The sequence below is a fragment of the Antennarius striatus genome, chromosome 6 (genome assembly GCF_040054535.1).
Source record: "Antennarius striatus isolate MH-2024 chromosome 6, ASM4005453v1, whole genome shotgun sequence".
NCBI classification, from domain to species: domain Eukaryota; kingdom Metazoa; phylum Chordata; class Actinopteri; order Lophiiformes; family Antennariidae; genus Antennarius; species Antennarius striatus.
In genome coordinates this window covers 1,728,548-1,800,018 of record NC_090781.1, presented here as the reverse complement: position 1 = coordinate 1,800,018, position 71,471 = coordinate 1,728,548, and the positions used below count along the sequence as shown (strand labels likewise).

General features: G+C 45.2%; 4 protein-coding genes across 4 annotated transcripts in view; all 4 read left to right on the top strand.

Moving 5' to 3' along the window:
• The window catches only part of LOC137596708 (seizure protein 6-like), a 108,817-nt gene extending 102,925 nt beyond the window's left edge, over nt 1-5,892 (top strand). Inside the window, exons 14-17 of the mRNA XM_068317420.1 lie at nt 4,407-4,439; nt 4,533-4,641; nt 4,923-5,019; nt 5,697-5,892. Coding sequence (XP_068173521.1) covers nt 4,407-4,439; nt 4,533-4,641; nt 4,923-5,019; nt 5,697-5,726 — 269 coding nt within the window. The 3' untranslated portion in view covers nt 5,727-5,892. The remainder of the gene's footprint in view (nt 1-4,406; nt 4,440-4,532; nt 4,642-4,922; nt 5,020-5,696) is intronic.
• Nucleotides 5,893-10,318: 4,426 nt separating this feature from the next.
• phf12b (PHD finger protein 12b) lies at nt 10,319-20,005 on the top strand. Its single transcript, XM_068316607.1, has 14 exons — nt 10,319-11,266; nt 11,476-11,657; nt 14,505-14,577; nt 14,651-15,107; nt 15,188-15,441; nt 15,571-15,735; nt 15,822-15,965; nt 16,570-17,242; nt 17,579-17,665; nt 17,832-17,978; nt 18,064-18,159; nt 18,636-18,718; nt 18,943-19,081; nt 19,353-20,005. The coding sequence occupies exons 1-14, from the start codon at nt 11,201-11,203 to the stop codon at nt 19,772-19,774; spliced, it is 2,988 nt and encodes a 995-aa protein (XP_068172708.1). The 5' UTR covers nt 10,319-11,200; the 3' UTR covers nt 19,775-20,005.
• A 701-nt stretch (nt 20,006-20,706) lies between these two features.
• Nucleotides 20,707-24,561, top strand: LOC137596267 (dehydrogenase/reductase SDR family member 13-like). The gene is made up of 5 exons (XM_068316608.1): nt 20,707-20,968; nt 22,583-22,701; nt 22,907-23,030; nt 23,440-23,766; nt 24,057-24,561. The coding sequence occupies exons 1-5, from the start codon at nt 20,836-20,838 to the stop codon at nt 24,314-24,316; spliced, it is 963 nt and encodes a 320-aa protein (XP_068172709.1). The 5' UTR covers nt 20,707-20,835; the 3' UTR covers nt 24,317-24,561.
• A 6,372-nt stretch (nt 24,562-30,933) lies between these two features.
• On the top strand, nt 30,934-36,139 carry LOC137597136 (dehydrogenase/reductase SDR family member 13-like). The gene is made up of 5 exons (XM_068318103.1): nt 30,934-31,085; nt 32,297-32,415; nt 32,507-32,630; nt 32,727-33,053; nt 33,508-36,139. The coding sequence occupies exons 1-5, from the start codon at nt 30,959-30,961 to the stop codon at nt 33,771-33,773; spliced, it is 963 nt and encodes a 320-aa protein (XP_068174204.1). The 5' UTR covers nt 30,934-30,958; the 3' UTR covers nt 33,774-36,139.
• Nucleotides 36,140-71,471: the final 35,332 nt, after the last annotated feature.

The window sequence follows — 71,471 nt, the reverse complement described above, 5'->3', positions numbered from 1 at the left end:
AGAAGATAACATCCTGTAAATTAGCCTTTAGTTCCACCAATCCAGGATGTTGTCACTTAAAGGGGTCCAATTCTGAAAATCACATTTTTTTCAGGTCTTTACATTTACATAGTGGTCCCCCTTAACCCCACCAACTCCTAGAATCTGGAAAAATACTATCTTATGAGTATAAGTAGAGTGCTATAATGATACACACTTAATTGATCTCAAGGGGGGAATTGGTTTTTGTTATAGTTGTTCTGCTCTAGAAGAAAACCGCAAATGTCAGAATGAGGAAAATTTAAGAATGAAGAGCTGAAAACAAATATTAATAGAGAATAGATAAGAGAATAAATATATATATATATCAGGTAAGCACAGTTTTTAGTGTCCTAGCTTCCATTCGTCGTCATCCTCACTGAGACGTATAGGTTAGCAGACGGAGGTAATGTAGGGATGATGCCCAACAGCCAACAGATCAATATACTTCATGAACACAAGAAAAAAACCCCCATGTTTGGTCTTTCCTCTCCGGTAACATCCCATGTTTCATCACACTACATTAGCCTAGCTCCCTGTTGTTGTTAGCCTGCGATCTCTCACTGTGATGAAATGTCAGGAACCAAAGCTTCAAAGGGACAGTCCAACCAAAAAGTCAAATTCAAAAGTAAGACATCAACCTAAAATCAGATTCTGACTGACACCCAGGTTACAACAAGCACCATGAACATGAACCCTTAGCTTCCCCTCCACATGACACAAGCACACCATCACTATGGTTACCAGAGTGGTTTGAGGCTCACTGGAAAAGACAAGTGATGGGACAATTTTACATTTTATCAGGTTTTGGCGCAAGAAGATGAAGAACTTGTTCATTCATTTTCTACCGCTTGTTCTGCTTATGGCGGGTCACGGGGTTGCTGGAGCCTAACACAGCTGACTTGCAGGCAAGAGGCGGGGACGCTCCATGCACGACGACGTTGCACTGTGAAATAATGAACTTGTTATGTTCCATCCATCTATCCATCCATCCATTTATCCATCCGTCTTCAATCGCTTATCTGGGGCCGGGCCGCAGGGGCAACAGTCCCAGGAGGGATGCCAATACTTCCCTATCTCCAGACACCTCTTCCCGCTCCTCCGGGGGGATTCCGAGGTGTTCCCAGGCCAGCTGAGAGACATAGTCCCTCCAGCATGTCCTAGGTCTTCCCCGAGGTCTCCTCCTGGTGGGACATGCCCGGAACACCTCCCCAGGGAGGCGTCCAGGAGGCATCCTGAACAGATGCCCGAGCCACCTCAGCTGGCTCCGCTAGAGGCGGAGGAGCAGCAGCTCTACTCTGAGCTCCTCCCTGGTGACTGAGCTCGTCACCCTATCTTCAAGGGTGTGCCCCCCCACTCTACGGAGGAAACTCATTTCAGCCGCTTGTATCCGGGATCTTGTCCTTTTGGTCACGACCCAAAGCTCATGACCATAGGTGAGATTAGCTAGTAGACTGACCGTTAAATCGAGAGCTTCGTCTTGCAACTCAGCTCCTTCTTCACCACCACAGACCTATACAGCGACCGCATCACTGCGGAAGCTGCACTGATCCGTCTGTTAATCTCACGTTCCATCCTTCCCTCACTTGTGAACAATATCCCAAGATCCTAAAACTTGGAGTAAAGACTCTCCACCGACCTGAAGAGGGCACCGACCTGAAGAGGGCACCGACCTGAAGAGGGCACACCACCCTTTTCCAGTTAAGAACCATGGCCTTGGATTTAGAGGTGCTGATCCTCATCCCACTCGCGTCACACTCAGCTGCAAACCGTCCCAGTGCAGCTGAAGGTCCAGGTTTGATGAAGCCAGCAGGACAACATTGTCTGCAAAAAGCAGAGATTAAATTCTTTGGTCCCCAAACTGGACTCCCTCCAGATCCCAGCTGCGCCTAGAAATTCTGTCCATAAAGATTATGAACAGAACCGGTGATAGAGGGCAGTCCTGCCAGAGTCCAACATGCACCTGGAACAGGTTTGACTTACTGCCAGCAATGCAAACCAAGCTCTGGCTTCTGTCATATAGGGACTGGACAGCCCTCAGCAAAGGGCCCTGAACCCCAGACTCCCGAAGTACTTCCCACAAAAAAATCACAAGGGACACGATCGAATGCCTTCTCCAGATCCACAAAACACATGTGGACTGGTTGGGCAAACTCCCATGAACCATAGAGCACTTGATGGAGAGTGTAGAGCTGGTCCTGTGTTCCATGACCGAAAAGAAAACTGCATTGTTCCTCCTGAATCTGCAGTTCGACTGTAGGTCTAATCCTCCTCTGCAGTACCCTGGAATAGACTGTTCCCCGGAGGCAGAGGAGTATGATCCCCCTGTAACTGGAACACACCCTCCAGTCCCCCTTTTTGAAAAGAGGGACCACTGCCACGGTCTGCTAATCCAGAGGTACTGTCCCCGACTGCCATGTGATGTTACAGAGACGTATCAACCATGACAGTCCCTGCACATCCAGAGACTTGAGGTACTCTGAGCAGATGTCACCCTGAATTTCTCTTGGTATTATTAAAGTATATATCTATCTATATATCTACTCGGGTCGAATCTCATCCACCCCCGGTGCTTTGCCACCAAGGAGTTTGGCATCTCAGCTTGGGTGATGGACGAGTCCACCTCTGAGACCTCAGCCTCTGCTTCTTGTGTATAAAACATGGTAGCGGGATTGAGGAGATCCTCTAAGTATTCTTTCCACTGCCCAACATTATCCTCAGCCGAGGTCAGCAGCTCTTCACCTCTACTGTAAACAGTGTTGGCTGTGTACCGCTTTCCCCTCCTGAGGCGCCGAATGGTTTACCAGAATTTGTTCGAGAGTGATCGATAATCCTCCTCCATGGCCTCCCCAAACTCTGCCCCAGACCCAAGTTTTTGCCTTCATGACTACTCAAGCTGAGGTATCCCTGGCCTGCCTGTGCCCATAAGCTGCCTCCGGAGTCCCACAATTTCGTATGATTTGGTAGGACTCCTTCTTCAGCTTGACGGCATCCCTTACTTCCGGTGTCCACCACCAGGTTCGGAGGTGACCTGCTCTGCCAGCGGATCCAACTCACCACCAGGTGGTTTTTGGTTGACAGCTCTGCCCCTCTCTTCACCCGAGTGTCCAACACACACGGTTGTAGGTCTGATGATACGCTGGACATCCCTGTGGTTGAACAAGATGTTTCGTTATGGACAAACTATGACTAGCACAGAAGTCCAACAACAGAGCGTCACTGGTGTTCAAATCAGGGAGGCCGTTCATCCCAATCATCCCTTTCCAGGTCTCATTGTCATTGCCCACGTGAGCATTGAAGTGGAGAGTCCAGCCCAAAGGTTTGGGTTCCAGAACCCAAGCTGTGGCTGAAGGTGAGCCCAACTATACTTGTGCTCTAGTCCGTACTTCTCAACCTTTCTCACAAGCTCTGGCTCCTTTCCCCCCAGTGAGGTGATATTCCATGTCCCTAGATCTAGACTCTATGTCTGGGGATTGGGTTGTCAAGCCCCATGCTGACGACTGCCACCCAATCCACACTGCACCCGTCCCCTACGGTTTCTTTGGCAGGTGGTGAGTCCACCGGATGTTAGGCCCATGTCGTGCTTTTAGCCCTGGCTGGGCCCCGTGGGCAGAGGCCTGGCCACCAGGCGCTTGCATACGAGCCCCAACCACAGGCCTGGCTCCAGGGTGCGGGCCCCGGTTGCATCATACCTTAATCCTTGATAATTTATTGTCAGTTTTATGTCTCGTGGTTGTTTCTGTGAATGGATCTATATCAGGTTGGGGGAAACATTTGGGAGAAGTGTAGTAAAATAGGACGAATCCAACCTGAACAGTCTTAAAAATAGTGTTTAGAAATGACAGCCAGTCACACAGCAGGCGTGACGAGGGTCTAAATGTGTTCTTTGTGCTGCCTTAAATGTTCCTGTGAAGACTTGATGCTTTTTCTTTGGCTGAATGAAAGCAGAGACAGTCTGAAAAACCTGGGTCAGTCATGGTGAAGGCAGGCGAGGCTTCCTCTGTGCTCCGTTTTAAAGGCTCTGGGTTGTTGACCCGACGCTTTGAGGAGCTTGTTCCAGTCCAGAGGCTGGAATCTCTGCAGGCTGGCCTTTAGCTGGAGCCGCAGGCTAAAAGGGGGGTGCTGCGAGGACACGCCGGACAAACGCCATCGGGTCAAGGTGACGCCGGTCACAAGGAGATGTGTCTGGAATCAGCTCTGAGCTCTCAGCTCTGAGGTTGCAGCCCATCGCTGTGTGTCTGCCGAGTCGTAGAACGCACAGAATTCTGTCAGTGCAGACCGGACCGGGTTGCGTGTTGAACAAAGCGTTGCACTTTGTTTATGATTAGATAGACTTTCATTCATTTTGCCCTTTGCTTTGTTTAATTGCTCTCCTGTGTTGCCCCTAGCCCACCCTGCAGAGCATGAACCCAGACTGGATGGTGAGTCACCGACATAGTCCTCCAATCTGCACCTGATGTAAAGGATCCGCCTACTCTACGTCTAACACCCCCCCCCCCCCATCTCTCCATCAGCATCCACTGCAGACCTGAGACTGGAGGGAGCACAGGTGGCATTTGCTGTCATCCTGCCCCTCATCCTCCTTCTCATCCTCATCACTGGGATCTACCTCTACGTGTCAAAGTAGGTAGAAAGTAAAGATACGTAGATAGACAGACAGACAGACAGACAGACAGACAGACAGACAGACAGACAGACAGACAGACAGACAGACAGACAGACAGACAGACAGACAGACAGACAGACAGACAGACAGACAGACAGACAGACAGACAGACAGACAGACAGACAGACAGACAGACAGACAGACAGACAGACAGACAGACAGACAGACAGATAGGACTCAAAGTGTTCTGGGTTGCCTTCACACCTGACGTCCTACCTGATTGGCTGTTTGTGTTCAGGATTCAGAAGAAGCCTCCCCGGCTCTCCTCATCCTCCAGCGTTCCGTATGAAAACATCAGCTCCAAACCTCCTTCAGACTCTGTCAGCGAGACAACGGTGAGTCGGCACCCGACATTGGACTGGGACCAGGATCAGATCCGGGGGCGGCGATTGGTTGTTATACCCCTGAAATAAATGAATGTTGGGGAATGTCGGAATTTCCAGCACATCTATGTGACATGTGGTCAGGGAGGGCTTTGTCTAGAGTGTCGGGTGTGATTCAGCTAGCTAACAAGAAGAAAACACTGAAACGGTTCGGTCGCTAAGCTGTCTGGCTCCCCTGGGGTTCATGGGTAATCTCCATCAAAGACAAAACCACCATGTGTCTCATTCAGCATTTTGATATCTATGATTAAATCTACCAGACTCTACCTGTCTATTACTGTTGTTATGTTCTGTGAAATCAAAAATATGAGGTTGGTTCTCACTAATGACATACTGAATGATTTCTGTCTCCTCCCTCGCTGGAAACCCAAAGAATGAGGTGAGTTAAAAACACACATTTAAGGGTTAAGACACCTCTTTGAGTTTACAAGTTTTACAGCAAAACAAGCAAGCAGCATTTTTCTGAAGCTGAAATCTTCACTGCAGCTGTAAAGACAGAAAGTGTACATTCATAAGATGAAAACACAACCACATTGGAGTCATAGTGAAAACCTCTTCTTGTGTAAAAAAAAGCCCTTAGTGACATCTAGTGGTGACGTCCCGTCACTAACTATTCATTCTCTCTTCAGGACACAAAGGAATACGAGGTTTCCATCTGAAGGTGGCGGTTTGTGTCTTCCATTTCGGACAGATGAAGGGATTCTGGCCTTGACGCCGGTCACACTCATGTTGGTGACGCCTCCACGTTCTCTGTGCACCCTTTATTCACCCAGAGGACGTCACACCAGCCCTGGAACCGCTGAGCCCCTGGATTATTTTTCTAGCTCTTCTACAGAAACAGTCCAGCAGCAGTTTGTACAGTTTTTAATGCAACATACCAAACAAAGCAGAGGGAGTTTGTCAAAGCTAGAACCATTCAGTGCATATAACCAGTGTAACGTCGTGCTATGTACATTATCCTCTATATGTCTCCTGCCACCATTAAAGAACAGTGTTTATGGATTCACCAGGTGTCTGTTAACAGTAAGATGGACTAGTTACAGGACGACCAACAGAATCTGCTTTAATACATGCTCCTCTTTGCATCAATGCATCGATCTAAAATCAGAACGTCCTTAAATAAAAGGCCTCTAATAGAACCTTCTGAGAGTCGACGACGAGACTGATGTCAATGTCTTTCCCTGTAGAAAGCATCTTAGCATAAAAACTGGACGCAGGGAGAAACAGCCTGATCTGGAGAGCGTGTGATTTATGTGAAATGTGAATGTTCAGATCCCCTGAGGTCACATTAAAAACCAGCTCCATTCTAGAGGCAGCAGTTTGGTTCTCGTTCCATTGGATTCACAGTAAAACCATCACTGAGACATCTTGTGTCTGAACTACATGTTGACATTGATAGTATTGACTATGTACTGTAGGTGTGCTGTGGTGACGTTTGCCTGCTTCGCTTAAGTTCATTAACTTGATTTATTTAATTAAAATTATATAGTTATTTATCTGCACAAAAACAAATAATTATGCAACATATAGCTACATATATATACATATATATCTATGTATATATATATATATATGTGTGCATGTGTGTATATATACACACATGCACACATATATGTCTCTCTCTCTCTCTCTATATATATATATATATATCATATATATATATATATATATATATCATATATATATATCATATATATATATATATGATATATATATATACAGTATACACACGTATATACTGTATGCATATATATATATAGATACACACACACACACACACAGAGGTAAACCTCAGCTTACGTCGTTAGCTGGTTCCAGGAGACGTGACGTTAAATGAACCGGTCTCCAGACTAACCTGTAGATAACCATTCCCAGTTCTGTGCTGACCTTTATTACTGGATGCATTTTAATAATGTTTGGTTAACATGAATCTATTTTAAGTTTACAAACAATTACATTTTATTTTTTAATATAATACAGAAAAAACGTCTCCGTCTCAGCTTCAGCTGCTTCTTCCTTATTGTGGGTCACGGGGGTTGCTACGGGCTAATAATATGATATTATATGTTTTTATTCTGATTTATTGTACAGTAACGTGATATGTGTTTTTAACGGTTTACTATTGATTTTATGATTCCAATAATTGTGGCTGACAGGCGTAAAGTGGAGGAAAATGAGGTGAATTTGATTTTTTTTTTTCTGGGGTAATTTTTCTGAAAACCGATGTATAACCAAGAACGACATAAACCGAGGTGAACCTGTATACACACATACACACACACACACACACACACACACACACACACACACACTAGACAGGATCAGTTATAGTTGGTCAGACCAGCTGTTTCCCCGGTTCAGTTTTTTTTATGCTAAGCTAAGCTAACCAGCTCCACGCCTGTAACTCAATCTTACCAGCTCACAATTATTACAGACAACAAATCAGCATATTTCCCAGTATTGAAGCATTTATTGATAAAGTAGTGTTGGCAATAATGCTAACAGAATAGTTTTAGCAACATAAATGAAGCATATATATTACTAATAAACTGCTCCTCATGAATAATAATTCAGTCATCCTCCAATTTTACATGTAGAGTTTATGTAAAATGCTATAAGTGCTGCTGTATGATCAGATGTAAAAATGTCCCCTCTGACTGGTTCTCAGCGTCACGTTGGCGTTCCAACTTGAACTGAACACAGTTTGACATCCAACACATTATTAGTTCTACGTCCCAAAAGGAGAGTCGACCCCCCAGGTAAGCTGTTGTTCACATGGCCCCGGCCCCCGTAGACGTTTTTCTAAAGTGGAACCACAGCAGATGCTTAACATGATGTGTATTGTAGTACGATAAAGCGTATCCATGCAAGCTGGTGTGAAGACAATGATGATAATGAACCTATTTTTGATTCATTGTACATAAAGCTATTTACAAACATCTTCAATAAAAGGTTTTGTTCAGAAAAACCAGCTCTGACGTCTCATTGGCTCAAAACCCTCTGTGCTCCTAAAAAGCGGTTGATCACTTCCTTCTGGACTTTTTAAATGAAAGCTGACACTGTCCAGAAACATGTTGAGGTCAAGAGAGCAATTTTCCACTTTGGCCCTCGAACCTTTTGTGTTTTGCATGAATTTTTAAAAATCTTTTGTGAATCATATTTTTCTGTTACGGCTTCTTTCAGACTTGTCATTTTCGTTCTCAGAGCTGTTTGTATCAGGAGGTGTCTCAGGTGTTTCTCTAGCTATTTCCTTCGCTTTATTCGTTCGTGTGTCAGCGTTTTTTCTATTAGGAGCTATCTTTAATAATTTCTTGTATTGTGAGCGTGATGTTCAGCTCTTCACTGATCCGATTAGGAACCATTATAACCTGTCTCCAGAGGGCGAAACATGTCTTCATTGGGTCAGGAGTCGACTATGTTGCGACAACTCCCTCTCCAGGCCCCCGTCGCTGAGGGCGGTGCATTTGATATGATCACCTTCTTAAATGGGATAGCCAGGGGGAGGACGGGGGTAAAGGTACTCGTAATCACCACACCGCTCACAACTACCTGGTGCACCTGTTCAACTTCATCGAGAAAAATCACCACCACTTTGTTCATTCGGGAGGCTGCTTTAACACCCTCTCGTATCCGACCGCTAAACCCCCCTCCCTCACCGAGCCGCTGACAGTCGGTACCAGCTGGATACCAGCCGTTCAGGTACAGTTTTTTCCATGTAGAAAAAGCAAAAATAGGGTGAGTAGATGCACAAAGACGGCACACATTCCTTCTTCCTCTCAGATCAAGCAGAGAGAGAGAGAGGGACCACCGGACCCCACCTTTCCTCCAGAACCAGAACCGATGGAGTGTTTTAAAGGAGGAAGAGTCCATTACCTGTGATGATGAGCTGCGTGATGCAGAAATACATCTGCTGTGAACATGCGTTCATCACAGTAGCAACACGCCTGTGAGCACACGCTAACAAGAGCTCTGACAGACTGGAACACATTTAGGATTTTCTTCTTGGAAAAAAGAACATTATTGAGCTGAGTGATGAATTTTTACCAGTTCTGGGTTCATGCATTCAGTTAACTTTCCAGAGACTAACGTGTCTTTGAACCTGGGGTGTTTCAGCTCGCTGCCAGAGGTTTGGTGAAGCAGACAATTCTTCTGTCATTACCTGCAGTCTTCTTACCCCCCCCCCCCCCAGAAAATTAAACTGTAATAACTCATGAGGAATCTGCCTGTTTTAAAAAGTCAGTCATAATATTTTTGCTTCAACTCAGATTCAATGGCATCAGTTTGAATCTAATTCTATTCACTGACTTGAGACTGTCTTGTAAACCAACCGTGTGAGCACACGTTACCTGAACGAGCCGCTGCTGCCCCCTGCTGGTCACACCGAACTGTAATCACCACGAGGCACGACGTGGAACCCACTCCCGAAATGTGAATTCATTTGAAAGTTCTTCTGTCGTCGTTAACTCCTCTAGTATTCTTTAGAAATGAGGACCAACCGTTCATTTATTTAATATACATATAAATTCATTTAAATATTACCCCTGTAACCAAACGGGATCACTGGAATCTCAGGAGACAGGATGTTTTCCTCATGTCTGAACCTCCCGGAATAAAAACAACAACAACAATAATAATAATGATAATAATGCTTGTGTATATTATATATACAGTATATTAGTAAATGTAATAATAGTAAAAATAAAAGATGAATTCGCGGATTTTTGGTCGTCAGTCACGTGATACCGTAGGCGCATTGTATTGGCTGACGGCATCCGGAAGTGCGCGCCGTTCCGTGAGTCTCACATTTACGTGAGACACTAAAGTGTTTTAAACAGTCTATCAGAGTGTTTTAAAGGTGATACAGATAGAAGGTGGTTTAATATCAGTATGGGGGGGGGGGGGGGTCAGAAACGTTTAAATTACCGTAAATAATAAGATCAAACGTTGGTCGCTCTGTCACGGAATTTGTTAATTGCATGTTTTTAACCGTGAGGACAGAGGAATCACTGTGATTACTGGATATGTAAATAGATGAGTCATATATTTGCATATATGAGTGTGAAAACAATTAAACTTCAGATTTGAAGACAACTAATGACAACACATAGTAACATTTTATGTTTGTAATATTTAAATCAGAAGGGCGGGGCTTAGTGTCGTCACCGGATGTGCTGCTGCTCGTCGCCGCTGCCCAACTTGAACCTGCTGTCTGTTGTGTGCAGTGATAGTGAACCAACCAGTAGTGACTTCCAGTCGTGCTCCACGTTCAGGCCTTCTGACGTCATGAGACCCTCGCAGCGCGTCAGGAGGCTCCGTTAGCGGGCATCAGAGCTCCTCTTCCGGCGGCCGCAGAATAAGTGTGTCCCCCCCGCAGGATTAAAAAAAAATCCCGCCTGTAGTGAACAGTAGTGCAGGCGGTGTCACTAGTAACGCCGGATAACGCGGACGCGGCCCTCTTTCTTCACGAGTATGTAGGCTAACCTCGTAATTATCCACTCGTGCTAGTGCGCATGCGCGGCAGGCGGTTCGCGGTTGCGCCAACTGCTAGAGGATGTTGATAGCAGCCAGTGTGAACGCTCAGCCGTCTCCACAACAATAACATCCACCGAATCTGCACCCACAGACGCCTCATTCGGGGCCCGTCGGTTCCTGGACGCCGTGGTGGAGCTACGCAGGAGGGGGGGAACCGAGCAAGGACCGGCCGCTGTCCGCGTTTCCCTTCGGCTACATCTCCTGGTGACAATGGGAGCGGAGAGCTTTGCAGATTCACCAGGCTGCTGTGTGCAGGAGCAGAAACCAGGATCATGGCTGGCCAGCTAGGCCGCGGACGGACCGACGCTTCTCTGGTGGTTTAACCCGCGGCAGCGGGACGTGAAAGCCGCGTTAATCTCTCCCCCAGCGCGGATTGGTGCTCCCTTCCGGCCCGCGACAGCAGCTAGCGAGCCCCGTTAGCTCCACAACCTTGACTGCTTGACGTCTGAGCTAGCCGCGGCTAGCCCGCGTTAGCCGCCGCTAGCCGCCGCTAACGGCTCCGGGCAGCTCGCCGTAAAGCATCCGGAAAGAGACGCCTCGTTCCCGGACGGCTCCCCCCCGCTCCGGTGCGCCTCATTGAGCGGCGTCCGCTCCTGGATGAATGTGGGACAAAATGGAGACCCCGACGATTGTGTACGACCTGGATACCTCCGGGGGCTTAATGGAGGTGAGGCTAGCCGAGCGGAGGCCACAGGCGGGTGAACGTCACCGTCCGGGTCGGAGAGGACCCCCGGAACCTGTGTGTGTGTGTGTGTGTGTGTGTGTGTGTGTGTGTGTGTGTGTGTGTGTGTGTGTGTGTGTGTGTGTGTGTGTGTGTGTGTGTGTGTGTGTTTTCTGACACCAACTAAACACCTGAATAACTTTTTTTCCCCCCAGCAAATCCAGACTCTGCTGGCCCCCCCGAAGTCCGAGGAGGTGGAGAAGAGGAGTCGGAAGCTGGTGAGGGACGTCCGGAGGAGCGGCCGGGCGACGAACCACGACACCTGCGACAGCTGCCGGGAGGGGGGCGACCTGCTCTGCTGCGACCACTGCCCCGCGGCCTTCCACCTCCAGTGCTGGTGAGTGTGTGTGTGTGTGTGTGTGTGTGTGTGTGAGTGTGTGTGTGCATCAGCCGGGTGACATCTCAGATGCCTCCTCTGATTTTGCTCTACTGTTCTCCATGTTGCAGAAATCAGGACCTGCTGTGAATTATTTAATGTGTGTGTGTGTGTGTGTGTGTGTGTGTGTGTGTGTGTGTGTGTGTGTGTGTGTGTGTGTGTGTGTGTGTGTGTCACACTGGTGACGGTGGATAACGGTCAGCGGGTTCTGCCTCCTCCACTTGGGGAGTGTCGCACCGGCCCGGCCGCCAGGGGGCGCTGGAGGGTCGTGTGCGGCTCCGGGTGACTGGGTACCGCCGATCGGTGGTGCTTCTTCCGGGTTTCTGCCCCTCCGGAGGGCAGGACCACACCCGGTGGTGTTGAACACACACCCCGTGTCGTGTGGAGCCGTGAAGCCGCTCACAGTGACGCGTCCCCGGGGGCTCCGGTGGTTCTGCTAGCGGTGTCCCCGGAGCGGCGCCCCGTCTCTGGAGCGCTTTAGCGGGGCAGGGGCGGCAGGAAACACCGCTGTGGGGGTTTATTATTTATTACACGGTGCTTGGGGGGACTGGTTGGTGTTGTCACGTCTGAGAATGAGAGTCGAACTGCCGTCCGCCTGCAGTCGGTCCTCCGCTGCTGCGGCTAACAGGCTAACAGGCTAACAGGCTAGCAGAGCTAAAGATGGAGGCCGTCACTGTTTACAATATGGCGACCTCTCCTCCTCTCTGCCCACCGCCATCTTACCCGTCTTTATCAGTCGGTTTTGGGAGCAGAGACTCCGTAAACGTGTGGAACAGAATGTTTTGTGACCGGCTGAGGTGGAACAGTGACACGGCGGGACGGTGTTTCGGCGTCCGGTCCGCGGGGAGCTGTTTGCGGCTCCCTAAACATCCGCCGGAGCCCTACCGGAAGGAAGCGACTCCTCCTTATATGGGCACGAGATTCTTCCTTATATGGACATGCGAGCGGCGGCATCTTCAGATGTTCCGTTTAAAGAGTACTGGACTGAATTAGATCAGGTTTTGTTTTTAATCCATCCGTTAACTGGACATTTGGGGTCGAATGAACTTCATTCATTCAAGCAATGACCAGTGATCAATGCTGTTACGGTGGGATAAATACAAACAGCATAAACGTAGTTTATACTTCTGAACGTGGTTAATGCGTTCCAGGAACCACACGTAAATAATGAATTCCGCGATAGAACCATCAACTATTTCTTATTATTTACGATAATTTAAACATTTCTGAACCCCCCCTCCATACTGATATTAAACCACCTTCTATCTGTAATTCCTTTAAAACACTCTGATAGACTGTTTAAAGCACTTTAGTGTCTCACAGAAGTCCGAGATTCACAGAACGTAGCACACTTTAGGATGCCGTCAGCCAATAGAATGCGTGTACGGTATCATGTGACTACCTACCAGAAATCCAAAATGAGGTGAAGTCTGGAGCGTTGACGCACGAATGTGCAAGGGCACACTATTGTTTATTCACAAGTATCATGCGCCGGCTTTGCCGGTCTGCAGTGATGGAGAGATAAATTATCCAACCACAAGGCAAAGCTCTCCATCTACGTTCCAATCCTCAGTTATATTCATGACGTCTGGACTGCTGGTGTCACGCACGGAGTGTCCCCTGCCTCGTGCCCCAACTCCACTGGGATAGGTTCCCGTGACAGCGGAAGATTACTGAAGATGAATGAATTGTTTATTCTCCTCTATGAGGCTGTGAGTCACTGTAAAGCACCGGGACGTCCGTGTCAAACCGTGTTTCACTACAATGGAAATCCTGACCCAATATTTCTGCAAGAAAATGATTTATATGCTGTTGTCCTCGCAGAATAAACCCAGCAAACCGAGGTCACACATTTTACATCATTACGTCTCGTGAAGCGGTGATGTGTTGTTATTGTCAGTGTGTGTTCCTTCGTCCCATTGTCCACCAAATATCTTCACAACTGTTGCAGATAGAAAGATTTTTTAAAAAGAGAACATTACTCAGACAGCAAAGGGAATGAAAATGAGATGATGACCTTGAGAAAACTGGGTCAAGGTCAAATATCAATTTTTTTACATATTTTTGCACATTTCTCAGGAATCGGATAAGATAGAAAGACGAAACAAAGGGCGTTTTATTCAGGGAGGCAAAGGGATGGAAATTAAATCACAACTTTGACCTTGAAAAACTAGGTCAAGGTCAGATTTTCACTTTTATACCTTTTTAGGTACACGTGTCTGAAACCTGATGAGATATAATCACAAAACAAAAAGCAACCTTTTCAGGAAGCCAGAGGGACAAACGTGACGTCCTTCAGCTTTGGAAAACTAGGTCAATGTCAACTCACTTTTGTATCATTTAGGGCCCAAAAGTCTGTCTGCAGTAATGCTTAAAGAAACTGCCCTAAAAAGTTTCACGCTACTTTGTGTACTTATGACTTTTCCGTACTATAAGGCGCATCTGAGAACTCCAATGAATGGTCTATTTTAAAAGTTTTTTCATATTATAGGGCACGTTGGATTATAAGAAATTGAGAAAATTAAAGTCTTTTTGGTGCACCTTATAGTGCGGAAAATACTGTAATGTTTTTTACTTTAGTAACATGAATTATTCATATGTAAAAAAAAAAAATTTGCAAATGCGTGGGTCAGCTGTGTTTGTGGTTTTGTGATCAACGCGGGACTGAATGTCATCGTGGAGATGTCCTAAACAAGTGTAGCTGTGGTGATAATGAATGTTCTGTCCTCATGCGTCCTCATGTGTTTCATAATGACGTCCATTCATGGGACACTCGTCTGATTCTCTGGTTTTGTCTCCTGACCTCAGCAACCCCCCCCTGAGTGAAGAAATGCTCCCTCCAGGGGAATGGATGTGTCACCGCTGCAATGTTAGAAAAAAGGTGAGTGAGCGTCGCCCCTGTGGGGCCCCCCGGCGCCGCTGACCGGCCCCTGACGGGTTTGTTCTCCGGTCAGAAGCGCGAGCAGAAGTCGGAGCAGACCAACGGGCTCCCGGAGCGGCCCCCGTCCAAGCGCTCCGTGTCCCCCGCCGTGGAGCTGGAGCTCAACGCGGGGCCCCTACGGCTGGACGGCCTGCCCCCGGGGGCCGGCGCGGCGGGGCCCGGGCTGCGGGTGGCCCAGGTACGGCTCCTGGACCGCCGGGCGAGCAGCCGGCCCAGCAGCCGCCCCGGGACGCCCACCTCCAACACCTCGTCCACCCCCACCCCCTCGGAGGAGCAGAACGACGGCGAGGAGGAGGCGGCGGAGCCGGAGGATGACGTCCAGGGGGCGGAGCTGGAGGGGGCCATGCTGGCCACGCCCACGCCACGCCTCCTCAAGCGGCCCTTCCAGCTGCTGATCGCCGCCGCCATGGAGAGGAACCCCACCCAGTTCCAGCTGCCCAGCGAGCTGACCTGCACCACCGCGCTGCCGGGTCAGTCATCGCTGGGGGGGGCACCAGGGGCTGTGTGGGCGGGGCTTCCACTCACCCGGTGTTCTTCTGGGGGTTTGCAGGCAGCAGCAAACGCAGGAGGAAGGAGGAGCTCCTGGGGAGGCCCTTCAGGCGGCCCCAGCACGAGCTGGACCCCCACGGCCTGGTCCCCCTTCCCGTCAGAGCCTGCTTCGCCTGCAACAGGAGCTGTCGGCTGGCCCCCCTGATCCAGTGCGACTACTGCCCCCTGCTGTTCCACATGGACTGTCTGGACCCCCCCCTCACGGCGCTGCCTGCCGGGAAATGGATGTGTCCCAACCACGTGGAGCACCTGGTGGTGAGGAGACGCCGCCGTGAGCCGCCTGCGTGCGTCTGGGGGCAGAGCGCTGTAACTGTGTGTGTGTGTGTGTGTGTGTGTGTGTGTGTGTGTGTGCGTGTGTGTGTGTGCGTGTGTGTGTGTGTGCAGCTCAACCAGAGAAACCTCAGCCTCTCCAGCCGCTGCCAGCTCTTCGACCAGTTCCAGGACAGGATGTCCCAGCACGCCGTCAAGCTGGACTTCCTGCGTCGGGTCCATCGGCAGAACGCGCCCAACCGGCGCGCCCCCCACCGGCACGACAGGAAGACCGTCAAGGTAGGGGGGGGGCGGAGTCAGCTTCACGCCAATAGTTAATGAGGGGAAACCCGCGACCGTCTAATCGTCTCCCGGTTCTCGTGAAGGTTCCAGACGCCATCAAGTCCCAGTACCAGAACCCCCCCTCCATGCTGCTTCCTGCCAGGGTGCGCCAGCTGGAGCTGGTCTGCTGCGGCGTCCCCCCCGACCAGCCGGCGAAGCACCTGACCACGGAGGCCGAGCAGCAGGAGGTAAAGGGTTAAATCAGCACGAAGCTGAAACAAAAATACGTGTTTGATCAAAGAGGTGACGGTGGGGGTGGGCGGGGCCGTGACAAGCCGCTCACTTCCTGTTTCCCAGCGTGTGGAACGCGGCTCGCAGTCTGTGATGTCACACGTGATGTCAGCGCCCGTTCACAGTTGGGGGTGTACAGTGTACCCCCGTGCATTAAAACTCACCCTTCACCTCATCATGGATTTTGGTAGGTAGTCATGTGATCCCGTACACGCATTCTATTGGCTGACGGGAGTGCACTCCTCTTTTACTGAGGACTACAGGTGAAAACTAGTCTTTTGGCTTTTTTAGCCATGAATGATCCTGTTGTATGAAGTTGTATTATCCCCTCCAAATAAACTAAAATAAACTAAAATAAACTAAAATAAACTAAAATAAACTAAACACGTATGAATGTTGGTTTTTGAGAAAATTAAAGGCTTTTAGTTGCGGAAAATCCTGTAATCACAAAACAAAAAGAAACCTTCAGGAAGCCAGAGACACAAACGTTGAATTGGGGGGTGTCGCAGGATGTTTCCTCGTTGCTTCTGACCTCTGACCCCTGTTTGTGTGTGTTGGCAGTGGCTCCAGGACGTCATCGCCCTCCAGTGCAGCATCATGCGACACCTCTCCAGGCAGCAGACGGCCCCCGCCACCCCCGCGGCGCCGTCAGAGGGGTGGGACCCCGAGCAGAAAGCCAGCAAATACCCCCGCGTGACGCCAGACGACGTCAAAGCCCCGGCCCCCTCGGAACGCACGTCTCCCCCCCAGCCCTACCCGAACCCCTGCAGTACGCCCGACGGCCCCCAGGGGGCCCCGTTCCCCCCGGAGGTGGGGGTGTGTGAATGCGCCGTGACGCCGTGTCAGAACTGCAGGAAACCCAACGGACCCGTTGAAGAGGAGCGGGGGCCCCCCAGGGCCAACGGGCCCGTGGACTGGACCGGCGCCGCAGACGCCTGCAGACAGGGGGCGCTGCAGCACAGACTGAAGCCCGGCGCCACCCCCCCAGACCCGGCCCCCGAGCTGGTGAACCACTTAGGAACAGAGGCGGTCAAAAAGGAACCCCAGAGCGCCCCAGAGGCCCCCAAAAGCTGCCCCGCAGCCCCCACGATATGCCCCCCCAGCAGCCAGCAGAACCACAACAGCCAATCGGAGCGTCAGGAGGAGGGGGCCAGCTGCGTCCGCTCGGCCACGCCCCCTAAAGACAGCCAAGAGCGTGGTCCCGCCCACCTGGGGCCGCCTTCGCCCGCGTCAGGTACCTGGGACAGTCGCTATGGCAACGGTCAGCGCCGTAGCTGGCGCGATGTTAACACTGATGCTAACGCCTCCAGCTGTGTCACTGAATGTGTGTGTGTGTGTGTGTGTGTGTGTGTGTCACTGTGTGTGTGTGTCACTGTGTGTGTGTGTGTCTGTGTGTGTGTGTGTGTGTCACTGTGTGTGTGTGTCACTGTGTGTGTCACTGTGTGTGTGTGTGTCACTGTGTGTGTGTCACTGTGTGTGTGTGTGTGTGTGTGTCACTGTGTGTGTCACTGAATGTGTGTGTGTGTGTGTCACTGTGTGTGTCACTGTGTGTGTGTGTGTGTCTCCACAGAGGTGAAGGCGAGGCTTGGACTGGTGAACACACTCTCATCCATCTCCAGCCTGTCCAGCATGAAGGAGGGGAAGCCGGAGGACGGAGGTGTGTGTGTGTGTCTGTGTGTGTGTGTCCTGACGCCTCCTGGTGTGTGTGTGTCCTGACGCCTCCTGGTGTGTGTGTGTGTGTGTCCTGACGTCTCCTGGTGTGTGTGTGTGTCTGTGTCTGTGTGTGTGTGTGTGTGTGTGTGTGTGTGTGTGTGTGTGTGCAGGCATCGAGCTGGACAAGCTGGATGGAGACCTGATCAAGTTCCTGGCCTGGCAGAGGATCCAGCAGCTCTTCCCCCCCAAAGCACCGAGCACTTCACCCCCCCCAGCCGCCTCCGCTGCCCTCCAAAGCCCCTCCCCCCACCCTGACAGTAAGACACGCTCAGCCTCTTCCTGATTGGCTGTTTTTACTGTTGAAACCAAATGAAGGATTCAAACCTGTAGCCCCCCCTGCAGGTCAGAAGAAGGTCCAGGCCCGCGCCGTCTTCTACCCCCTGACCGGGAAGGGGGGGGCCGTTAGCATGTGCTACAGGACGCTATACATAGGATCTGGTAAGACATGCTAGCGTTTTCACAAATGTGTTCCTGTCCTCTGATTGGATGATGAATGCTGATTGATTCATGATTGATTAGTGTAAAATATAGTGCTTGTGTTCCGTCACTATGAAATGTGTTGGTGGTGATGTCATAGTTACGATAAGAGTGGTGGTGATGTCATAGTTACGATAAGAGTGGTGGTGATGTCATAGTTACGATAAGAGTGGTGGTGATGTCATAGTTACGATAAGAGTGGTGGTGATGTCATAGTTATGAAAACTAGTGATGATGTCATAGTTATGATAACTAGTGATGATGTCATAGTTATGATAACAATAGTGATGATGTCATAGTTATAACAGTGTAGTGATGATGTCATAGTTCCAATAACAGGTTGATGATGTCATAGCTATGCTAACAGACTTCACACTCGTGCGTAGCAGTGGTTTTTGCACACACGTGTGCTAACACTAACGGTGTGTGTGCTCCAGGTGCTGACATGGACGTGTGCCTTACAAACTACGGTCATTGTAACTACATATCGGGGAAACACGCCTGCATTTTCTACGACGAGGTTTGTTGTTCTGCTCAGCAGAAGAACGTGATTGGACCGTGTGTGTGTGTGTGTCTGTGTGTGTGTGTGTGTGTGTGTGTGTGTGTGTGTGCTCCTAAAGTTACGATAACAGAACCCACATTTAAACACATCTGTGCAATTTCCTCTGGGATTAATAAAGTGTGTGTGTGTGTGTGTGTGTGTGTGTGTGTGTGTGTGTGTGTGTGTGTGTGTGTCCCTTCTAGAACACCAAGCATTACGAGCTGCTCAACTACAGCGAGCACGGCACAACGGTGGACAACGTCCTGTATTCGTGTGACTTCTCTGAGAAAGCCTCGCCATCGCCCCCTAGCGGCCTGGTGGCCAAAGTGCAGGGCGTCATACGTGAGTGGACGTTGGGTTTTTTTGACGTTTGAAGGGTCGACAAAGAACAAACTCCCCCTCTACACGCTAGAATAGAACAATCCACCTCAGAGTTCTGCTCGTGCTCCACAGTGTCACGTGTCACCAGCACTGTCACATGACCTGAAGGGCTACATGTTAGCGGTTAGCAAACCCATATTAATTATGTCCCAAAGTTATCAACACCCATGTTTCTCCTCCTTTCTCTTTCTTTCTGGCGTTCCCTCCTGATTGGTCCTCGTGTTCTCTGCAGGACGCAGCAGGAGGCGTGACGACGAACAGGCTCCCGGCGCCGCTGCGGGCGTGGCGTTCACCGGCGGCGTGATGAGCAGCCAGGCTCAGGGCGGTGTGGAGCCGTCCTGCGGCTGCAAGGCGAGCAGCTCCACTCTGATTGGAGGAAGCGGGGCTGGCTGGGAGGGCACCGCCCTGCTCCACCACGGCAGCTACATCAAACTGGGATGCCTCCAGTTTGTCTTCAGCATCACCGAGTTTTCTAGTAAGCAGCCCAAAGAAGAGCAGACGGCCGTTCCCGCCACCGCCGCCGGAGCCACGCCCGCCAGAGCCACGCCCCCTCCCAGCACCGCCACAGTGAGCAGCCCCTCCAGCCAGGACGAGGCTGACAATGACTCGCTTCCCCCCCAAGTGCCCACGCCGCAAACCAACGCCGTTCCATAACCCACACAAGTCCCGCCCCTCGCTCCTCTTGTTTCGCACCTTCCAAGTCACAATGAAGGGAAAGCTGCACAGCTGGTTGGTCAACAGGGAAACGTTTATTTTTTCATTTTTAATGGTTTATATCTTTGCATGAACTTGAAGTATTATTGACAATCTTCTGTCTTTATTTTTTTTAACTGACTGACAGTAACCCTCTGTTCTCTTCAGACCGTTAGGACTACGAGCGAGCATTATGTACCCGCGCTCTCATTGTTTTGCCAGTATATTGATTACGTATTGTGTAACGTTATTTTGTCAGTCCCATTTAGCACAAACCTTTTATTTTGTAGTACTGAATTCCATACATTCAACTTTTTTTCTTTTCTTTTTTTTTGCTGCGTTTGCACCACAGGTAGCTATATATGTATACATGCTTATACACTATACAGTATGTACATAATGTGTAAATAGATATGATTCAGTGCTTCTCAGTTGGAGAAACACTGGATTTCATGTAGATTTACCATTTTTTGGTTTTTAACTGTACAGTTCATGGACTTTGTGATACTGTGTAGAGTACCAGAAGTTTTGTGATAAACCATGTTCTTAGTCCGTACCTTTGGCTGTAGTCCAGCTGTAAATAAAGTCTCGTTTTAGCACTCATTTTAACATCTGTGCTGCTCTGTATATAAAGCACTCTGTTCCTGCTTGTCTATTCAAACCTGTAAATACAGAAAGATTTTCTAAGAACTAACTGAGGCGTGTGTGTGCTTTGTTCCGTCCTCGAGTCAGACGACTCTTTTTGGTCAAAAACATGTCGATATTTAAAATCTACAAACGCAGGTATGTGGATCCATGTAATTCAGGTTCCCGCCAGCAGGCGGTGCTGCTTCCCCATTGGACGCGACAGCCAGATGGGCGGGACAACAGGCCAAAGATGTTTCTTTTTGTAATGAAACGCCTCCTCCAGACGTTTATATCCTGCAGTCTTCCGGGCGGCTGTCAGTTCGGGTCCCTCCTGCTGTCTCTGCCCCACCTGAGCAGGTGGACGTGTGTTCGGTGACCGCCTCCCGACCTGCGCGATGACTTCCGTTCTGCTGGCCGTGGCCGCGGCCGCCGCGATCTTCGCTCTTTACGTTTTCCGTGAAGTCGTGGTGAAGGGGAAGCGGTGCACGAGCACCGCAAGGCTACACGGGAAAACTGTGATTGTGACGGGTAAGTGCACTTTGTGATGATTGTGCAGCTTTGAGCCGAATGGGCTGGTGACGACTTCAGTGTTTGTTATTATTATTATTATTGCTATTATTATTGTTAATAATTATTAATTATAACAATAACGACATTATTATTATTATTATTACTACTACTACTACTAATAATTATAGAGTTATTATTGTTGTTATTTATTGTTATTATTAGTTATCATTGTTATTTTATTATTATTATTATTATTGACAAAGTAAAGAAGGATACTTTGACCAACCACAGCGGTCTGCGATGGTGTCTAGTTCTTCCTAGTAACCCGTTTGTAACTGACCTGGTGCACGAGGGATTCTGTATATGTACTGTGTATGCATGTTCAATATATATATATATATATATATATATATATATATATATATATATATATATATATATATATATAAAAAAAATATCCCCTAAGGGGATCATCATTAAAGTGTATTCTCCTTCTACTTACTCCACCAGGCTGCAGCATCTCTCTCTCTTTCTGTTTCAATGCAGATCCAAATCAATAAAATTAAGATTTCAGTGCCATCAACTGAGGCAAAACACAAAGGTCAAAACTATGTTAAAGGTCTATGTGAATGATCCATCAATGATGATCAAACACTAAATAACTAAATGCCTGTCTGACTCTGATAAGTCTGACTGTAATAAGTTTGACTGTGATAAGTCGGACTCTGTTAGTCTGACTCTGATAAGTCTGACTGTGATAAGTTTGACTGTGATAAGTTTGACTGTGATAAGTCGGACTCTGTTAGTCTGACTCTGATAAGTCTGACTGTAATAAGTTTGACTGTGATAAGTCGGACTCTGTTAGTCTGACTCTGATAAGTCTGACTGTGATAAGTTTGACTGTGATAAGTTTGACTGTGATAAGTCGGACTCTGTTAGTCTGACTCTGATAAGTCTGACTGTAATAAGTTTGACTGTGATAAGTCGGACTCTGTTAGTCTGACTCTGATAAGTCTGACTGTAATAAGTTTGACTGTGATAAGTCGGACTCTGTTAGTCTGACTCTGATAAGTCTGACTGTAATAAGTTTGACTGTGATAAGTCGGACTCTGTTAGTCTGACTCTGATAAGTCTGACTGTAATAAGTTTGACTGTGATAAGTCGGACTCTGTTAGTCTGACTCTGATAAGTCTGACTGTAATAAGTTTGACTGTGATAAGTCGGACTCTGTTAGTCTGACTCTGATAAGTCTGACTGTAATAAGTTTGACTGTGATAAGTCGGACTCTGTTAGTCTGACTCTGATAAGTCTGACTGTGATAAGTTTGACTGTTAGTCTGACTGTAATAAGTCTGAATCTGATAAGTCTGACTCTGATAAGTCTGACTGTGTTTGTCTGACTCTGATAAGTCTGATTTATCGAAGCAGCACTCTCTGACGTGTCGTTTTAAATCCTGTGACATGTCGAGCGGCACTTTTTAATCAATCTGTCCCGAGTCTGAGGACACCGTCAGCTGGTTTTCCTTCTAGCTGCTAACTGCTAGCAGCTGCTGTCCAGAAACATCTTAAATCTGCTGTTTTGCTGACTTGTGCCAGCTGTTTTTTCAGCGCGTGTCTCTTCTCTCGTTGCCAGGCAGCAACACCGGCATCGGAAAGGTGACGGCCACCGAGCTGGCCAAGAGAGGAGCCAGAGTCATCATGGCCTGTCGCAGTCGGCAGAGAGGAGAAGCTGCCGTGGAGGAGGTCAAGAGGGTGAGTCCCATGATGCACCTCCAGAAACACGATGCGTTTGCTGCAACAAGATGGCCGTGGTTGATTCCAGCAACGATAATAGCAGAGTTATTCAAGTTGTCTCTGATTATGTGCAACCAGATTGACTTAGGGTTCATGGGGGAAGTCAGGGAGGAAGGGGTTAATGCCCATTTTGGGGTAAATACTGTCCGATGTGCCCCCCCAGGAGAGCGGCAGCAGTCAGGTGGTGTTCATGCAGCTGGATCTGGGAAGCCTCCAGTCTGTCCAGAGCTTCGCTGAGACCTTCCTGAAGTCTGAATCCAGGTTGGACATCCTCATCAACAACGCAGGTGAGAGCGGTCACCCACCCACCCACCAGCTTATAGGAACAACAGAATGGAATGCAGCCGGATGGCTTCTCCTTATTGATTCAGCCTTGTATGTTGAGGGTATTGGTTTAAAATAGTTCCAGCTTTGTTTCTGAGAAAAATTACGGTAGTTTACAACCACTGAGGAATGTAGAACGTCATGCAACACTAGCAGTCTGAGCAGGAACGTTTGGACGTTTGAACTTTAAGGGCAGGATCACTTCCTGGAATGGACAAAAGAGGACTGATCAATCACTGTGGTGGACCTTCACGCACAATAGGTCCAGCTTGTCAGTTAGATGGCAGTTAGTCTGGTGTGAAGTGAGACGGAACATTAGTTCACAGAGTCTTTGTTCGCCCCCCCGTCACCAACACCATCTTTTTGTTGCAGGTATTTACATGCAGGGTCGGACGGACGACGGACTGGGGATGATGTTTGGTGTCAACCACATCGGTCACTTCCTGTTAACCAACCTGCTGCTGAAGCGGCTGAAGGCATGTGGCCCGAGCAGAGTGGTCAACGTGTCGTCTATGGCTCACATGTTTGGAAAGATCGACTTTGACTTCCTGAACACCCACAAGGCTCTGGGGCTGGGCTCCTCCACCACACAAGTCTTCAAGATCTACTCCCACAGCAAGCTGTGCAATATCCTCTTCACCCACGAGCTGGCGAAGAGACTTCAGGGCACCAAGGTCACCTGCTACTCCCTCCATCCAGGTCAGTGGTCCAGGTCAGAGGTTAGACACTTCCTTTCCCTTGGTAGGCATTGGCCAGTTGTGTTATAGTGTCAGAGTATTGCGTGTTTGGTGCTGATGGGACTCACAGTTCTCCTTCAGGACCATCACTTGCTCATCTGCAGTCTGGCTCCACCCCTTTAGTCACACCCACACTAGAATTTAAAGGAGTGTGTTCGGGTCCGAGACTCAACCTCTGCCAAGTTTCCTGAAACTTTGCAGAGCTGATGTACGTAGAGGGTTAATTCAGAGGGTTTTTTGATGTTTCTGCAGGAGCGATTAATACTGAGCTGGCGCGGAACGCTCCCAACCTGCTTCATGTGCTGCTGAAGCCCCTGACCCTCATGTTCTTCAAGAACCCCGTTCAGGGGGCCCAGACGACCCTGCACTGCGCCCTCCAGCAGGGCATCGAACCCCTCAGCGGGCGCTACTTCTCCAACTGCACCGTGAAGAACCTCTGCGCCAAAGCCAAGGATGACGCCGCGGCCAAGAAGCTGTGGGAGCTCAGCGAGACGCTGTGTGGGCTGGCCTGAGGGCTCCTGGGCTGGGGGGGCTCTCAGAGCCTCTGGCCTGAGGGCTCCTGGGCTGGGGGGGGCACTCAGATCCTCTGGCCAAAGGGCTCCTGGGCTGGGGGGCCACTCAGCGCCTCATGATCCACTGGGGAGTGGACATCTGGAGCTACCAGAGACTGAATGAGTTTAGACAACATGTGATGGGGCTGAATGACTGGAGCTGCCTGAACCGATGTTAACATCCAATAAACACCAGGAGCAGCGTCTCACTGCCTCATGTCCCCATGTCCCCATGTCCTCATGTCCTCATGTCCTTATGTCCTCATGCCTTTATGTCCTCATTTCCTCATCTCCTTATGTCCTCATGTCTTCATGTCCTCATGTCTTTATGTCCTCAAGTCCTCATCTCCTTATGTTCTCATGTCCTTATGTCCTCATATCTTCATGTCCTAATGTCCTATTTTCCTCATGTCTTCATGTTCTCATGTTCTTATGTCCTTATGTCTTCATGTCCTAATGTCCTAATGTCCTCATGTCTTCATGTCCTCATGTTCTTATGTCCTTATGTCTTCATGTCCTCATGTCCTTATGTCCTCATCCCCCTATGTCCTCATGTCGTCATGTTCTTATGTCCTCATGTCGTCACATCCTCATGTCCTCATGCCCTCATGTTCTTATGTCTTCGCGTCCTCATGTCGTCAAGTCCTCATGTCGTCAAGTCCTCATGTCGTCACATCCTTATGTCCTCATGTCTTTATTTCCTCATGTTCTCATGTCATGTCTTTATGTCTTTATAGCCTTATGACCTCGTGTCTTCGTGTCCTCAGATCTTCACGTCCTCGTGTTTATGTCCACATGTCTTCATGTCCTCACATCTTTATGTCTTCACATCCTCGTGTCTTCATGTTCACATGTCCTCATGTCTTCACATCTTCATGTCTTCATTTCCTCATGTTCTCATGTCTTTATATCCAAATCAAATCCACTTTTATTCATCCAAACAGTGGGAAATTATGTTTTCCACTCCAGTTTTTTGTACATGCATATACAATATATATGTGTTAGTCAGAATACACACACACACACACACACACACATCGTATACAGGCCCCTGAACACAACACACACTAGGGGCCTGTAGGCATGCAGTTAATGACATGCAGTTAATCCTCGTCCTCATGTCTTCACATCCTCTTGTCTTCACATCTTCATGTCCTCAGACCTTAATGTCTTCAGTCGTTGATGCTCATTATGATTAAAAGACATTCAACCACTTTGCCAAAGACTCGTGTCACCTGGGTGAGTCAGTGATGACGTCCATGATGAACCCCCAACAGGCTTTAAAGTAATTCAGATCAGATCTTGTTACACACGTTAGTCTCAGACTGTGTTCCTACACCCGAACAGTTACAGTAGCGTTTAAAAGGGTTTAAGATTCGGAGTGAACAAATGACCTCCGTGTCTCATTTAGAGAAGATGAGACTAATTTAAACATGATGCTATGTTGGGTAGCTGTACTTCAAAGGTTAAATTTATGTCACATTTAGAAAGGAAGCCAGAGCCTGTCCTGTAAAGCAGCGGTCCCCAACCACCGGGTCCCGACCCGGCCATTAGGGCGCACAGAACGTTTGAATATTTCTTTTTTTTATTGATTATTAGTCTAAAGATGTTTCGTTTTGAAAAGTGACTTCTGTGCGTAAAAGCAAAAATGAGTAAAAACAAACATCGTCTTCGGAAAAGGGAAAAGGCCCAATGTGATGCGGAGAAGTGCCTACGACTTCCAAGAACACTAAATCTGCATTAAAGAGACAATATCAAGAGTCCTACTTAAAATACAGGTTTATCCTCACAGGTGAATCTTGTGCGCCGAGCCCGCTTTGTGTAGTATGTGGCGACAAGCTAGCAAATGAATCAATGAAGCCTTCAAAGCTGTGTCATCACCTGGACACCAAAGCACCTGCATTAGAAGACAAGCCTTTGGAGTTTAATCAAAGAAAAATATGTGAACACTAAATCGTCTAACAATAACCATAAAGACACTGACTCTATCAGGCCTATCTGACACTCTGTCTCTTTACATGACCCTATCCTTATCTTCATTTTATTTCTTTTCCAACCAACTGGTCAAGGTGGATGGCCACCCAAAAGAGTCTCGGTCCTGTCCGGAGTTTCTTCCTCAATGATTGAGTTTTTCCCCCGCCACTGTTGCTTATGCTCTGGAGGGTTCAGTTGGGTTTTTCTGTCTGTTAACACGCTTTAAAAAGTCTGTTGCCACGATTAAGCGCTAAATATAAATAAAACTTGATGATTGATTGAACACGAAGTGCAGAACCAATTACTGATGGCCACGACAGCAACAAATGTGAGCGCACTGAGAACGTCATACCTGGTGGCTAATTGTATTGCTAAGGCAAATTAACCCTTCTATATTGATGAAGAATTGATCCTTCCTGTTGCTAAGGACATTTGACATGAACTTCTAGGAGAGGCTGCAGTTAAGAAGATAGACCAGGTTCCTCTTTCGGCTAGCACTATCACAACGCGGCTAGCACTGTCACGAGGCGGCTAGCACTGTCACGAGGCGGCTAGCACCGTCACCAGGTGAACTGAGAATATCCCAGACGATATTGAGCAGTAGTTGTTGGAGAGGATCAATGAGTCACCGTGGTACACAATCCAGGTTGACGAGAATACTGACGTTGGTAGCAAGGCAACACTACTTGTTTATGTACGATATATCAGGAGGATGTCTAAGATTCTATGTAATGTGTACTATTGTTGCCGCCCAACACCACAGCTGCAGAACTATTCAAGTCTCTGGATAATTACATACAGTATCAGCAACACTAAATTGGTCGTTTTGTGTCGGCTGGAGCTGCTGCTACGACCGGACAGCTCTCTGGATTAACTTCTCGGGAAAAGGCGACTGCACCTGAATATTTAGTCAACGTGTCATCCGCAGGGAAATGCTGGCTAGCCGAAAAACGTCACCTGAACTCAATAAGGTGTTGAATGATGCCATTAAAATTATTAACCACATCCCTGTTTAAGCAACTTTGCAAGGAGATGGACGCATAGTACGAACGCCTTCTGTTACATGCTGAAGTAAGGTGGCTAATGAAAGGCCGATCATTGGCAAGAGTGTTTGAGTTACGAGAGCCGTTGCAGAGGTTTTTTTCAGAGAAAAAGTCACGATGGTGCACGATCACCTGTCTTTGCTGCACAGAAGACCCACGGACTGTGAAAGAATAGATCTGTGACCCCTTTGTGAATGGAGTCTCTCCCTGCTAGAAGAAAATCAACTGCCGGACATTGCAAATGACGGTGGCCTTAAGAGTATATTTAAGACAACAACTTTGATAGGGTTCTGGATAAAAATAAAAGCAGAATATCCTGAAATTGCCCAAAAAGCATCAAAAACACTGCTTTCCTTTCCGACCTCCTATCTTTGTGAAGTGGGATTTTCTGCATTGACCGCAAACAAACTTACAGAGCAGAGCAGACTGGTTGTCCCCCGTTACCCCTAGATGGGACCAGCTTGTACACACGTCCAAGGAGCGTGTCTACTAAATTGTTGCACCCTAGGAAATGCAGTCTCTGGGCTCTCAGGCTGTGGATCTGACACACAGGCCTTGACGGCTCAGTGGAACAGTCTTCAGTTCCCAACCTGGGATCATGTGAGGCCCAACAGAGAGTTATAATTTATCAAATCCATCAGAATGTTTTCTGCAGAACCATCATTCCAGGAATCTGCCCCGACAGGCCGGATCTGGAGGACGGAAATAATTAAATATGTAATTTACGAGCTGTTTTCTCAAACGCTTCCTTTCTGCTTGTTAATGAGAAAGACCACATGAGAGTCAAAGAGGGTGTGTCTATCACTATTGTCCTGTTTGTTAGGTATTTATTGACCTATCTGTGGTAGCCATAGAAACAGAGATGAGACGATTAGGTGGAGTCAGGAATATAAAGCTATAAAACTGATTTTGCATTGGTCAAAGAAAGTTGGACTGGATGTTACGACATCCAGTCGCCGTGCAATGAAAACCTGCTGTGACTCCACCGGCTGATCGGTCCCAGACATACCATCATCTAACACAACCCAGAACAGATTATTAGATTTTCAGCTTCATCTACTGTGGAGAAGTTGAAGAACTCTTTCATTCATCTTCTTGAGGTCTTCTTGGCTCGTCTTCAACCGCTTCTTCAAATCTGGGTCAGGTTGAAGTGTTTGGTGCCTGAGAACCTGGAGAGGCCCAGCGCTGTGATGAAGGAAAGGTCTCCAGCGTGTTATTCTCAGTGCAACCAGAACTCATCCATGAAGTGAATTTTGGGCATTCCCCATGACATGTGAGTCCTGTAATACTCTGGAATTTCCCAAACCTCACATGTCAGATAAGAACCCAGCGTGTTCTGGGGGGTGTCATCAACACTGTCTGCCGTGTGGCCTTTGAATGAGGTTGTGTTAAAGGTTCGACCGTTGACACAGTTCACACCTTTGGGCCTGGAGTTCAATCACACGTTTCTGTACAGTCGATCAGTGTGGATGACTTTTGGTTCAGATCCCGCCTCCCTTCGCCGTCACGCCTCATGCTGGTACAGACCTGTTCGACTCGCCGGCTCAGTCGCCATGACGGCGTGGCAACTATTATCACCATTGTGTATGTTGTGTGTGTTGTCTCTATAGGGTGTGTCCAGTACAGGCTCGTGTGTGTTACCCTAGTGCAGGGCTTCTCCAGTAGTGGGGTGTGGTGTGATGATGGGGAGGGGGGAGTGTGTCAACAGGCCTTTTTATGCCGTACTACAATGAAGTGTAATTGCACATCCACTACAGTAGTTGGCAGTTGCGCTCTCATTGTCAGGTGTGTGTAGGGAGTATATTAACTCTACGGTGTCGGGTTTGGCGATATGAAGCAAAGTAAACAAATTCTCAAGAGACTACATGAAATTTTTTAAGAGGGATGAAAAGAAAGAGGGAGGGGGGGACAAAGACAAAGGCAAGTCTCCCGAAAGCTACGACGAAGAACTCTGAAGAGTGTCTGTAGCGCTGGTCTTCACTGGGACTACAAACCGGTGTGTTTACTGTGTCTAAACGTGCATAAATTAAGACGTGACTTAAAGATGGCTTCAAACCTCGCTTTGAAGAGCTGTGACTGCCTGAACGAACTCATTGTAGACATTAACCCTGACTTCATCATTTTGATAAAAAAAAGTAAGAAAAAATAAGCACAAATTACTGTATTCATTTTTGTTTTGTATGTTAAAGTGTTTTATATATCAGTTAATGTTGCTGAACTGAATTAGATTTTTTTTAAATTATTTGTTGATTTCACTTTTCAGTCTCAAATAATGCAATAAGTTGACATTTACAGTTTAAACAAGGCTTTTTTATTTTCAGGCAAATTGATTCCCCTTAAAACTTTTCTGTTATAGACTAAAAAATAATGTTTATAAAAGTTTTCTTTGTTATAAACTGAACTATATTTCTTTTTTGTTTTCTTTAATGTTAGTAAGGATACAACGTTACGCAGAGGTGTACTCATAGTCGCAGCGGAGAAAATAATTGAGAAGCAGTGCCGTAGTGTCACCAGACCCCACACCAGGTCACCCTGAAGGGCCCCCGGCCCACAGAGTCTCTGATTGATTCTGAATGAAGACAATCTCTGTGACTGGGTCAATTAAGAGGAGGAAATGCCTGGAGGGACATGGGCGTGTCTCTAAAGGTACACAACTGACGTGACAATCACAGTTGGACTGTCAACAGAGTCAACACACACACACACACACACACACACACACACACACACACACACACACACACACACACACACACACACACACACACACACACACACACACACACACACACACACCCTGACTTCATGTCTTCACATTAAGCTGAGAAGTACTGAATGCATTTGGTTCTATTCTTACAATAACGATAATTCAGTCTTACATCTTAATCATTAAACATTTTATCTACAGTATTTATAATTTATCTGTACCAGTAGAAACACGATGATAATCCGTGTCTTTCTGCTGTTACCTAATTGAGTATTCATGGAAAAAATACTGTTTCATATTATTTAGAGATAACTTAGTGCCAGTAGTTGTTTGGTAAGAGTGGAACCAAATAATTTTTAATGGTTTCATTCTTACTAAACACTCATTTATCAAGTTCACGTCTCAGCTCATCAACGGTCCGTTCTAAAGGAAAGGATTTTTTGGCGCCACCTGCTGGCGCCACCTGCCACTACACTAGGAATCAGGTTGAAACCCCGCCCTACTCCGCCTCTGATTGGCTGAGTTAGATTTATACCAAGAGTAGTGATTGGTCATAATCACCGGAAGAATAGCAAGGTAAGCCAATCAGAGACAGGGGAAACAAAACAAACGGGAAACGAAACATCCTCAACCCGGAAGTCAGTGACCTTTCAGAGTAAATGTTCGTAGAAATCAGTGAAATCAATATTAACGTTTATAGACCTTTAAATGTTTCCCCTTTTAACAAAAATCTGTTTTCTCGTGTGTTTAAACACAAAACTGAACAGAATCTGGATCCTGAATAAACGCTGAACGTTTCTCTTTGCCTGTAGAGATTTATTTTGAAAATCCTGACCGGAAGCAGCCGTCGATGGTCGCGTGTCGGACACAGCTGTTGTCATGTCGGTGCTGCTGCTGGTTGTGGCGGCTGTCGTGTGTGTTTACGTGCTGCTGTATTATGGTCTGTTCAGAGGAACCAGCTGCTCCAGTGACGTCACGCTGACCGGAAAGACGGTGATCGTTACCGGTAAAGTCCCGCGTGTCGGCTTCTGTGTAAACAGCTTCCGGTGTACTCCCGGGAGAACGTTAAGGAAACAGGAACATGTAAATAGTACAGTTAAAAAAGTGTCAGCTACCGAACAAACATCACCGGTAGAAGAAAACACAGACAGTATTTAAATAAAATACACAGTTTTTAAAAAAATAACACGAACAGTATTTAAATAAAAAAAACAGACAGTATTTAAATAAAAAACACAAACAGTATTTAAATAAAAAACACAGTATTTAAAAAAAATAACACAAACAGTATGTAAATAAAAAACACAGACAGTATTTCATAAAAAACAAACAGCATTTAAATAAAAAACACAGACAGTATTTAAATAAAAAACACAAACAGTATTTAAATAAAAAACACAGTATTTAAAAAAAATAACACAAACAGTATTTAAATAAAAAACACAGACAGTATTTCAATAAAAAACACAGTATTTAAAAAAAACCACAAACAGTATTTTAAAAAACTCACAAACATTTAAAAAAACACACAAACAGTAAACTTATTTAAATAAAAAAAAAACCTTATTTAAAACGTACTTAATTAATATCCTGGGGGCGTGGCCACGGAGTTCCAAAGTCATTGAGTTTGATGAGCAGAGCGCACAAAGGGGGATGAGCTGTTTGACTTTTTAAATCCAATGATCAATTCGAATTGTTTCTGAATTGAGGGTTTTCCAACATCCGTTTCCTCAAACCCTAAAAGAATCCAAGTCCCTCGTCTGCGTCCCCTCTGTGGTTATAAGTGACACAAATCTGATCTATTTGTATTTCTGACTAAAAATGTGGTCACAAACACACATAGCGCACTTTTTAATGATTTCTTTAGTTGGAACCCCTTTCCGAAAAATATTTGATACTGTAAAATGTGAAAAGGAGCTTCAAGTGTGTATATTTCAAGGAATCACATCATTTTATATTTTTGTTTAAAAATTTTGTCCCAACATTTCTGGAAATGGTTTGAAAAAAAAGATTTTATTTATTTTATTTATATTTTATTTATAGTAAAATAAAATGGTTTGTGATGAATAACCTCACGTGGTTCTGAACTCATGTGCTGCTTATGTCATCTCTACGTCACCCGTAGGAACAGCGCGTTGGTGAATCCGCTGCGTATCTGTTCACATTCTAGAATCTGAACCTCTTCTTTCTATTTATGTGGATCTTCTCGCTGCTCAGGAAGTAACACGGGCATCGGTAAAGCCACCGCTCTGGAGCTGGCGAAGCGTGGCGCCCGCGTCATCCTGGCCTGTCGCAACAAGGAAAGAGCTGAGGCGGCAGCTTTCGACATCCGACGGGTGAGTATGACGACGAGTGACGAGGTCAGTGAGGTCACGTGAGATGTTAGATGTTCCACAGGTGGACTAACTCACGCTGACTGGCCTCCAGGAGAGCGGGAACCCCGGCGTGGTGTTCCTGCAGCTGGATCTGGCCAGTCTCAAGTCGGTCCGAGCCTTCGCCAACAACTTCCTCCAGTCCGAACCCAGACTGGACATCCTGATCAACAACGCAGGTGAGCGTCGTGTTTGTTCCAGGTACGCAAAGTGAAAACCAGTGAAAACAGGAACAAAATGTACTCCTGGTTCTGGGGATGTTCTATTTACCCCAGGCGTGATGAGTGCGGGACGCACAGAGGACGGTTTTGACGTGGCGCTGGGGGTCAACCACCTGGGCCACTTCCTGCTCACGGCGCTCCTGCTGGAGCGGCTGCAGCGGTGCGGTCCCAGTCGAGTGGTCACTGTGGCGTCGTGTCTGCACCGCTTCGGCCGCATCGACTTCCCTCTGCTGGCCTCCAGGAAGGACTGTGGGGGGGGCCGCGCCCCCTGGCACAGCCAGCAGGCCTACTGCACCAGCAAGCTGTGTAACGTGCTCTTCACCCGGGAGCTGGCCAACCGGCTGGAGCACAGCAGCGTCACCTGCTACTGTCTGGACCCAGGTCAGTCCCACCTCCACCAGGAACCTGAACCTGGTCCATCTAGAGAGAACCTGGTCCATCTAGAGAGAACCTGGTCCATCTAGAGAGAACCTGGTCCATTAAGACAGAACCTGGTCCATTAAGACAGAACCTGGTCCATTAAGACAGAACCTGGTCCATCAGACAGAACCTGGTCCATCAGACAGAACCTGGTCCATTAAGACAGAACCTGGTCCACCAGACAGAACCTGGTCCATTAGACAGAACCTGGTCCATCAGACAGAACCTGGTCCATCAGACAGAACCTGGTCCAATGATGCCATTTTTCACCCCAGCAGTGACAGCAAACGATTTTCTGTGATAACATGAACCTGTGTTAGAACTGAGGGCAGGCTGCAGCGCCCCCATGTGGGTGGAGGTGTGAGGAGTGTCTTCAGAGCTAACGTACCGTCCCGTTGTTTCCTCCTCCGTCCAGGAGTGGTCTCCACTGAGCTCTCTCGTCATGTCAGCTGGTGGCAGAGGCTCCTCTGGATGCCGTTGGAGAAGCTCTTCCTCTTGGACCCGGGGGCGGGGTCCCAGTCGACCCTGCACTGCGCCTTGCAGGAGGGCATCGAGCCTCTCAGCGGACGCTACTTCTCAAACTGTGCGCCGCAACAAGTGGGAGCGAAAGCACGAGACGACGCCGTGGCGAAGAAGCTGTGGGAAGTCAGTGAGAAGCTAACCAGCTCCAAACAGGACTGAAGGTCTGAGGGAGTCACTGGTGCCCCAACATGACCCCAACGGGCCCCTGGTGGTCCTGTGGGTGTTCTCATGCATGTAGCTCATGGGGCGGGTGACCAACTGATGATGGCAGAGAATGAAGCAATGCTTCAGCATGTCCGTGATTAGAGCATTAGATTCCACTGAGAACCCTAACCCAGATCAGGCGGTTAGGGCAGAAACGTGTTCATCTGATCAGTGACAGAAGCTGGTGAATAAAATAATCTTATTAATGACTGAATGAATTGTTGTCGCTGTAGTTTTCCATTGATGCTCCAGGGACAACAGGTTCATTTAAATCACTAAGACGGCGTCTCAGGCTACAGAAACAGCTCTGCAGGAGAACACGCTCCTGTTTAACGTGGATTTCCTGTTAAATACGGTGAGATCCATAAACTCACTACCTCCTGATGGCTGGATGTTGTTTCGTTTACAGTTTGAAGTTTAAAGTTAACATTAAAGTTCGAGGATGAGGGTTGTTAGTTTGGGATCAGTGATCACATGATCAGGTTCGGGTCATCAGTGGTGTTGGTTCAACAGTTATGATTACAAGGCGCACCGTCGGTTTTTGTGAAAAAGGCTTTTAGGTGCGCCTTATAGTGCGCGACTAGAGTGTGCCACTAATTTCTCTTCGGGAATTAATCAAGTATATAAACTAAAACATTATTTAGATCCATACTTAAAGGATCCTTTGTTTCTTATGTAAAGGTCTCATACTCTTGAGTTAATGTCACTCAGCCGTCCACCTGCCCGCTATCTGAAAGGTTTTGCCCCAAACTGACCCGTGGTCCTGGATTTCTGCTGTCTGAATATTGTTGAAATGAACTCTCTTGAAATACTCCCTCTGTCATTGTAATTACCAGTTACGTTAATTTTGTACCAAGTAGCTCTCAAGATTTAATGTTAACCAACAGCTCATTCATGATGCTTACTTTGCTTGAACATCTTTGATAAGCTGGACTTCAGATATCTCTGTTGGTCTTTATCTTTCTTTTCTTTTTATTTCTTGTGTCTTTTGATTCATTTTTGATAAAGAGATATCTGGATCACAAACAGTTAAAAACTTTTTTTTACATAAAGAAAAATGAAAAAGAGAAACACTTCAATTTTGGCTACAGCAAGCTATTTTAAATCAATACAACACCAAGCTGTAATAAACTACTTCCTGTCTCATGAAACAAAAAGAACAAAAAGAAGTAATTTATCTTAAGAAAAGCACAACACACAAAGTTTCCCTTGAATCCTGATGTTTGCAGCCGTTCGTTCATCCAGGCCGGCCTTAATCCCACCATCCAACCAATGAGTCCACTGGGGGGCAGTAGCGTTCCACAGTCCTGACTTCCAGGCTATCGTTGCTTGCAGCAAGGTTGTTGAGGACCTTAACCCCCCAGACCTATGGATTGTGTTCATTATGAGCGCTGATTATTAACACGGTAGGCCTGGACGCCGGGTCAGCTGTGTGTGTTAAGAGAGGTGTTCTTGTAATTACTCAGTAGGACATTCTTCTTCACGGGCTTCGCCTTTCACCTCCGTGTTGGAGGGGAGAAACACACTTCCACGATCGATTCCTATCTCCTCCCGCCTTCGGCCGTCCCTCCATCCCCGTTCTTCTCCTCCGCTCTGATGAAAGGACCCGTGGTCAACTTGAATCCTCCTTGAGTGGAAGCTTTAATGACCATCTTTTCTTTATCCTGTTACAGTTCAACACTTCACCTTCCTGTCCCAGCAAACAGTTGTAGGTCTGAGGTCACAGAGGTCAACATCAAGCATCAAACAGTTTCCATGATGTCTTGGAGGCCGGGACTCGATTGGCTTTCCTTTAGCAACAGAGGGTATTTATTAAAACGTATCTACTGAATACTGTTTGTGCCAGAAATCCACTAAATTTACTGCATTGACACATCTGCAAAATTGTGTTTAAAAGAGGCTAACGTCACTTTTTAAAATTAATTTTGTATAAATACAGAGCAGGGTTTGTGCTGTTGTCAGAAATTTCCCCGCGGCTAAACGTATGGAATTGTGGGACCTTCCCGTGTAGGTCGTTGAAGGTCAGGAGTTCTTCACAGATTCACTGTCGTGAGTTCAGACTGATCAGCACAATGGAGCTGGGTTTAGTCCAGGCTTTAGACCGGACCAGAAGCTCCATTCCTCATACTGACGGTAACGCTGGGAATGTTCCCATCCTGAATGGGAGTTGAGGAGAAATGTTCCCAGTTAATAGAATGGGTCCTGCCCGGAGTTTCTTCCTCCATGAGGCCGTTTTTCCCTGCCACTGTCTCTTGTGCTCTGATGGGTGCTGTTGGGTTTCCCTGTCTGTTAAAAGTGCTTCGAAATGTCTGATGATGTGATTAAACGCTTTATAAATAAAGAATGATTGATTGATTGATTGAATTTGACCGATTTGAGCGGTTCCATCTCGGGACATCGTGCTGTTTCAGGTCAAAGGTTGGCAGCTCTGGAGTGCCGACCTGATTCCTGATCTATACCTGATAGATGTTCTGTCAGGCGTTGGAGCAGCTTGTGGGTGACTCCTGTTTGCTTTGGGCGGACTCCCCAGCACTGCAGTACTTAGTGACTGGATTAGCACGTCAATTAGCTAGCATAGAGGAGCGCTGATTGATTGAGACACGGTGGGAATCACTTCCAGCCTGTTCTAACAGAAACAGTAGTTCTGGAGTCATTCAAACAAAACTTACATAATCTTGAATATCAAACGCCGACTCTCGATATCAGGAGGAAGCAGAGCTCTGCCTCCAGCTCCTCTTCAGCATCACTGCAGACAAACATTTTGGATTTGAAGATAAGTACGGTGGCTTTGAGGGGTCAAAAAGACAACTATACTGCATCTTGTAATTAGACATCATGTAAGAATTAAATGTTGAATGATGTCACATCAAAAGGATCCATGGTCCTCAATATCTTCGATGAATATGGTTGAAATCACTTCCGCTCTGAAACGCTTGGTGTTAATGTTTTTCATGATGTAACGGTTTATTTTTCGGCGTTACACATGGAGCTGCTTCCTCAGTCTTTGCTGAACAAAGACTCGTTGCTCGTGTAAATGAAAAAAGCTGCAAAACCGCTGCTGGATGTGTCGTTCTATTTTGTTGGATTTATCTGCCACACCTTAAAGGAGGGTCCGTAAAAATATCGTCTGATGTTGAAGGGCTCTGTGGAGCACTGGTGTAATCGACATTTAAACACGGATCACAAATGATTTTTCGTACACAGACCGCTATTTCTCTATTTGTGCTCTTACATTGTGGAGGTGCTTCGCGTTAGAGAGCTATCGGTGGGTTTTTTCGGTCGGACTCCCTCCACCGGATCATCACAGCCGTGCTGCTCGCTGCCCGCTGAGCTGCTCTGTCAGAAAGAAACTATTGATCATGCTTTGGCTGAGAACCCCAAACACCCCAAAATGACTCTACTTCATGAGGGTCTGATGAATTCTCCCCAGTCACATGTATAAAGGGTTGGTTCAGCAGGAAGTCAGGCAGCTCAGCCACAAAAGGCTCTCCACAGTTCCATGGACTCGAAAACACCGACGGCAGAAGAGAAGGTTTTGGTGGATGCACACGCTGAAGGAGAACAAATAGATCGCTATTATGAAGCAGAGTAACTTATTCATGAAGAAAATGAGCCTGTCAGTGCGAGCAGGGCCGTGCCTCTGGGAGTCTTCACCCACAGTAAAGGTGCATGGCGAGGGAAACGGGTCTGAAGAGGTAAAAACAGCAACAGGAAGAACTTGAGGAAACCAAACCATATGATGCTGGCAACATGTTACAAATGACATGAAACTGAAAAATGTATGAAACGAGGCGCCTACGAGGATGGGGGTCACATGGTTTTGGGTCCATTAAAGGCCCTGTTTTGCACAGAGGAGTGGCCTGTTCACTAAAGGGTGAGCAGAACCGTGTCTGCTGGAGTTTAACTCAAAACGTGCAGTTTGAGAAATCTGAAAAAAAAGAAGTATAATTTAACAAAAGTTTTTGTTGTAAACTCCGGCCCAACGTCATCAGTCTGGTCCAATGTCCTTGTTTTCTTTAAACCTGCATCTGCAGCTGAGTGACACTGGCTTGACGTCACCTGAGTTACCTGGGAGCTAAGTCACCCGAGTGACATGGTGTAACGTCACCTCAGAGACCCTGGGCGCTATGTCATCTGAGTGACCCGGGTGCAAAGTCACCTGGGTGACCTTTGGTTCTACGTCACTTGAGTGATCTAGACGTAATGTTACCTGAGTGACATGGCAGTCATGTCACCAGAGAGAGTTTGGTGCTACATTGCCTGAGCTTGACCTGGTGCTACGTCACCTGAGTGACCTTGACTCTATGTCACCTGAGCAACCTGGGAACTACGTCACCTGAATGTCCTGGGCGTTATGTCACCAGAATGACCTGGGTCTGAAGTCACCTGAGTGACCTCTATAAATAACCCAGTAAGCAAGTAGTATGAAGTGATATTGGCCTGAGTGGTCGGAAGACATTCATAGTGAGGTCATTCATAGTGAGGTCATTCATAGTGAGGCCATTCATAGTGAGGTCATTCATTTATGATCGGAACCAGAACGTCCAATCAGAGACGTCCTGAAGTATCTGATGAGCATCATGCATTAATGCTAGCTAGCACAGCGCTGCTAGGAGCTGAGTCTCCTTGAAGAATGGACATCGTCTCTTCCAGAATCAGGCAAATCTGTGACGTTTTTTTTGACTACAAAATGTTTTAAGCTGCATTAAGAGAAGTAAATCTAACGTCTACACCTGAGTTTGTTCTGACACACACGACACACTTTAAACTGATGAGTTTGGGAAATTGCACACATGAACAAATAACCATGTCTTTATTAAACTTCTATTCCTTGTAATTCCCACTGTTTGATGCAAATAATTCATCTAATAAATAGAACAGAAGGGAGGAGAAAGGAGCATTAAGAGCACAATACACACAACTTAACCCTTTAAAGACCAGTGTCTTTTCTGGACAGTACTGTAGTAAATTTACAGTTTTCATCTATGATTATGGGAAGTATGTAAAAATGAATGAGGAAATGTATAATTCCATTTGGCAAGGAGATCTGTCAGAAGAAAAGTAGATGCGTTAATAAAATGTATTTCAGTAATTACATTACAGATGATGAAATGATGATTAAGCCCATAAATAAATCAACTTTATAAAATTAAAATGACAAAACTTGTGCATGGAGAGAGCCGAAGGTATTTTATGGGGCTGAAATGAAAAAGGACTGAGAAATGATGGAGCGTCTATCTTTAAGTGTTTTGAAATTCTAGAAATGAATGACACTCTTCCACATGGTTCCCATCAGTACTGACATTCAAGTTTTGAATCACTTTCAATCATCCCTGTTTTATTCTTCCTTACTGGATGTAAGTGTTCCAGCTGGTTTTTCTTATTTTTTTACATCTGTGCTCCAATAATTTTACAATCTTGCCCTCCTCAGTCTGTTCAGTGCATCATTTGTGTGACCTGACCTTGAAGGTACGCTGTGGGGGATGTGGAGGTGCTTGAGAGGGTAAATGTGGGGCCGAGCGGCACCTGAGCAACAGGGTAAGATCCTCCCCCAATCAGATTGCAGAGGTCTGCTTGTAGCTCATTGGATGAGCTCTGGCAGCTGCTGCAGATGAGCTCTGAAACAACCTCACCTGCTCCGTCCGATTCACAACCCTCGTCCCGTTATAGAAGAATACATTTAGTTGGGTGCATGGAAATTGGTTGGAATTTTTCATTCAGCCTATTGACACAGCAAATTAGGGGTCAAGACTTGTGCGGTCCAGGTCATTGCTGGTTCACCACATTGAGGCAGTCTGGTAACATCACCTTAAATAACTTATGATGCTGTACCGCCCTCGTTGCTATGCTGAGCCACGCCTGAGCTCCTCACCGTCACACAGCAGCAAAATGTCTCATGGACATCCAGAGGTCTTGGCTCGACAAAGCTAACAGGTCCAAATCATCCACAAAAAGCACTGAAGGGATCCTGAATCCAACAGAATGGACTTGTGACATTGAAGAACTGTCCATAAAAACTTTGAACAGAATCGGTGACACAGGAGCCTTGATGAAGCCAAACTCTCACTAGGAAGAGCAATGAGTTTCATTTGTTGCTGGTAAACCAAGGTGTCACTCTTGTCATACACTGGGCCAAACACCCTGTATAGTCACAGCACCCGACGTTTGAACATGGTCAAATTTTGCTAGCAAAGAATTCCAGTAACAAGAGACCACTCAGGTTTGATGAAGCAAATTATACCTTGGAATCACACCCCTGCAGGCTTTGCTGAGCATCAAATCCCCCAGAAAAACCAAAGAGTCCCCTGAAGAGGCCCTTTGCAGCACCCCGTCCAAGGATTCCATGAAGGTAGGGTACTGTCAAATTCCATTTGGCATGTAGAACTCATTCCTGTACCCAAAGGCAACAGGAACCCTCTCCTTCATGGGGGTAAACTGGCATGACCTGGGGGGGTAAGAGTTAGATTCAAGTATGTTCACAGTCTCTGATGGGCAACTGTAGAATCAATAGAATCCAGCGGTTTACAAGGAGTTCTTGACAGATGAATACTTTTAGTTGACAGTCTTTAGTGGCACACATTCTTTAATTTATGGAAAAGAAAAAGAAGTTAAAATTAAACCGGCAATGCTGATGGATAGTTAGCTAAAAGAAGATAACCAGAGTGGGTCTGCATTAATTTCCTGATTCCTCTTCACCTGTTCGTTACCGTTCCTAGAGCGGCGCCGGTTTGCCCTATAAACCTGTCAGAGGTCAGAGGTAGAGAAAAGACAACGTGACAGTGTCTAGCTTCCTTCTCCATCCAGGTGACACCCTACTCACAACCAAGCCCAGTTATCAGTCTAAACTGGGACCAATCAACAGGAGGCTGGGCAGGCCGATGCCTTGAGTCAAGATGGGCGTGACCTGGGTTATTCCTTACCTGAAAAAAGCGTCTGAATCTTGATATAATTACTGACACGTCCCTGCAGTCAATGAAATCAATTTGGCTTGTGTGCAAATATTTGGAAAAACTACACTCCCATCAACCTCAGCTGGGTCACTGAGGCCTCGGGGGGGGGGGGGGGGGGTCTGTCTTTGCAACACTTTTTAAATACAGGTTGTACTACAGGTAAAAATCACCCGATATCTCAGTTCCAAGAGACAACAAGAGTAAGTCGAGAAATGACATATGATAAGTTAACTAGTCTCCAGGCTAAACTGTAGATAATCATTCCCAGTTAAGTAATTAACTTCGTTAATTAATGTATTTCAATAATTTTTGCATAATTCAAGTCAATTTTAAGCTAACAAACAACTAGTTTTTTTTAAAGTTTTTTTTTAATATAGCACAGAAAAAAAAGTCACCATGTCTTCTTCAGCTGTACCTTCCTCGGTGTATTAAAGGGACAGGAAAGTCAAAACGAACCCAGGATACAAGATCAAGTACATAATTAAACATTTTGGTGGCATTGTTATTTTTTTACGATCAATGGGGACCTTGGCCAAACAAAATAAATCATAAGTAACGATGCGCTCAATGACAGCAGAAGTGACGCAATCGTAGACACCAGGGTAAATCCATATCTGTGCCATTATATAAATATACGTCAAACGACAACATAACAAGCCGACATTATCACATGTATTAATATAATTACCACCCGATGTTATAACTGCATTATAACTGCATTATAACTGCACACTATGCAAGCCCTTATATGATACCAATCAAGGAGATAACCTCCCAAAATCTGAGGTAATTGTTGTTATTAGTAACAAGCCCTGAGGTAAACAAACCCAATCAATCGACCTGTCTGTCAATTTTGACATTGTTTACGTTTCGTGTGTGTTGTAATCACATGATAATCTGGTCATATAAACATTTATGTAATACCTCCAATAGCTCCAGACATTAATTAATTATCCACTAAACCTTTGGAATTCAGAATAAATACTATGGGTTGTCCCAAAATGATCTTACCTTCAAATCTCTGTCATGAGCACTTCTCCCCGGATGATTCTGAAAGATTCTCGGATCTTTGGTCATTATGACCCTGTTTATCATGTCTTCCCTTTCCTTCCAATCTTTCCAGAAGGTATTCTGAATAGAGATAGGTTCCTATCTTTGTGTCTAGCTCCTGTGGTGTTGGAACATCCATTCACCTCACAGGTAACCATGATTTTATCAGATGTATTGCTTCATTGACCCTCTCCTGCTACTATCTCTTGAGAGTGGCCACAGTCCTCCAGCCATTTGTTCGTTCTTTAACATTCAGCCAGTGACTATTGTACTTATACTAACACAACTACTATTACGACGTCGACTACCATTAATGAGTAACACTGTTAGAGGTTTTACAGCCACTAAAACTGTGGCCTGCTACTCACACTTATTACTAGCAACATTAGCATTTGGATACACACAATGCATACTTTTTATGTATTTTGCGTATATTTAGTGAATCATTTTGTATCACATTTTTGACTGGAATGTTAGGAGTGTGTCCAGCAGTTTTTCCAGATTCCACACACAAACCAATCAACACACACAAGTGAAAGCATGATGTAATTATGAGATAATTACAAAATTAGTAATGGTGTTCCGCTCTATACAGTCAACCCTCGGTTTTCAAACGCTTCTGTTCTCGACCAAATCGGTATTCGACCAGAAAATCCGAGAATTTTACGTCTCTGAACTCGACCAAAATTCGTCTCTCGACCAAACCGAAAGAAGCCGAGCGTACCTGAATGCGACTCACTTGGGAGCCGAGCGAACTTGAATGCCCAGGATGCTTCCTCTGTAGCGAATTCGTGTTCAAAGTTCGATACGATATCTTTTATTAAAATAAAACAGTGTCTATTTCTAACCCTTTTTATTTATGGTAAACACTATACAGTGCAGTTCATGGTGTAAAATAGTTTAAAAAAAACTTAGAAAAAGTTGTTTTTTAGACTTGGAACGGATTAAAATTATTTGCATTAATTATAATGTGAAAAATAGTTTCGGATTTCGAACAACTCGCTTTTCGAACAGCCTTCTGGAACGGATTAACTTCGAAAACCGAGGGTTGACTGTATATGAATCTGCTGTATATAACATGAATGGATTTGCTGCATATATCGTGAATGGATTTGCTGTATTTAACCTGAATGTATCTGCTGTATATAAACTGAATGGATCTGCTTTATATAACTTGAGTGGATCTGCTGTATATAACCTGAATGTATCTACTGTATATAACCTGAATAGATCTGAGTTTTGGATCACCTAACTGACAAGTTTCTGTCTGTAGAGCTGTCCTAAAAATAACTTCATCCTATTGCATCATCTTTTCACTAAACACTGTGTGTGTGTGTGTGTGTGTGTGTGTGTGTGTGCTGACTCCTCAGTTCCAGGTCTGGTCCCTATAAAACCCACTGAAAACATGTCAAGGTCACGCGTGTGTCTTGTAAACGTCACAGCTTTTGATTTTGTTGATCCAAGCACAGGCTGTAATATTAGTGCAGCAAGATCCTACAGCTCTCTGGCTTGTCCCTCTGGACACACACACACACACACACACACACACACACACACACACACACACACACACACACACACACACATGGCTCAGCTCAGTGTTTAGTGACCTTGCTTCTTTGCGCCCCCCCTATGGACTGTCTGAGCCACTTCTTCATTATGTTGTTGAGTCCCTGTGGAACCGGAGCACCCAGTGAACTGTCAGCGCTTGGAATGTGGGCCATTCAAAGTGGGCCTCAGCAGACTGTGGGGATGGGGGGTTGGGGGGGTGGTCTGGGTCACGTTTAGAATCAATATTTCAATAACTGTGGAGCCACACTGAGGTTCATGTGGTGTCACTGCAGAGAGAAGTTTAACAAACTACCGGACACTTCAACGGCTTTACACCGCCCTTCTCCTTTAGTTAGGGATGGGGGGTATACATTATGATTCTCTGCTCATCACTACAAACATCTGTCATCATAGTGTTACGTCTTTGATTCTTGCTTAATAATTGTATTATTAACACAGTTCACAAATATTTATTTGTATTTAATATAGGATGACCTCTTAGTAGTTTATAACATGTTTGGATTTGTTAGTTACGATCAGGAGTGGCTGATCGAAGTCTGGGATTGACATAATATATGGGACAGCTGGTGCGTGTGTGTGTGTGTGTGTGTGTGTGTGTGTGTGTGTGTGTGTGAGTGTGTGTGTGCGTGTGAGTGTGTGCATCTTATTGATGTGTTTACGTTTAACAGCTGTTTGACAAACAACAACAGAATATATATTAAAATAGTTTTTAATGACATTAATATTTTTAAGGGAGTGATTTTTTTTTGTTGGCTTTCTGTTATAAAGCGCTTTGAAATGTCTGCAGATGTGTTTAAGTACTATATAAATAAAAGTTGATTGATTGATTGATTAATCCCTTCCAAGCCCCCAAAAATTCAGACATAAATGTTTTATAAAGCATAAAAATGCATCAAAACATGTAACAAATACATGTTACGACTAGATTATTACACAATAAATGAGAGTTGTGTATAATGTAAAAAACAAAGAACAGAGTAAAGAATAAAAATGATGGTCATTTACCTTTTAACAGCTGTCCTCATTGTTTTTTGCCCTCTTTGGTTCATGCCCTCTTGCCCCCCCATGAACAACAGAGTGAATTCCAGTCCTCCTTCTGAACTTCTCCATCCACCCACGCGACGCCTTAAACTCCTTAAACTTCCTTTAGTTTTAATAACGTGGTGATTGTAGATGCATTACGGCCATATTCTTTGGAGAGATCAACCAAACGCATCCCTTTTTCAGGCTTTTCTATCATCTCTTGATTTGTTTGTACGGACAAAAAAACTCTTTTCTTGGTCTTTTCTTTTCCTCTTTTCTCCGTCACTTTCTTGGGGTCCATAGTGAATACTCTAAAAGTTAATATATTTACGTAAAACTATCAGAATACCTCAGGGGTCGAGGGCCGAATGATGAGGACGCTGCATAGACACCAATCTAGCTCCACACAGAGGTCCCTCTTAGCCAATGGGATGACAGGATGCTAGGTAATAGCCAATGGCAGAGCAGCTATGAGAATGTTGCGTTCAGGAACCTGTGGGAGCTGCGAGTATCAGCCCATACAGTATTTTTACCTTTCGTAACGCAAAATTTCTTTCGTAACTAGAAGCAATATTTTCCTGTTGAGGCGCTTCGTAAGTAGAAAATTTTGTATGTAGAGACATTCGTAAGTAGAGGAACACTGTACAAACATAAAACGTCCAGAGAGGAAAGTCACAAAGCTCTTCATGAAGGTAGAAGTCATTGTATCCAGTGAAGCCAGATGGACAGATCTCCACCATCATGGGTAGGCCAATGGATTGTATTGATCAGTCTGGTCTCAGGTGGTCTCAGGTGGTCTCAGGTGGTCTCAGGTGGTCTCAGGTGGTCTTAGCTGGTCTCAGCTCTAGAGCTTCTATTCTGTATCCTCTGTCCTGAGCTGCGGATGTGGAGCCTTCAGGGTCAGAAACATCTACTGGTGGATCGGTTTGATGACCTCCACTCATGGATGTAGCATCACCCCCAGGTGGTCAGACAATATGGTGAGAGTCTTGTGTCTGGTACTGTGGTTCGGGTCAGGGGGTGTGTGTAAACAGCCACTGGCTGAATGACTGTAAACCCCCCAATGAGGCCAGAGCTGGGTCCAGAAGGACTGAACGAGGCCACCAGGAGCGCCACGCTAACCAGACCTCCTGAAGAACCCTCTGCCCTGACGTTACATACTGAAGCAAACACACACACACACACACACACACACACACACACACACACACACACACACACACACACACACACACACACACACACACACACACACACACACACACGTTGTGTGTGCTTCCTGTCTGTCTGCTATCAGCTCCAGAGCGCTGGTGAATTAAAACTGTGACTCGGGGCATTTGGTTACCTTATTATGGAAAACTGTCCCTCGCTGACACCCCTCCCCAACACACACACACACACACACACACACACACACACACACACACACACACACACACACACACACACACACACACACACACACACACACATACACCACCCTCTGTCTTTTGATAAGGCTCGTACCCTTGTCAACAAGCACACAATTTAATGAGTGTTGATTGTTGTTGGCGTGTTCAATAGTTATTAATTAGAGTGGGGGGGGGACGCTCCGGTCCTGATTGCTCGCCTGAAGCTGTGACGCGTCTCACACTCCACAATAACATAGATGCTGGAGAAGATCAGCTTGTGTGTGTGTGTGTGTGTGTGTGTGTGTGTGTGTGTGTGTGTGTGTGTGTGTATGTGTGTGTGTGTGTGTTTTTGTCTGTATTTGTGTGTTTGAAGGGGACTTTGTAAATAAAGAATGATCATTAAACAATAAAATCATGTTGAACAAATCATTTATTTCACTGAGGTCCACATCAGATTCACGACTGTACTCAAAGATCCAGATGTAACTAATAAATGTAACTAAACGTAACTCAATGTAATGTAACTAAATGTAACTCAGTGTAATGTAACTAAATGTAACTACTCCTTAATGTAACTAATAAATGTAACTAAATGTAACTCAGTGTAATGTAACTAAATGTAACTACTCCTTAATGTAACTAATAAATGTAACTAAATGTAACTCAGTGTAATGTAACTAAATGTAACTACTCCTTAATGTAACTAATAAATGTAACTAAATGTAACTCAGTGTAATGTAACTAAATGTAACTACTCCTTAATGTAACTAATACATGTAACTAAATGTAACTCAGTGTAATGTAACTAAATGTAACTACTCCTTAATGTAACTAATAAATGTAACTAAATGTAACTCAATGTAATGTAACTAAATGTAACTCAGTGTAATGTAACTAAATGTAACTACTCCTTAATGTAACTAATAAATGTAACTAAATGTAACTCAGTGTAATGTAACTAAATGTAACTACTCCTTAATGTAACTAATAAATGTAACTAAATGTAACTCAGTGTAATGTAACTAAATGTAACTACTCCTTAATGTAACTAATAAATGTAACTAAATGTAACTCAGTGTAATGTAACTAAATGTAACTACTCCTTAATGTAACTAATAAATGTAACTAAATGTAACTCAGTGTAATGTCACTAAATGTAACTACTCCTTAATGTAACTAATAAATGTAACTAAATGTAACTCAGTGTAATGTAACTAAATGTAACTACTCCTTAATGTAACTAATAAATGTAACTAAATGTAACTCAGTGTAATGTAACTAAATGTAACTACTCCTTAATGTAACTAATAAATGTAACTAAATGTAACTCAGTGTAATGTAACTAAATGTAACTACTCCTTAATGTAACTAATAAATGTAACTAAATGTAACTCAGTGTAATGTAACTAAATGTAACTACTCCTTAATGTTAAATAACTGAATTTCTGACTGATTCTAGTTCCAAACATTACAGTTAGACAGAAAAAACATGTTTGTTTGTTTCTCTGTTCTAACATAAATCCTTTTCATTTGTCAGGTTATTAAACCCACAGAACTCCATCAATCAAGGATCAAACTATCAATCAAAAAAGAAAAATAACATCAGACACAAGTTAGGACATTAACTTTGTTCACAACGTTTAGGTTAAAATGGGATGAACTACTGCATTGTGGGAAATGTAGTGTTCAGTCAAAGCACTTATTTTGGTCGAAGCATTTATTTTTAGACACTGACCTTTTGTGCTCTCATGGGCCACATTTGTACAAGTATGTTATGTCAAAATGAAGTTTTTGTAGATAAATTCTGTTTTTATATGAATAAATTAATAACAATATAATAAAAATAAACAGCGACAAACAGCGATCTTCAATGCCTGAAACTGAATAAAGGAACAGAGGACCGGTGTGAGGCGGTCAGGGGACGTTACCTCAGACCCGACAAGACGCTGGACCCCCGTCTCCGCCGCCAATCGCTCCTCCGGAGCTGCACTCGCGTTGACCCCTCCACCGCGCTGTGGGGCTGACACTTCATCAAGAGGTCTGGTGATGGAGCAGGAGTGACGAGGACCGTCCCCCCCGCCCCCCGCCCTCTTCCTCCGCTGCTCCTGATGTGCCTTTTGTTTGGTGCCTAATGACAGCTGTGATGGAACCGTCATGCTCTGTGATCACCGGCCTGCAGCCAGGCCTTCTCCGCCGCGCTCCTACAAAGAGCCGTGAAGGTCGAACGCTGCCTTATCACCCCAGAGAAAAGCAGCAACATATCAAAATTAATTTAAGGAATGTATTCATTGGGTAAAATATGCATGTGTGTGTGTGGATGTATGTGTTTCCATAAGCTGCAGGCTAAAAATACCATCTTGTCAAGACCAGGAATTGTCTGGAGGTTTCATTGGACGTTTGTGCAGCTGGGTGCGTTTCCTGCTGTTTGCCTGAACACACACTCGTTCAGCGCTGGTGTGCAGCTCTGCCTATTAAAATGTAAATTCCCTCCTGATGCAGCGGCGGCGGCGGCGGCGGCGGCGGCGACGGCAGGTGAACTTGCAGTCTGCAGGAAGGAGAGAGGTGTTGGTGCTGAAGGCGAGCAGACGGTTGGATGAGACGCTCAAAGCCCAAGACGGACACGAAGGTGAGCGGGTCACCCCTCTGATGCAAGCGCCCCGAAATAGGCTCCATGCAGTCAATCTCATATGGCTGTTTTTTTTAAATGTTTTTGTTTTTTATTTCATAATTTACACATTTAATTGTCTTCAAGCAATTATATTTGATGGCAGCTTATAGAAGTCATCTGTTTTTTGAAGAAATTTCTTTCACTAATTTGTATGTACAACATTTAACATGTTTGTAACTGGAGAATGAGCAGCTGCAGTTGGAAAATGTCCTCTAGACATTGATTTAAAGATGTGATTTGTTAGTGTTAGAGAATGAGGAGGCCCCGATCCAAATCACACCAATGTAATCACTATATTTCATTTTATATTTCATGGTATAGTGTTGGATTTTGTTGAGGAACTTCACCACATTTATATTTTTTATGCAATAAGCTCCTAAGAATGTTTTGGAAAATTGGCTTTATGTAAAAACAACACCAGGACACTCTTCACATATCTGCGTAGCTTTAAAATGAGTGGCGTTGTGAGAGTACTTTGGGAAAATTTAGTATAAAATTTAAAAAAAAAGTCCTTCTTGTTGTCTATGATCCCAGCCATCCTGGCTCTTTTGTGTGTGTTCACTAAAAAACCAATGATCTAATACCAAAGACAGTCTAACCTCCTATGTTAACGTGTCCAAACAGACGGGTTGGGTTTTGTTTCAGCATGGTGAAACTTAATGGAATGATTCCACAGATACACATACAGGTACTAATGTGTTTAGCGTTAGCTTGCTTCGCAGCTGTCCTGGACGTTGCGTCTGTCTCCGGGTGGAACACTAGATGGCGCTGCGATCATTATGCTTCCTTTAGCAGCTCCATCTGCATTCAGAACACCAGAAACACAGCCGGCCGGTCTCGCTGTCAGGTCTCAGCTTGTGTTTGACTTTTGTGGATGTCATTGAAGAAACTGAAGGAAAGGGGGAAAATCATTAAACAGGTTTCTAAGTGTGTGACTCAGGGACAGCAGAGCGACTGGAGGTTCACCATCATCAAAGACAAAGACTGGTGAACATGATGCTGTCCACTGGGGGGAAATGAACAACGCTGATCAGGAGAACCTGTCTGAGGTCTGCAGTCCTGACAGACCTGTGTGCCCTTTGTCCCCTAGCAGAACCCATGGACCGTCTCAAGTTTGACATCATTTGTCTGTTTATTTTATCCTAAAAATAAGTATTAATCTGCAACTGAAAGCTGTACCAAAGAAATGTGGTGAGTGATCCAAAGAGGGCAGCCTGAGGTGGCATGAGATACCCCTGGAACATTACTGGCTACTCCACCACCTCATGTCCAATGATCTGTTTGAATACAGTATAAAGTATTTAAATCGTCAATACTCACAGGACCCAGCCTGAAGTGAGAACGGAACTATTTTCAGCTGCTATCGAATCTGTTGTCTCAAAACTGAAAGCTGTAGCGCCCCCTGTCTGAAGAAGCCTGTCCACCAGAAGGAAGGTGCACAAGTTCCAACGTGAGGACAAGCACCACATGGAGGTGTGTGTGTGTGTGTGTGTGTGTGTGTGTGTGTGTGTGTGTGTGTGTGTGTGTGTGTGTGTGTGTCTGCGAGCCACAGTTTAAAAACAAAGAAATAGTCCACCTTAGAACAAGAGACATGTTTGGACTGGCTGGAGCTCAGGTGGTCAAGAAGACGCCCTTTAAGTTTGGGGTTGTTTCCCTTTATTTATTTCTGTCTTCTTTTCTTTATAGTAATTTAAGTCTATTTGAACCACTGAGCCCTAATTGTTTTTTTAAATTGCATTATCAATCAATCAATCAAGTTTTATTTGTAGAGCACTTAATCATGGCAGCAGACATGTCAAAGCGGTTCAACAGACAGAGAACCCCAACTGAACCCGCCAAAGCAAGTATAAGCGAAAGTGGCGGGGAAAAACTCCCTCATTGAGGAAGAAACTGCTGCCGGGACCCAGACTCTTTTGAGCGGCCATCCACCTCTTGGGTGGAAAAGAAAATGCAATAAAAAAAAGGACGGGGTAAGAGAAAGAGAGAGCCATAGATGGACCTACAGTGAGGTGGGAGGAAGCCACGGAGAACCCACACAGACACTTGAGAACATACAGACTCCACACAGAAAGGGAATGAACCCAGAACCTTCTTGCTGCAGGGTGACAGCACCAGCCACTGCACTGTGCCGCCACGCTACACGATGAATATATAAATAGTACCAGCAAAGACAACAAAGTGCTATCAATAGATCCATTATTGATGAGAAAAACACAAATAATGGAAAATGTGAAAAGTAACTGTGACAAGGGAAAGCCAGTGTATGAGCCCAGAGTTCAGCTGTAGATTTCACAAGAATTGAAGTATTTTAAATTCTGCGTGACATCACAGATGATGAAACAAACGTCGAGAAGGTGAAACTGGTGCCTGCAATGGTCGTGAAACTTTTCACCTCACCTTCAGTGTTCGCTGTGAAGTTTGGCTGAAGTCCATGATTGAATGAGATCTGCTGGGCTGATGCTCTCTCCATACTGATGAAGTCTTTATCTGGACCTGCAGGAAACGAGCACCTGACCCGTTTCCTGCTACTGAGGAGTGCCGAACACACACTGAACAAAGACATGAAGAACAGAACAAGTCATCATGACAACGACTGGACTCATGTGTGTTCTCCTTTAGTTCCACCATCAGCTGTCGAGAACACAGGACAGGTGGCTCGTTCATGCACACTGTACGCAAAGAATGTGTCTTGGTTTCTTTTATCTGAACATGTTATTTTTCTTGGGTTGGAGAATGGAAGCTTTCTGCTGTGTTCTTAATGTTCTTCTTAGTCCTGCTGTTAGCTTGAGGAATTTGTTTTTAAACTTATAAACTTACTTATTTTCAGTCAGTTTGGGTTTACTATACAATGCGCCCTCGCGCATTTGCACATTAATACTCGTGATTCCACGTCATTGCGGATTTTTAGTAGGAAGTCATGCGATACCGTACTGTCATTCTATTGGCTGACAGCATCCAGAAGTGCGCTCGGAAGTGAGTCTCGGAATTTCGTGAGACACAAAAGTGCTTTAAACAGTCTATCAGAGTGTTTTAGAGGTAATACAGATAGAAGGTGGTTTAATGTCAGTATGGGGGGGGTTCAAAACATTTTAAATTACAGTAACATAATTAGATAAATAGATCGCAATCTTGATCGCAGATTCCTTAATCGCGTATGGTTTCTGGAACGCATTAACCACAAAGAACGAGGGATCACTGTAATATAAAAACCAAAACCAAACACTGTTAGAAAATACGGTGTTCATGATGCAGACATGAAAATGGTTTATTATTGCTGTTAAGTGAGTGCATTCGTACGTTCACTTCAGACAGTCTAAGAACTCAGAGGTGGTTTGATGCAGACTGGGTTTAACATTGATTTAGTTGTTTCTCCTTTCCTGTTTGGGGTCATGGGGGCTGCAGCTTATCCCAGCTGACTTTGGGTGTTAGTTATCTGTTACCCTGTATGGCTTCATTCAAGCCAGTTTGAGTCAATATTATCAATGACTTTCACTTTCAGAGGAGAATCAAGATCTGAAATTTCCCACCAGTCATAACTGAGGAAGCTTAACGTCCTCAGGACCTAAACAGAACCTTAAGGTGAAACCTAACCCTAACCCTAACTTTAACCCTAACCCTAATCCTAATCCCTAACCTTTTACCCTAATCATAAACCTCAACCCTAAAAATAACCATAACCATAATTCCTTATCCTAAACTCTAACTCAAAGTCTAATTGACCCAAAACCTAACCTTAACTCTAACCCAAAAACTAATCCTCATCCCTAACCTTGATTCTAACACTAACCCTAAACCTAACCACAACTCTAACCCTAAAATTAACCCTAAAACTAAACATAACCACAATTCCTTACCCTAAACCAAACCCTAACAGTAAACCTAACCCTAAACCTGATGCTAAACCTTCCAGGGTTAGGGTCCAGGACTGACTATGCCCCAGACTAATGAGAACCTACTGAATATACTCCATCAAAACTCCTAACTCTAACCATAAAGACACTGACTCTACCTGGCCTATCTGCCACTGTCGTCTGTCTCTCTCTGTTTTCCTTGCCCTGTCCTTATCCCCATTGTATTTCTTTTACACCCAACCGATCAAGGCATATGACCGCCCTCTAGAGTGTAGCTCTGTCTCCAGAGTCTGGGTCCTGATGCAACAGTTTTGGGGTCATCCACCTTGCAAACCATCTGAATAGACAACTTTCCCTGATCTAGACTGTCACATTAACATGAACATTTCCCTGCTGGCTGAACGGGTGTGTTAAGTCCAAACCTTGTCCACGTCACTTACAATATCCCCATCGTTTCTGCAGGCAAACCTTGAAGAACTCCCCATCTACACTAAGCTCTCCAGGACATGCCTTATTCACTTGTGTGGGAACAACTATTCTTCTTCATGAAAACGTATTCTGCCTTTACCCGTCTGCTTGACGTTCTGTTCCAAATGTTTCGTAGGTAATGAGAAGGAGTGTCAGAACTGTTATCAAGCCAAGCCTTCTATTGTACCAGAAATGTAATTCAGACACTGTAAGGAAGGGGAGGAGCCCTTAAGTCAAATATCATTGGGTGAGTTATTAGCTCAAGTGGTACACTCCAAACTACAGCTCCAAAAATGTCCATCTTAGACACTAAATGTTGTGTCGAAGCGTCTGCAGCACCTGAACTCCAGCTCAGTTATTTCAGATGAAGAGAGGAGAGAGCCTGAAGAGATCCAGAGACAATTTGATTTTAGTTTGAAAGGACTGTGACCACGGCTGTTAAAGTTGTACAGGGCATCAGCTCCAGTCCAGTCTCTAACAGTGTTGTTGGTGCAGTCTCAGGTTGGTGTTACTTGGTTATTGGTCGTCATGGCAATTTATTTCCATACTAACCCCCTTTTTTCTAGAAAGTTATATATATATATATATATATATATATATATATATATACTGTATATATGCAATAATCACAACAAAACTAGTCATGGCATCCCCCAAAGGTGTAGGTGTAGACTGTACCATTTACATTTTAAAGATCAATCATTCCCCATGAACCAGTTCGGGGTGACAGCGGTGTGCACACATTGACTCTTAAAAAGTAGATGTGTAGGTTAAAATTTTTGGCTGCTTGACAGTTTGCGATCATGTGTGACAGTGATTGACTGTCAAACAAGTTGTGTGTGCTACACATCCCTGACGTTCATGCAGAGATGTTAGGGTTGTCCCTAGAGGTGACAAGTGGTGTACATTGTAGATTTCCCAATGCGTAAGAATATTAGTCCACTACCAACAACGATTAAAAAATAGATAGGTATATACTTTTCAAAAAGAACCTCTGAATAGCTGATTCCTTTTATAGAACTTCTCTTTGCCATAAAATTAGTGTCTACTAAGGAAATGATCATGAAAGTGTGTTGAAATCAAAAAGTAGTTGCGTCCTTTGATTAAACGTAGACTTTGTTGGGGAAAGAAAAGTCAGATATTAACATTCTGTCATGAACGACATGATGAAAGGAAAATAACATGTGAATTTAAATAAACTGCATATTTCTTATAGTTTGATAAAGTTACTCTGACTCTTTGGACAACAGAAGAATTCAATGCGGGTCAAATCTGTACAGGAGTCAAAGTTCACTCTGCATTCAGTGACGCTTAAGCTGTTCAAAAGGCAGATCACCTCTGTGGTCCCACATCTCATTCGTTCGCTGGCTAAATTTGCATTAAGTGTGATAATCTGCTGTGATCAACAATCCAATAAATACATTCGGCTATCATTGAAGCTGGAGAACCTGGAGAGAACTGGCGCAGACATGGGGAGAACATGCAAACTCCAAACAGAAAGGAATCAAACCCAGAACCTTCTGCTTATGAGGTGACAGCATGTCGCCCACTTTGAGTTATGTCATGTAAAATAAAAGTCTTCATCGCTGTCACGCAAAGGTTTTAGTTATGCAGGTGCCATTAACTAAAGCTCTATTATAAATTAGTTTCATTGGTTTCTGTTTAAAACAACCCACAACATATATATTTAATCACATGTAATGTTTTTTCGCTCAGCCTTTCAGACAGACACTATCTTGACTTCCATCTTCATCATCTTCTTTCTCGTTTTTTATTTTTAGAAGAATTCTACAATGATGTTTTTCTGTTGAGACCAAGATATATTGCTTAACTGTCCCTCAACACGACAGTGAGAAGCTGATTAAAGTTTTGTTTTTAGGGCAGCTGCTTCTTTAACCAGAGCTCTACTCTGTAGTCGTATCACACTGTACGTTTACATGCAGATATTGTATAAATTGCATAAGTTCCACATAAAGACATGGACACACACCAAATGTGTGACAGGTGCTTGGTATTCAGTTCCCAGCTGGTGTGTTATCACTTTGGCCTCTACAGGGAGTTGTAGTTCCGTCTCTCTCCCCACTGGAGTCTGGTCGTACCGCTGCTTTGCTTTGTGCTGATAGGTGATACAGAATAATCCTGGCTCCCATTAGGAAACAGGAATACACTCTACTTCTCAGTTTCTGCTGATAAATGCATATGAATCTGTCTTCAGCCCCCACCCCCACAGATCCAAGTTCTTCACACTGTGACGCCCCTCCATTTGCGTTCCATCTCCATACTTAAACACCTTGTGATTTATGGAGCTTTAATTTAGTCAAAGCCCATCCATTGTTCTGAGGCAGGCTGCCCCGCTGACAGTCATTTCCCGCCGGTTGTGGACGATTGTGTATCATGAAGCTAATAGTATCCTCTTTCTCCCCATCTTTAAAGGGGACAGCAGTGTGTGTGTTGGTGTGTGAGGACTTGAAAGACAGATCTTGTCTCTGAAATCAGTGAGAAGACGGTGTCGGAGAAGGAAATCAACAGGATTTAATTCGTCCATTGCACTTAATGGTGCAGCGCGTATTGAAATCAGCCACGCTGTCTGGGGTTGTGTAATAGATGGTAGCAGGTCACATGGTGTAGCAATCCATTGGCTGATTGGACAGGCGTCTGGCTGTGGGTATTTCTTCTGTCTCCTTTGGGAGTCCTTTCAGCTCTGTGGATCAATTACTTCTTTTACTTGAGTGAAGAAGTTTACAATGTACTTGTAGAATAGAGTTTTTTAAGTCCAATAGCTCTTATTCTTATTCTCCCTTATAGTTGTGGTTTGCACCACCTAGTGTCTTTCTGTCTTGTTTCGTGTGCACGGGTTCCTCTGGGTACTCCAACTTCCTCTATGCACTAGTGGTGAGTTGGTAATGCAAAGTTTCCCACACGTGTGAATGTGAGCATGAATATTTGATTGTCTCTAGGCCTTGTGGTGAACTGGGAATCCGTCCATGATGGGCATTGCCTCTAACTTTATGTCAGCTGAGATAGGCTCCAGCCATCCTGTGGCTCAGAACAGGTAAGAAAAGAGACAAAGATGGCAGAGTACCCCCCTCAGAGCAGGAGACCTGGGTAAATTTTACAATTTAGGAATATCCCTTATTTCTAGAGGAAGAATGGGATCGGAATATTCCACTGAGTCCAACCAGTCACATATAGAGGGTCTGTCCCACCCATCTTTAGTCGTGGACATTCACAGCCTTCTAGTCACAAAGTCTTTGGACGGGTGCTTAATTCTTTTCACGGAAATGAAAATCCAGTAAACACGTCCAGTGCGGGGAGGGTGCTTGGGGTTGGGGTATGAACAATGATGGTGCTTGTGTAATGTGAGGTATAGCCAGTGATTATGTTTGGGTCATATCATTGGTATTTATTTAAAAATAACATTTTTGTCCACACTACAGGCAAACCTCGTTTCTGACCACAATTTGTTCCTGAAGGCTATTCGCTGTTCAAATACTGATTTGTTCGAATTCCAAATACATTTTTCCCATTACAAATAATGTAAAATGGTCTTAATCCGTTCCAAGACGCTAGAAAACTACCTTTTTTCAACATAATATCCATCCATTTTCTGCCGCTGTATCAGCCTACTATATGTTATTTCATAATGTCATTTATATATCAAATTGTATAGTAATGAAATATATCAAAGAAATGTAAAAGAAAGAAGCAAACACGAGAAAGAAAGTGTTAAGTACGATCCTGTGACGCTCTTATTGTGGGATGTCCTGTTGTACCTGGAAGTGGTTGCATGTAAATATAATGCTCTTGAGAAAAACTTATCTTGTTCCGCTGATCATTCACCACGCAGATCCTGGAACGAGTTAGCATTGTGTTTTGGACAGAAGTTTACGGTACCTTAACTCGTACCATTGGCAATGGAACGCAGATTAAGTGCAAAATTATTGAATACAGTAAACTAAAATAAAAAAACACATTACAGTAAAAGCGTAAGAACAATAAAGATGAGAATTTTTACCTTTGTGGTGGAGAGCAGTTGGCCTACGTGAATGTTGGAGAGGGAGAGGAGGAGGAGGATGGATGTTACTGCGTTTATTTCGCGTTCGACATCCAAGACGAAAAATTCCGAATTTTTCCGGTCAAATTCCGATTTGTTCGATGTCCAAAGCGTTCGAAAACCAAGGTTTGCTTGTATAAACTTTATGACTCATAAAGAAAGAAACAGACGAACAAATATTCAGCTGTTACACCTCAGAAAATAGCCGGTTTGAACTCCGTCCATCCTGTGTGTTCATGTAGACACGGGTCACACACACTGACGTCACAGCAGTTTGTGTCACAGGGAGACGCCCCCCAGATAGACAGAGTTTATATTACCCCAACAGGGGACTAATAAAGGGATCTTTAATCTTTTTAATCTCCACCATTTTCTATTAGAAAGACATCATTCTGTTAGAACATCAGGATCATTATGGGGTGTTTCTCTCCTTTCCTAGGGTTACGGTTTAGGGTTATGGTTAGGGTTTAGGGTTAGGGTTTAGGGTTAGGGTTTAGGGTTAGGGTTTAGGGTTAGTGGTTAGGATTTGGGTTAGGGATTAGGGTTAGGGTCAGGGTTAGAGTTAGGGTTAGAGTTAGGGGTTTAGGGCTAGGATTTAGGGTTAGGGTTTTGGTTTAGGGTTAGGGGTTAGGGTTTAAGGTTAGGGTTTAGGGTTAGTGGTTATGGTTTGGGTTAGAGTTAGGGTTAGGGTTCAGAGTTAGTGGTAAGGGTTTGGGTTAGGGGTTAGGGTTAGGGTTTAGGGTTAGTGGTTAGGGTTTGGATTAGTGGTTAGGGTTGGGGGTTAGGAGCAGAGCTCCAGTTGACTTTACTTCTTATTTTTGTGTTCTGTGCCCACCTGCATCACCAAAACAAAGCCTTATGAACATGACCTTTCATTAAGTGTGGGAGTAACACGGTGCACCGCAGTCGAGTGAAACTGTTCTCCTTGATGGTTTGTGGGTCTGTCCACCTCCATAGCGTTCACCTCAGGGGAGCTGAGCTCTGGACATCTCTGGTGTCTCTATTACATCATAAAAAGCACTCATTACAAACAGTTTGAAAAAAACATTCAAGGACAAACGACTTGGAAATGGGAAACCTGATGTTTTTTGTCTCTCCCCACACCACATATTTGATTTAGTCACCTCTCCATAGTAATTCACTTCGATATGGTTTTCCACATAAACAAAGCTATGTGGCTCGAAGCGTGCCGCTGGCCGATGGAGTGTGTCGGCTGCGACAATCCATATCGCCACAGAGCACCGTCTCCACCGAGTGGAAATGGTGTCATCAGTACTAAGGGAAGGGGAAAGCCCATGATCATTGTCCTCAGAGCGTGTGTGTGTGTGTGTGTGTGTGTGTGTGTGTGTGTGTGTGTGTGTGTGTGTGTGTGTGTGTGTGTGTGTGTGTGTGTGTGTGCGTGTGTGTTTGTGTGTGTGTGTGTGTGTGTGTGTGGTAGAGACAGAGAGATGGGAGAGGGAATGATTGTCTATGCTTATTGAACTGTGTTTTGTGTGTGTGTGTGTGTGTGTGTGTGTGTGTGTGTGTGTGTGTGTGTGTGTGTGTGTGTGTGTGTGTGTGTGTGTGTGTGTGTGTGTGTGTGTGTGTGTGTGTGTGTGTGTGTGTGTGTGTGTGTGTGTGTGTGTGCGTGCGTGTGTGTGTGTGTCTTGGCTGTACACTGGTGTTCAAAAATACTCACTGTACTAGATGAGTGTCTCTTGTGCCTGAGTCAAGCCCTAATTCAGCAGCACAAGATGATGATGATATAATGATGATGATGATCGTCATCATCATCATCATCATCATCATCATCATCATAATCATCATCACATGAACCGTGGTCATGTTTACGGAGCTCTAGTGAGCGTTCAACCAGGACTGTCATTGGTTTGTTGACTGTAAAGTTCATCACCTCTGATCACACCACGTGTGATTTATAAAACATTTATTATGCACAGTCTCCAGAGATTCATCAGCCACCACCACCACCACCACATTCAGTGGATTGTAGCGGGGGAAGCTGCTGCTCGGGTCAAATGCCCTGAGATTTTAATCTCTCTAGAGATTATAATCCCTCTGCACATATCATATCATCTGCTGTTAGCAGTTAGCACCCTTGATAATCTGTGCTATAATCTCCAAATGTTTATACCCATGTTTTGGTATCACAACCCGCTTCAAATACACTTTTAAAGCATGTCATTACGTTCGTCACATACGCGTTTCCACGGTTGGTACATGAGTGTGTGTATGATAAATGACTCTGTGTTCATTGATCTTCATCATTGAACTCAAACCATTGTATTGAAGTCTATTGTGCAGCAATCAGATGCACTATTGTCCATGTGTGTCGCAGCCACAGTTGACAATCAATGTTGACAATCAAATATATATGAACCAGCGGGAACCCAAGGAAATCCCACAGTAAAACAATAATATCAGACTTGGTTTGTTTTCTTTTTTTTCTTCACCGTCACAAGAAAACAAACCGCTGTGTCCGACGAAGTGAGAGACACGGACAAATGTGAAGACTGGAGCTAACTGGGCTAGCGACCCCAACTTCCACGTAGACTGCTGGGAGGTGACAGCATGAGGTTTTCAAGTGAGCTTATTCAATATATAACCCTAACCCTAACCCTTTATGTGATCTATGCATACTGCAGTACCCAGTGAAGTCTTTTTTCAGCACATATTAGAGTCTCATATTTCTAAATAAGGTCTTGATCAATTGTCCGTTAAAAGGTAATAGAAAACAACCTGGAAGTTATTTACAATAATAGTCTCCCATTCCATACTAATACTTTCCTTTCTCCCAGTGTAGCTTCATCCACAGGTGGTAAAATACCTGCGACCACCTCAACAATTTAGCTTTTTAGATGTTCCAGGAATTCCAGACATGTCAGTCTGTGCTGATTCCCAGGGACCCCCAGGATCGGACACAAGGAAAGAAGTGCAACAGTGACAGACACTGCACTCCATCCCATTTCACTCAAATCCCACCATGCACTGCATTTTGAGGTGATACATACTTGTATAACGCAATTCACATTCAAAGGGCGATAACACTCTGCATTCAGGAAACTTCTAGGAAGCTCGGGTTTTAGGGAGTGCCTAAAACGCTTTAATTTTCTTATCACTGTGTACATATACGCTATTTTGTCTTCGAACACTATTTTAAGTTGCATTAGCGAGACGGGTACCCCCTTAACTGCCTCGCAAAAGGCAAAGCTTTGATGGAAGGCCCATCCCACCGGTGATAAAACATGTGAAAAAGCCGAGCTTTTTTTTTTAAGAAGGACCACCTCCAAAGAAGCTGTAAGCACTGATCCCAGCTGTGTGTATTTGCGAGGCCTCCAGAATTAATCCTGAGCAATTTTTCTGCACCACTTGTGCCTGTGATAAAGGAAGCCTGAGCATTCAAATGGGCTGGGTCCCATGTGGCATTAAGTTCTTACCATATTGGGCTGCAGTCAGGCCTGCAGTGTGAAGAGGGGACTGGGGGCAAATCACTGAGCCCTGCCAGGCTTAAAACCCTACACCTCCATATCTCTCCCTCCCTCTCTTTTGTAGTCAGTCTTACTATCGCAAAGATATGGAAGCAAACACAGCAGGTGAGGAAGTGCTCTCCTCTTCGTCGATCTGCCCAGTTATTGTGTGGTTCACATGCATTTACATTCTTCTCTGCACCCAACTAATTAAAGACAAGTTAATTCAAGTGGTCATAATCTTCTGCTACCTTTTAAGGGGTTTTGTAACTTAGTTGCCCTTTTTCAATTTCACAGCCTGCCTCACCAATTCCAAGCTACTTAGTGCGTTTAGCCCGGCTGTATTTTTGACCTTCTCAACCACACAAAGCCACAGTCTGGTCTAGTCATTATAAACCAACTAAGTGCTGCCAAAGTTCAGTGAGAGCCACATGAATTTATTTTTGAATGTTACTACATTTCCCATGGTTTCCAACGATATGACGGAGGCAGGTGTGTAGACTCTATGACTCTACACCCCTTAAAGTAGACAAATCGAACCCTAAACCAACTATTTGTAATGGGGCAGAACTGCTGTCCATCGTCCAAAGCATAAATATTTAACCTCCATTGCATTTTATTGGAAAATATATACAAACTATTTAGAAACTAAATAAACTATTCAGAAATTAGTATGGTTAATAGGTTAGTATAACAAACATTACGGGTGTTTTTGAAAAGATTACTGGAACACAATGTTATTTTACTGCTGACTGTATTCTCTAATGGTTCAAAATGTATTGACCAGCATTTCCAATCATTTGATACCCTGTTGTGACCAGCTGATAACCAGATTCAGTTTCAGACACCAGCTTCTGGTAGAGTTCCTGAAGAATCTTTGCCCGTTGTCGTGGTCAAAGTTCTCTGGTTGTGGAAGCATTACTGGATTTATGGATTGCAGCCACTTAAGTTTGCATGGGTTCATTGCCTTTTTGAACATCCAATAACATCCAAGTTTCAGTACTGTAGCTTTGGGGTTCTTTTCAGCATCTGCTTCATTCTTCCTTTTTGAGACACATCACTGATCCAGAGGCCCCAGAATGTCCAGTTTGGCTCATGACTCCACAGAACAGCACCCAAACCTTCTGGATCAACTGACCCAGTTTTCAGTTGAATGTATTCTAACCCAGCGTTGGACAGGAGGGGATGTACGCCCTGGACAAGTCACCAGTTTATCACGGCTCCACGTGGAACACAAACGACAATGATACTCATACCTATGGGCAATTTAGACATTACACAGAGAAGACTGGGTTTGTAGTCTGGACCATGTTGCAGTGAGGATGCTGAGATGTTGCCCCGCCTCGGTCGTCCCTGGTGGGCAAAACCAGAACATCTCTCCAGGTTGGTGTCCAGCCGTTATCCTGACCAGAATCCTCACCAGATGCAAGGACCTCCTAAACGTGACCCTCTCAACACTGCGGAAACCACAAAATGTTCAATGAAGAGCAGGAAGAGGCTGAAACATCATGTGCTGCTAATAGTCTGGTGTTCTAGGTACTCACAGGTTCACTAATGGCACAAACTGTAATTTAAATGGTTAAAGAAAATAATGTGGAGCTCGCTTTTTGTCAGATTTCATGCTTGTGTGTGTGTGTGTGCGTGTGTGTGTGTGTGTGTGTGTGTGTGTGTGTGTGTGTGAGAGAGAGAGAGAGACGTTTCCTCTGGTAGATCTAAAATGTAATCACACTACCCTTGGCATATGCCTCGGTTCTATAAGCCGCTGTTTTCAAAGATAGTTGATTGAGGGCCGGAGAGCTGGCGGAGATAGAGTCGTGGCCTGGCTTTGATAGATAGAGTTCTTTCTTTAGACGGGGAGAAAGGCAGCGGTGGGAGGAGGTCTCGGGAAATCAGCAGAGGCTGGAGGAGAGAAAAGAGGCGGTATTGAGGCTGAGGTGAAGGGTTTTGGAGAGTGGGCACAATAGCCTATCACACACAACCTGCCGCGGCAACAATCACACTGGTGGAGAATGGAGAGATGTGATGGCGCTCAGTGAGACAGAAACATATAAAACTCTCCAGCCAGCCTATTATATCCACTGTAATAAAGCCCAATAGTCTGATAGCACCTCTGTTCTCACTTTCAAGCCATAAAAGTCACCACTGAATGCTGCAGCCACTGCAGGAAATTTATGTCACGCTGTTTATTTGTCCTTCTATACACTTACTAAAAAAAAAAAGGCATGCTATTAATGCTGATTCAGTCCACTGTGGCTGCTGAGGCCCATTTTTATTCTGCTGTTTACAAAAACGACCTGTACTTAGTTATTAAATGGTTGTTCAGGCGCAGATTGAATATAAAATGTTACTAAACATTCACACAGTCTGAAGTCCAGGGCAGGAGTCTGGACGTGTCAGTCCAATGGTGCGTGATCTGTGCACAAAGCAAGACCCAGCATGCAAAGCGGGGTGACTTACTAAGCTAAAACAGAAGTGTGTTTGATTTGGACCAATGAGCAGAAGCTGTCTTCATGATAACAATGGGCTTTTGTGTCGTCCTGCTGCAGAGACAAACCTCCACCCTCACCAAACCGAGGCACAGAGGACGTCTTTCTAAGACGGACTGTCTTACCTGAGAGTTCTGATTACATCCTGCTTCAGAGCGGTGATGTAACGTAATTGTCAGTGTTTGTGTGTTTAGTCCACCAACTGTCTCCACAACCGTTCAGATGGAAAGATGAAAGAAAAAGCACATGACTCAGGCAGCAAAGGGGATGAATGAGATGATGACCTTGACCTTGAAAAAACTAGGCCAAGGTCAAATTTCAACTTTTGTACACGCAGGGAGAAGGCCAGTGTGTGTAAGACCATAGATCAAAGCTACTCAGTAGGTCAGAGCACTAGCTTTGATCTTTGACTATGCAAGTAGGTCAGGGTAAAATTTTGAATTCAGGGGTGTCGCGGGATGTTGCAGTCTTTGATAGCCTTGGTTGTAGTTCATGTTGGAACTGAGCAGTGATCATGTTGCACCGGAGCAAATGAGTCACCTGATAAGTACGGTGATAGCAAACTGGGTAGCAAACAGTGTCAGCACTACTTCTGTAAAATCTTGGGTCCAAAGTTGATGTTTTTTAAACAGGTCTGACAGGAGCCTGTGTTCTGTCAGCCTGGACCCCCCAGAAAGAAAGAGATTTATGCCAGGCTGCTGGAGGAAACCCACACAGAAAAGTCCACCACAGTCCACCACCACCACACCACCCAGACAATACATGATATTTTCCAATAAGCAATCCTCAGTGTCATTACGTCACTAATCAAGGGGATAGTCAGGTGTTTTTTATGAAGCGTGAAAAAAAATTGTTAATTTTGCTTTTTGTCAGCCTTTAATTTCGTCATCGTTTGTCGTCTGAAGTCCTGACGGAACAGGAGCGTTTACATCTCCACACCTTTTATCGCACCCAAAGTCGACATTATTCAGAGTCAGTTCAACTACAACACATTCCCTCTGACAAAGCCATTTGGAGGTTGTGTTTGGAGGACAGATGTAAATACTCTCTGAGATGAAGATGATTGGCCACTTCAGGAGAAAACCTGATGGTAATGATGCAGCAGAGCAGCTCCTGATGGACGATAACCAGGGAGAAGCAGCCACACAGGCTCAAGGGCCATCAGAGGGCCAATCAGCAGGACTGTCTCCTCTGGCTGAAGACTAGGCCTACAAAGAGAAGGCCTACCTACAACAACATAGTCCCCTAACCAGGACAACAAAAACACCATGATTAAGCCACATCCCCATCCATCATCCATCCATCTGTGGTCGTAGTGTTCACCAGTTCATCTACAGCACAACAATTGGTCTGGAGTCATGACGTTCATGCCAGTGAAGCAGACAGTGATCACCTACACCTACCTACCTATCTATCTACCTACCTGAAATGAATTAAGCGTATTTTTTCTTCAACTTTGAAAAATCCATTGATTATTAATTGATTTTTATTGTGTACACTTTTTTCCAAAAACACTATTTTGCTCCATGTGTAATCGCTGCTTCTTCTTTTCAGTCTGCATGTTGTTGTTGTTGTTGTTGTTGTTGTTGTTGTTGTTGTTGTTGTTGCATTAGTATTTTTATTAACAGCAAATTCTGCCCTTTTGCCTCCGTGGGGCAGAACCTGTAACCAGCTTGACTGACATGAGCTGGGGGTGATAGTTATAACAGTTTATGGCACCATGACGTATTGGTGCTATGAACATCTACGTCATTAAGCCACCACCCATCCTCAGAAACAATGCCAGGGGGAATGGTCCTCCATCCCATACATGTTTGGTGATGGTGACATCACGGAACACGCGACATGTCAAACACACGTCATAGATGTGAACCCATCGCTGTGGACAAAGGGGAGCGGGGGCTCAGCATCTGCTGCAGAATAATCTACATGAGAAAAGACCACAGCGGTCCTGCTCCTCCTGCCCCGTCCCCTCCCCTCCCATCCCTCCCCCGCCCCTCTCTCCTCCCTCCCCCCTCCCTGTTGGCTGACAGAGGACTCCACCTGAATGACATTTACAAATTACCCGGCCCAGAGTCCTCGGTCCCCTGACCCGTGAGCCTCTGCTCAGCACCCGGAGAGACTCGCCAGCGTTTTGTCATATAATTACTGCAAATCCCCTGAAAGTAGCCCCCTCCAACCACCCACTGACACCACACACACACACACACACACACACACACACACACACACACACACACACACACACACACACACACACACACACACACACACACACACACACACACACACACACACACACACAGGCAGATGCAATGCATGAAGGTGCATAAGAACAAACTTGCAGAGCTGAATGTTAATGTTCCAGCCGCTCTATGTGGAGCCGTCGTCCCAACAGAGCAGCTGCAAGTAAAAACGTAAAGGAACCCAACCTGGCATCCCGTGTTTGACATGTGGCAACATCAATGAGCAGTACTACTACTACTACTACTACTAATAATAATAATGTGTTATATTACAGCCATCAATCTATACAAGTCTTTAGATGATGAAATCACTGAAATCCATGAGAAATGTGGCTAAAGAAAAGAAAAGAATGTCATATAAAATAAAATTTTATTCTACTGCTCCCGCCCACCTCAAACACTCGCTGCTTCATTGGATTGGTCGGTTCCAAATTGTCCGTAGGTGTCTGTGTGTCAGTGGTTGTTTGTCAGTCATGTGGTTTGGCGATGCACTGGCATCGTGTCCAGAGTGTCTCCCACTCCTCATGCCAGAGATGGCTGGGATAGGCTCCAACAACCCCAGTGACCCACGAAAGAGGAAGAAACGGTTCAGTAAATGAATGAATGAATGAATGAATGATTGAATAAAATAAAATTACATTCACAGCTCTAGTTCCAATAAGAACTGATATCAAATCATATCAAATTCACTAATAAATGTAAACACAAAGTGGTTCTACTGAAAACAACAAGTGTCAGAAGTGACGCCACCAGTTGGCCGTCACCAGTAGACCATCACCAGTAGTCCGTCACCAGCAGACCGTTACCAGTAGACCATCACCAGCAGACCATCACCAGTAGTCCGTCACCAGCAGACCGTCACCAGTAGACCATCACCAGCAGACCATCACCAGTAGACCGTTACTGATAGACCGTCACCAGTAGACCGTCCAGTAGACCATCACCAGCAGACCATCACCAGTAGACCGTTACTTATAGACCGTCACCAGTAGACCGTCGAGTAGACCATCACCAGTAGACCCTCACCAGCAGACCGTCAACAGCAGGCCGTCACCAGTAGACAGTTACTGATAGACCGTCACCAGTAGACCGTCCAGTAGACCATCACCAGCAGACCCTCACCAGCAGACCGTCAACAGCAGACCGTCACCAGTAGACAGTTACTGATAGACCGTCACCAGTAGACCGTTACTTATAGACCGTCACCAGTAGACCGTCCAGTAGACCATCACCAGCAGACCATCACCAGTAGACTGTTACTGATAGACCGTCACCAGTAGACCGTCCAGTAGACCATCACCAGCAGACCCTCACCAGCAGACCATCAACAGCAGGCCGTCACCAGTAGAAAGTTACTGATAGACCGTCACCAGTAGACCGTTACTTATAGACCGTCACCAGTAGACCGTCCAGTAGACCATCACCAGCAGACCGACACCAGTAGATCGTTACTGATAGACCGTCACCAGTAGACCGTCACCAGTAGACCGTTACTGATAGATCGTCACCAGTAGACCGTCCAGTAGACCGTCATCAGTAATCCGTCACCAGTAGTCCGTCACCAGTAGACCATCACCAATACACGGTCACCAGTAGACCGTCACTAGTAGTCCGTCACCAGTAGACCGTCACCAGTAGACCATCACCAATAGAGCGCCACCAGTAGACCGTCACCAGTAGTCCGTCATCAGTAGTCCATCACCAATAGACCGTCACCAGTAGACCGTCACCAGTAGACTGTCACCAGTAGACCATCACCAGTAGTCCGTCACCAGTAGACCATCACCAATAGACGGTCACCAGTAGACCGTCACCAGTAGACCGTCACCAGTAGACTATCACCAGTAGACTGTCCAGTAGACAATGACCAGTAGTCCGTCAGCAGTAGACCGTCACCAGTTGACCGTCACCAGTAGACCGTCACCAGTAGACCGTCACCAGTAGACCATGACCAGTAGTCCGTCAGCAGTAGACCGTCACCAGTAGACCATCACCAGTAGACCATCACCAGTAGACCAGTAGTCCGTCACCAGTAGACTGTCACCAGTAGAGTGTCACCAGTAGACCATCACCAATAGACGGTCACCAGTAGACCATCACCAGTAGTCCGTCACCAGTAGTCCGTCACCAGTAGACCATCACCAATAGACGGTCACATTAGACTGTCCCCAGTAGAACGTTACCAGCAGACCGTCACCAGTAGACCATCACCAGTTGACCGTCACTAGTAGACCGTCACCAGTAGACTGTCCAGTAGACCATGACCAGTAGTCCGTCACCAGTTGACCGTCACCAATAGACCGTCACCAGTAGACCATCACCAATAGACCGTCACCAATAGACCCTCACCAGTACACCGTCACCAGTAGACTGTCACCAGTAGTCCGTCACCAGTAGACCATCACCAGTAGTCCGTCACCAGTAGACCATCACCAGTAGACTGTCAACAACTGGCTCCACCCGTCTCTTCCTGGAGGTGTCTACATTTCAAACGCTGCATTTCTGACCGTTCACAGTGTTTGTTGACCTACCGTCCACTAGTAGGAGACACTCACCACTGCCCCCCCCCCCCCCCACACACACACACGTGTGTGATGTTAGTGTGTTGCTCTCTCTTTGCACCCCCCCTGATTGCACACTGGCAGGAGAACGTAAAGGATAATCTAACTGAACAACGTTGAAGCGCGAGCTGCGTCGGCTGTCGCCGTTCGGAGCGCTGTGGTTTCTCTGTTGTTGCCCAGCCAGGCGTGTCTGTGCTGAAGGTCAGTGTCTGCCACAGACAACATGCTGCAAATGTAAAATCGTGCCTCCCCCACGACTCCCCCACGACTCCCCCATCTTCTCTTCTCAAGCACTGATCCCAGGCATAATCCGAGCTCACATTCACAGGCAGCTCAGTGTGTGTGTGTTCAGTGTGTACTTGGTTTGGTTCAGACGATCAGATGTGTCGTGCTTTGCTGCAGTCCAGGTTTCACTGATTTGTGTTTAGGGTTTAAGGTCAGGGGTCAGGGTTAGGGTTGGTAATAAACTACAGTGAACCCTTGTGCATTCGCGCATCAACGCTTGTGACTTCACCTCATCGGGGATTTTTGGTAGGTAGTCACGTGATACTGTACTCGCATTCTGCCTCCAGAACCGTCCTCTGCCTCGTGTTTCAGTCTATTCACCGTCCGTCTGGATGAGACCTCCCAGCAGAGCGAGCAAACAGCATCTGGCAGGGCGACAGGGAGGATTCACTCGCCTCCGTCTCACCAGGGAATAGACGGCGTCCACCCCGGGCCGGGGCTTCACGGGGGCCACAGTCCCAGTTTGTCTGCTTTACATTTGTTCCTATTGATCTCTTCCCTCCTTGTGCCGACATGTAGAAATCCTACAGATTCATTAAAATTCACAACAGTCTCTGTTTTTATGTTTTATTCAACTTTATGTCCAAACAGTGGTAGATTTACCACCATGTTTTTCTGATAATTGTTGAAGAAGAATGCTCCTAAAATCTTAAGTACCCCATTTTAGTTCACAATTCATGAATGGAAAACATTCCATCCAGAGTGGAGGCCTAATGGAGATAAATAAAAAAACACACCATAATTAACTCACGTAACGCTAATTTTGGGACTTTTGAATGAACGAATGAATAAATCAATCAATTAGTTCTTTTATTTCGAATAACAAAAACAAAATAACAATAACAAACAATAATAAATACACCAGAATGGTGTGAGCACCATTAGAAAAGGAGTAGGAAGAAGTGTAGACTTGTTAAACTCCTACCCTCTTATTCTCAAAAAATACTCATTACAAAATACTTGATGATAATATTTACAGAAGTAAATCAATCATTTGTACTGCATAGTCATGGAAAATTACCCCCCCCCCAAATAAACACCCAAAAAACAAAACAAACAAAAACAAAACAAAGTAAATAAAACAAAAGGAAAAAACAAACAAACAAACAAATAAAATAAAACAGCAAAGTGAAACTATTGGGAAATTTGTTTTTCGAAATATTTTACATTTTCATTAATTAAAATGTAAAATAGACCCTGTTTCTGAGTGTAGTATCACACTGGACCCAGATATCAGAAGACAATAAACTTTAATAACTCCAAACCAACACTGAGAGCATGACTAGTACTACGCTGTGATGGTGGTGACCGTCTCTCTGATGACAACTGACTCTGACCACAATAACTCCAACGACTTCAACTTGATTTTTATTATTTCTTGTGTTTTAAACTGTAATTTTTTTTAAACTGACATATAATCAAGAACAACTGAACTCTAAATGACATGTACCTGTATTTTATTTATTATGTGTTGTTTTTAATGTCCTGTATTTGTTTCTAGTCAGTCTTGGGGAATAGTACTTGAGTATTTAGAGTAGTAATGAGAATTAAATGACCTCAAATGAAGATTATAATTTAAAATTTAATAAATAAAGACTTACGAACAATGGAAATCATGAACAACGCCTCAGAACCAGTTGTGTGTGTAGGTTGAGGGAAAACCTGCATATTTTATCTTCAAGGGTAAGAAGAATAGAATTAGTCTTTTTTTATATCACTAAATGATCCTATCATATATTCTAGTGATTCTGTATTCCTTCACAGCTCTATGGTAACAGAACAGGTTCAGCTTAAGGGCAACCCGTGGGGTAATTCTCTTAAATTCACTGATGTACATCTTATTCAGCTCTCAGTTGCATTTATGTGAATCCATTGACAGTATCCGGCTCTCATGTGGGCAAACTGGAATATTGGGGTGACTGAAAGAGAGGGTTGTTGCCTTCCAGGGAAGGGGATTAAAAAAAAAAAAAAAAACAGGAAGAAATGGGGTGGTGACAGGAGAGGTCAAGCAGAGGAGGAAAACCTAATATGAAAATGAAAATGTAAATGTGTTTGGAGGGTGGGGGGCGTTCAGGTGGGACTGTTAGCGGTGTCTGAAGCTGGCCCTAATCTTCCCTCGGTGGGGCCCCGATAGCGATCGCTAACAGGAGGTTAGCCGTGGGACTCCTTTGAAATGCAGAGAGACTCGGCGTGTAAATGGAAGGAACCCTGGCTGTTCCAGCAGATGACACGTGGCCCCCGTGACCCCCAGCTCCCATCAAGGGGCCACAGCGTCGCAAAGGTAAATCTGGCATCAGACTATTTTATTTTCATCACAGAGGAGGAAAGACACACAATACCTGGATCCATTCAAATGATAATGTCCCTGTGGGGGAGGGAGGGGGGCATCTAACAGCTCTCACAGCCCCCCCCCTGTGCGTGTGTGTGTACGTAGGTATGTGTGCATGTGTGCGTGTGTATTTATTTGTTTATCGTTCATTTATTTATTAGTTTGTTTGTTTATTTATTTGTTTATTGATGGAATGAAGAGGAGGCCCACAGACCCCCTCCTGTGGAGCTCATGTTGGGACTTGTAACAGGGGAGACGAGGTCTGGACCAGCTGGAGGCCTCGGGGTCAGGATTAGCTTGATCCCCAGAACTTGAGGGGACCCCACAGAACTGTAAAACTGAACGGCAGCACTAAACACACACTAACACACAATTATTTAAATTCCCATGCAGACAGACGCGTCTGGTGTTCGGGCTGGACTGTAATAGTATAGACTAGAACGTGGTCCAGCCTCACGGGGAAGCTTCAGTGAAACAGCAGCGCAGTAGACCTACAGTAAATCACCAAGTCTGGTTTGGGGTCGTTGGACAGGCAGGTAGAACTTAAGGAGACTCGGGATCGAGGTCTAGATCTTTGTCTCTAGCCCTGGCTAAAGAAAAGGACTTCTGTGAAACCTGGTGAAGGAATCAAGACGATTCAAATGTAATGAACAAACAGAACTCATCAAACATGTAGAGGAACATATTAACTATTAACGGTACGATCTCCTCGTTTTCACTCTAGAAATGTTCTCGTTGAATTTCATCTTTCTTGGCTGATTGCTCTCAAAGTGGAAGTGAAAAACTTTTATTCCTCCATCCTCGGCATGTAGGAGCCTGCAGGAGCCTGTAGGAGCCTGTAGGAGCCTGTAGGAGCCTATAGGAGCCTGTAGATAGATAGATAGATAGATAGATAGATAGATAGATAGATAGATAGATAGATAGATAGATAGATAGATAGATAGATAGATAGATAGATAGATAGATAGATAGATAGATAGATAGATAGATAGATAGATAGATAGATAGATACTTTAATGATCCCAAGGGAAATTCAGGACCTATAGGAGCCTATAGGAGCCTGTAGGAGCCTGTAGGAACGTATAAGAGCCTATAGGAGCCTGTAGGAGCCTATATGAGGCTGTAGGAGCCTGCAGGAGCCTGTAGGAGCCTGTAGGTCTACCTGACCTTGCCTCCATTAATGGGGTCTTCCACTACCTAACCAAACCAAGGCCCTCGTCTCGTTCCTTCTCTCTCAACCTTCTTGGTGAATCGA

Excerpts from the sequence above, each read along its gene's own strand:
- LOC137597136 (XM_068318103.1), top strand. The coding sequence starts at position 30,959 with ATGTCGGTGCTGCTGCTGGTTGTGGCGGCTGTCGTGTGTGTTTACGTG. Across the intron at positions 31,086-32,296 it reads AAAGACGGTGATCGTTACCG|GAAGTAACACGGGCATCGGT; the intron begins GTAAAGTCCCGC and ends CTCGCTGCTCAG. Across the intron at positions 32,416-32,506 it reads CAGCTTTCGACATCCGACGG|GAGAGCGGGAACCCCGGCGT; the intron begins GTGAGTATGACG and ends ACTGGCCTCCAG.
- LOC137596267 (XM_068316608.1), top strand. The coding sequence starts at position 20,836 with ATGACTTCCGTTCTGCTGGCCGTGGCCGCGGCCGCCGCGATCTTCGCT. Across the intron at positions 23,031-23,439 it reads CATCCTCATCAACAACGCAG|GTATTTACATGCAGGGTCGG; the intron begins GTGAGAGCGGTC and ends TTTTTGTTGCAG. Across the intron at positions 23,767-24,056 it reads CTGCTACTCCCTCCATCCAG|GAGCGATTAATACTGAGCTG; the intron begins GTCAGTGGTCCA and ends ATGTTTCTGCAG.
- phf12b (XM_068316607.1), top strand. The coding sequence starts at position 11,201 with ATGTGGGACAAAATGGAGACCCCGACGATTGTGTACGACCTGGATACC. Across the intron at positions 14,578-14,650 it reads GCTGCAATGTTAGAAAAAAG|AAGCGCGAGCAGAAGTCGGA; the intron begins GTGAGTGAGCGT and ends TTCTCCGGTCAG. Across the intron at positions 15,736-15,821 it reads ACGACAGGAAGACCGTCAAG|GTTCCAGACGCCATCAAGTC; the intron begins GTAGGGGGGGGG and ends GTTCTCGTGAAG.